Source organism: Coregonus lavaretus, assembly GCF_964263955.1.
Source record: "Coregonus lavaretus genome assembly, contig: HAP1_SCAFFOLD_2687, whole genome shotgun sequence".
In the NCBI taxonomy this organism is placed as follows: domain Eukaryota; kingdom Metazoa; phylum Chordata; class Actinopteri; order Salmoniformes; family Salmonidae; genus Coregonus; species Coregonus lavaretus.
Window position 1 is genome coordinate 1 of NW_028157388.1, and position 72,089 is coordinate 72,089.

The following is a 72,089-nucleotide window of genomic DNA, read 5'->3' on the forward strand; positions in this document are numbered from 1 at the left end:
GAGAGAGAGAGAGCGAGAGAGCGAGAGAGCGAGAGAGCGAGAGAGCGAGAGAGAGAGAGAGAGAGAGAGAGAGAGAGAGAGAGAGAGAGAGAGAGAGAGAGAGAGAGAGAGAAAGAGGGCGGGTTAACAAAGAAATAGAGTCAAATGATTGCATTGTAAGAGATCATGTGAAAAGATTGAATGGAGATCATAACATGATCATAACATGACACAGCATCATCAAGGCAATGCCAGTCAAGCTGTTAGTTGGTATCAAAAAAGCAACAAGACAGACCTGGGTCAAATCTATAATGTATTTGATTTAGCTTGGAGTTTTGGGACTATTCCATTGTGCCTGAAATGCTTAATCAAGCACCACTCAAAGTATTTGACACATGTATTTAACCCAGGTCTGCAACAAGAACAAAAACATTCACACAACCAATCAGGGGACTACAAAAGAGAGAGGGAGTCAGGGTCAGTAACAAAAAGAGAGAGAGAACGGGAGGAAATGAAAGAACAAAAGAGAGAGACAATCCACCAAAACAAAGGTCCCTGTCACGCAATGAAGAAAAGTGTAATTGCAATTTCATTTCCACTCTGAATTGACCCCAACCCTTCCCTGACACAAGGACACATGGATCTGAGCATGCTCTGTCTGCATCACAATGACCTGCTGTTCTCTGGAGAAGCAGCCTGCCTGACGACAACAACAACACAACACAACAACAACACAACAACACAGCACAACACAGCACAACACAACTAACACACTAGCAGCAAAAGGAAACAAAAAGAACAACCAAGCCAAACTATTTAAAAAAGACGGTAAGTAACTAATAGTGGAGGGAGTTAGGTAGGCGGTGTGTTATGGTTAAGATAGAGACGTCTGATTGGTTCGTGGCCCCGTGGTGGATTGGTCAATCACCTGCTGGAGTTGGGCGCGTGTGATGCGTATAACGGAAGGGAACTTGCTGTTGGCGGCGCCCGCCGGGATAGCTGGCAGTTTCCTGCGCCCGGCGGACGATTGGTTACGGGCGGAACCGAGGCCAGGGTGAGGAGGTGGCAGTAGAGAGGTGTGGTAGGAGGAAGAGGAGGTGGGACGGAGGAGGTACTGGTGGTGGTGATCGGCTGAGTAGCTGCGCCTCATCCCAGGGGGTCCCTCTGGTGCAGGGGGTCCGACAGGGTGGTGAGGAGGGTCTGGGTGTGCGGGCTGGGGGAACGCAGGAGCAGGGGACTAGACGTCCTGGCCAACATCTCCTCAGGCAGAGACGGAGGAGAGGTAGGGAGCTAAGAGAGAGGAGGTAGAGGGGGAGGTGGAGGTGAGGGAGAGGGGGAGAGGGAAGGAGGGAGATGGAACAAGGGAGAGGGGGTGGGAGAGAAGAGGGAGAGGGAGAAGTAGTGTGGAGGGAGAGTGGAAAGAGAGGGAAGGTGGTGAAAGAGGGGAGATGATTTGAAAAGATAGAGTAAAGTGGGAAGAGAGAGAGGACGGAGTGGGATGGCGGAGGAATAGAGTGGGGGACAGGGGCGGATAGGAGTGGGGGTGAGAGAGGGGGAGGAGTATAGCATATATTTAGAACTTAAAGGGAGCGGGCGTCGAGGTGGGAGGAATTCTGAGATCTCAAACGTCTCCTTAGAGGAATCACACAGGTGTACTATCTGTTTCCTCAGACAGCACCATTTGAGAAAGGGTCAACCCAGGACAAAAACTCAAGTGTAGATAAATCAACATAGAAAATTAAAGTTATAAATAAAGAGGAAATAATGATATCAAATGCAAATCAAACCGCTCTTTCAAATGCAAATCAAACCGCTTTTTCAAGCAACGGCCTCTCTCAAACAAAACCACTGTCTGAGGAGTATCCTTCCTTTTATCAAGCTCACACAAGCAAACAAACAAGCTCACATGACATAAGAGACCACGATCACATTTTACTTTAAACTACTGCAAGATGCTACTGTTGACCTAGATGAATGAAGTGTCTTATTGTGTATAGTTCTGTGTTAAGGTGTATTACTCTATCTGTGTACATTGCATGATATGTCTTGACCTGCGTGAGTTGTGTTATGGTGAAGTGTGTTACAGTGAGGTACTGTATGTAATAGTGAACTGTTTTATACTGAGGTATGTAATAGTGAAGTGTGTTACAGTGAGGTACTGTATGTAATAGTGAACTGTTTTATACTGAGGTATGTAATAGTGAAGTGTTTTACAGTGAGGTACTGTATGTAATAGTGAAGTGCTTTACAGTGAGGTATGTAATAGTGACGTGTTTTACAGTGAGGTATGTAATAGTGAAGTGTTTTACAGTGAAATATGTAATAGTGAAGTGTTTTACAGTGAGGTATGTAATAATGAAGTGTTTTACAGTGAGGTATGTAATAGTGAAGTGTTTTACAGTGAAGTATGTAATAGTGAAGTGTTTTACAGTGAGGTATGTAATAGTGAAGTGTTTTACAGTGAAATATGTAATAGTGAAGTGTTTTACAGTGAGGTATGTAATAATGAAGTGTTTTACAGTGAGGTATGAAATAGTGAAGTGTTTAACAGTGAAATATGTAATAGTGAAGTGTTTTACAGTGAGGTATGTAATAATGAAGTGTTTTACAGTGAAGTATGTAATAGTGAAGTGTTTTACAGTGAGGTATGTAATAATGAAGTGTTTTACAGTGAGGTATGTAATAGTGAAGTGTTTTACAGTGAAATATGTAATAGTGAAGTGTTTTACAGTGAAGTATGTAATAGTGAAGTGTTTTACAGTGAAGTATGTAATAGTGAAGTGTTTTACAGTGAGGTATGTAATAATGAAGTGTTTTACAGTGAGGTATGTAATAGTGAAGTGTTTTACAGTGAGGTATGTAATAGTTAAATGTTTTACAGTGAAGTATGTAAATCTAGTCCATGAGGTCTGTACCTGTGTGAGTGCTCCCTCAGCCAGGCCCTCAGCAGGGCTAGTGGGGTTGACGGGGGGCAGGCTTCCCAGGGGTCCCACACTCAGCTCCAGCCTGTCCACTCCGGGGGATCCTCCGCTGGCCCCTGGTAGCCCCTGGAGGTCCCCATCCCTGTCCCCATGGACCTGACCAGGACTGGGGTTCCCCGTGGACCCTTCTCCTGCCCCAAGGGGTACCTCCAGCACCTCCAGCTCCTCTTCTTCCTCCTCGGAGGGACTGGTCGTAGCCTTATCCCCCATTCCGGTCCCTGTTCCTGGGGACCCACTGGGCCTCTCCATCATCACCCACTCCCTGGAGTCCACCTCCCCCCGGCCGGAGCTCAGGTTGAGGGCCACGAAGCCTCCGCTGCTGGGGGCCCCCTCACCCTGCTCCAGAGACCCGTGGGAGTGAGGGGAGATGGGTTTGGGTGAGCCGCTGGCGCCCCCACCGGATAGGAACTCCTCATCGTAGTGCCAGACTCGGTCAGTGCCACCACGCCCTGGTCCTGTGGCACCTCCATTGGGTACAGCCAGACCCTGGTCCTGGCCTACCTCAGACCCCTTCTCCTGCTGCTGCCCACAGCCCTCCTGCTGATTCCCTGAGCTGGAGAAACACACCGACTGATTGAACAGGTCAGGCGATGGCAGATTATAACATAGTAGTTACTGTGCTATTGTATGGTTGTTAGCAGCAGGGTTAGCACTAGCAAGGTTGAGGTCAATTCCATTGAAATTCAGTCAGTTTAAAACGAACGTTTCAATTCTTGTATAGGAACTTTTGTTAATCTCGATGAATATCCTGAATTGACTGAGTTGCAGTAGAATCAAGTCCCTGGTTGTTATGTTAGTGTAGTAAGGAAGGTACAGAAGGACAGGGGGTAAGTAGGGGTACTGACCATGCCTCCATGAAGCGTTCATGACTGGGCTTGGCCTCCAGGGTCAGCCTCCTGTCCAGCTCAAAGCTGTGGATGTTACGGAGCTTCCTGAGGAGAGGACCACCACCGTCCTGCCCTGAGGCCCCCACCATCTCAGAGTGTACCCGGACAGGGGAGCCCAGGCTGGGGTTGGCGTACGGGCTCTGGAGACCCCCCTGGTTGTTGCTGTTCTCCTCCTCTGTTGCTGCCTAGGGGGGAGGGAAACAGGGGATAGAGTGGTATATGGTTGAACTCAGTCTTCATGGTGTGTGTGTGTGTGTCCACCACACATGTGACAGAGATGAAAATATCTGTTAGAAATTTAGAAAGATGAGAGATCTAAAGATGCAACAACTAGCATGGGTTGACTACTGGACAATGAAAGAAAGTTGATTTGAAAACCAATAGAACATGAGAGAAATAGGCTACTGGTTTCAATGGCATATGGAAGTCATTATGAAATACTTTTGGCTATGCTACTTTGAAGGAAGGAAAGATATACCTCATAATATGAAGTAAAACATTCAGGTTTCAAACAATTAAGTACATGTTTTCAAAATGCATACTGCCTCCAGCTCATTGCAAACTGGTGTGTGACGCGCTGAATCCTGCCTACCGTTGCCTATGCACTTGAATGGCCAATAGGAAGCGAGCTTCAATTGCCAGTTGAGAAATACAAATATTTGCTATTTTTAATCGTGGCCATCAAAACTGTTTTTAACACGCGATTGCGTTTAGAATGATTGGGCTTATAAAAGCACGTTTCACTCCGGCAGCGACGAACAAGCTGTTTGAGGAAGTATAGCAGCAAATCTTGGGGGGGGGGGGGTTCAAAAGCCTATTACCGGCTAACGGAAACCCTGGTGTGTGTATGCTCCTCTCTACCTTCCAGACTGAGGTCAATATGCGGTTGCGGTTGCGGTCCAGCTCCTCCCAGACGTCAGCTTCCTGGTTGGCCCGGGGCATGCTGGGGGATCCGGGGCGGCGGTCTGGAGGAGGGTTGTTCTCCCCATTGTCACTGAGCTGCTCGTCCTGCAGAACATCGTCTGTGTTCTCCCTCGCCAGGTCCCCAGGGATCAGGGATGCATTGGCCATGCTGAAATTATGGAGGGAATGTTACTCTGATGTCACTAACGGGGGGGACCTACAACGTAATTTCCATACCATTTTTTGTTCCACATACTGTAATTTTTTTGTTTGTTCCATTTGTCACAAGACAAATCAAAAAAGCTAATTAAGTTCTAATCATAGCTCTCATTGGCTGATACAATCATCCAATCGAGAGAGCCAAAAACAAAACCATACAAGTTGACATACAGTTCATCCATTCATCAATTAATTAATTAATTAATGTATTCATCCATCCATCCATCCATCCATCCATCCATCCATCCATCCATCCATCCATCCATCCATTCATTCATTCATTCAACAGGTATATTCATTCATTCATTCATTCAACAGGTAGATTCATTCATTCATTCAACAGGTAGATTCATTCGTTCATTCGGTAAACAAGTTAAAAGTGTGTGATCGTGAAAGAGACAAGAAAACCCTGAACCCTCAGTGGACCTTCAAACAGTTAATCCAAGATTCCCAGTCTCTGTGTGTGTGTGTGTTCCCAGTCTCTTACCCCATGTGTGTGTGTGTGTGTGTGTGTGTGTGTTCCCAGTCTCTTACCTTGTGTGTGTGTGTGTGTGTGTGTGTTCCCAGTCTCTTACCCCATGTGTGTGTGTGTGTGTGTGTTCCCAGTCTCTTACCCCGTGTGTGTGTGTGTGTGTGTGTGTGTGTGTGTGTGTGTGTTCCCAGTCTCTTACCCCATGTGTGTGTGTGTGTGTTCCCAGTCTCTTACCCCGTGTGTGTGTGTGTGTGTTCCCAGTCTCTTACCCCATGTGTGTGTGTGTGTGTGTGTTCCCAGTCTCTTACCCCATGTGTGTGTGTGTGTGTGTTCCCAGTCTCTTACCCCGTGTGTGTGTATGTGTTCCCAGTCTCTTAAACCATGTGTGTGTGTGTGTGTGTGTTCCCAGTCTCTTACCCCATGTGTGTGTGTGTTCCCAGTCTCTTACCCCGTGTGTGTGTGTGTGTGTTCCCAGTCTCTTACCCCGTGTGTGTGTATGTGTTCCCAGTCTCTTAAACCATGTGTGTGTGTGTGTGTGTGTGTGTTCCCAGTCTCTTACCCCATGTGTGTGTGTGTTCCCAGTCTCTTACCCCATGTGTGTGTGTGTGTGTGTTCCCAGTCTCTTACCCCATGTGTGTGTGTGTTCCCAGTCTCTTACCCCGTGTGTGTGTGTGTGTGTTCCCAGTCTCTTACCCCGTGTGTGTGTATGTGTTCCCAGTCTCTTAAACCATGTGTGTGTGTGTGTGTGTGTGTGTGTTCCCAGTCTCTTACCCCATGTGTGTGTGTGTTCCCAGTCTCTTACCCCATGTGTGTGTGTGTGTGTGTTCCCAGTCTCTTACCCTGTGTGTGTGTGTTCCCAGTCTCTTACCCCATGTGTGTGTGTGTTCCCAGTCTCTTACCCCGTGTGTGTGTGTGTGTGTGTTCCCAGTCTCTTACCCCGTGTGTGTGTGTTCCCAGTCTCTTACCCCATGTGTGTGTGTGTGTGTTTCCAGTCTCTTACCCCGTGTGTGTGTGTTCCCAGTCTCTTACCCCGTGTTTGTGTGTGTTCCCAGTCTCTTACCCCATGTGTGTGTGTGTTCCCAATCTCTTACCCCATGTGTGTGTGTTCCCAGTCTCTTACCCCATGTGTGTGTGTTCCCAGTCTCTTACCCCATGTGTGTGTGTGTGTTCCCAGTCTCTTACCCCATGTGTGCAGGGGTGAGGCGTGTGTGGTGCTGTGGTGTGGTGGCTGTAGCGTTGATGGTCAGAGTACCATCAGATCTAGTCCTCTCCCAGTCATACGGGTCATTCTCCACCACGTTGTAGGTCTTCATACTGTTGTCAAACACTGACATCAGCAGCTACAACACAACAGAAAGTCACATGATGTCATATCCTGAGATACCTAACAGCTTGTACAACATCACTGACTGACTGACTGACAGACAGATACTTAGTACTCCAAAAAGAGGGCTCAGACATTCATACACTCATTGCTATGACATTTTGGAGACAATCCAAGATAATGCAGACAATCAGCCATTCTGAAAACATACACTACATACACAAATATTTCCTGGGACTTAATGTATATTGACACAGGGAACTGTAACAAAATGCCTAGTTCGAACCGTTAAAACACATCGATACTGTACACACACAGAGTAGGTAAAGGGAGAGAGATCTGTCATGTTACCTGATAGTCTGGTTTGGTGAAGTAGTCCAGGTTAGAGATGTGATCCAGGAAGACAGTGAACTCAGCAGGTAGGTGTTTCAGCATGAGCCTGTGGTCATAGGTGTCCTTCAGCTTCCCTACATGCTCCTGGGGAGGGTTCACACATGTTGTTATGGAACTATGGCTCAGTTGGTAGAGCATGGCGCCTGCAACGGCAGGATTGTGGGTTTGATTCCCATGGCCACCTTTACATAAAATGTATGCACGGGTGACTGTAAGTCGCTTTGGATAAAAGCGTCTGCTAAAAGGCATATTCACTGAGTGTATAAAACATTATGAAGTTTACTTGCTCTTTTCATGACATAGACTGACCAGGTGAATCCAGGCGAAATTTATGATCCCTTATTGATGTTATTAAATCCACTTCAATCAGTGTAGATGAAGGGGAGGAGACAGGTTAAATAAAAAAAATTATGCCTTACGACGATTGAGATTTAAGTAACAAAATATTTAAATGCCTTTGAACAGGGTATGGTAGTAGGTGCCAGGCGCACCGGCTTGTGTCAAGAACTACAATGCTGCTGGGTTTTTCACGTGTGTATCAAGAATGGTCCAGCACCCAAAGGACATCCAGCCAACTTGACACAACTGTGGAAAGCATTGGAGTCAACATGGGCCAGCATCCCTGTGGAACGCTTTCGACACATTGTAGAGTCCATGCACCGACAAATTGAGGCTATTCTGAGGGCAACTCAATATTAGGAAGGTGTTCCTAATGTTTGGTATACTCAGTGTATATATATATATTTATATATATATATATATATATATATATATATATATATATATATATATATATATATATATATATATATATATATATTTATTTAATTATGTACACAGGTGCATGAGTACATTCATATGCAGCGACGTCAGAGCTGTGACATGTTATTGAGTTAGTCCCTGTCAGCCTCTAGCCAAGTCAAGTTAGCCAAAGCTAACGTTACCATTACGAGTCATGTACGTATGTATCCTGACTATTAGTTAGGCTGAGACTGCTGATTGGTTGGTGTACAGGAAGGAATGTTCAGACTAGATTCTTACTTTGTCTTTGATCTTTCTCCATGGCAACTGTCCAACCATGAACTCCACCAGCATGTAGAAGAGGGACCACAGGTCGTCATGACGACCCATCTCCTTGTTCTTGTGTGCGTTGACGGACGCGTAGCGGACTGTGCCTCTGAACCCTGCTACTGGCCGAGGCTGGGGGAGAGAGAGACTTCACATCAAGCTGCTGTATGACTAACATGGTAGAACCCTGCTACTAACCGAGGCTGGGGGGAGAGAGAGACTTCACATCAAGCTGCTGTATGACTAACATGGTACAACCCTGCTACTAACCGAGGCTGGGGGGAGAGAGAGACTTCACATCAAGCTGCTGTATGACTAACATGGTAGAACCCTGCTACTGGCCGAGGCTGGGGGGAGAGAGACTTCACATCAAGCTGCTGTATGACTAACATGGTAGAACCCTGCTACTAACCGAGGCTGGGGGAGAGAGAGACTTCACATCAAGCTGCTATATGACTAACATGGTAGAACCCTGCTACTAATCGAGGCTGGGGGAGAGAGAGACTTCACATCAAGCTGCTATATGACTAACATGGTAGAACCCTGCTACTAACCGAGGCTGGGGGGAGAGAGAGACTTCACATCAAGCTGCTGTATGACTAACATGGTAGAACCCTGCTACTGGCCGAGGCTGGGGGGAGAGAGAGACTTCACATCAAGCTGCTGTATGACTAACATGGTAGAACCCTGCTACTGGCCGAGGCTGGGGGGAGAGAGAGACTTCACATCAAGCTGCTGTATGACTAACATGGTAGAACCCTGCTACTAACCGAGGCTGGGGAGAGAGAGAGACTTCACATCAAGCTGCTGTATAATAATAATAATAATATAATATGCCATTTAGCAGACGCTTTTATCCAAAGCGACTTACAGTCATGCGTGCATACATTTTTTTGTGTATGGGTGGTCCCGGGGATCGAACCCAGTACCTTGGCGTTACAAGCGCCGTGCTCTACCAGCTGAGCTACAGAGGACCACTGTATGACTAACATGGTAGAACCCTGCTACTAACCGAGGCTGGGGGAGAGAGAGACTTCACATCAAGCTGCTGTATGACTAACATGGTAGAACCCTGCTACTGGCCGAGGCTGGGGGGAGAGAGACTTCACATCAAACTGCTGTATGACTAACATGGTAGAACCCTGCTACTAACCGAGGCTGGGGGAGAGAGAGACTTCACATCAAGCTGCTGTATGACTAACATGGTAGAACCCTGCTACTAACCGAGGCTGGGGGAGAGAGAGACTTCACATCAAGCTGCTGTATGACTAACATGGTAGAACCCTGCTACTGGCTGAGGCTGGGGGAGAGAGAGACTTCACATCAAGCTGCTGTATGACTAACATGGTAGAACCCTGCTACTGGCTGAGGCTGGGGGAGAGAGAGACTTCACATCAAGCTGCTGTATGACTAACATGGTAGAACCCTGCTACTGGCCGAGGCTGGGGGGAGAGAGACTTCACATCAAGCTGCTGTATGACTAACATGGTAGAACCCTGCTACTAACCGAGGCTGGGGGGAGAGAGAGACTTCACATCAAGCTGCTGTATGACTAACATGGTAGAACCCTGCTACTAACCGAGGCTGGGGGGAGAGAGAGACTTCACATCAAGCTGCTGTATGACTAACATGGTAGAACCCTGCTACTGGCCGAGGCTGGGGGGAGAGAGACTTCACATCAAGCTGCTATACGACTAACATGGTAGAACCCTGCTACTAACCGAGGCTGGGGGGAGAGAGACTTCACATCAAGCTGCTGTATGACTAACATGGTACAACCCTGCTACTTGCTGAGGCTGGGGGAGAGAGACTTCACATCAAGCTGCTGTATGACTAACATGGTAGAACCCTGCTACTAACCGAGGCTGGGGGGAGAGAGAGACTTGACATCAAGCTGCTGTATGACTAACATGGTAGAACCCTGCTACTGGCTGAGGCTGGGGGGAGAGAGAGACTTCACATCAAGCTGCTGTATGACTAACATGGTAGAACCCTGCTACTAACCGAGGCTGGGGGGAGAGAGACTTCACATCAAGCTGCTGTATGACTAACATGGTAGAACCCTGCTACTGGCTGAGGCTGGGGGGAGAGAGACTTCACATCAAGCTGCTATATGACTAACATGGTAGAACCCTGCTACTGGCTGAGGCTGGGGGAGAGAGAGACTTTACATCAAGCTGCTGTATGACTAACATGGTAGAACCCTGCTACTGGCCGAGGCTGGGGGGAGAGAGAGACTTCACATCAAGCTGCTGTATGACTAACATGGTAGAACCCTGCTACTGGCTGAGGCTGGGGGGAGAGAGAGACATCACATCAAGCTGCTGTATGACTAACATGGTAGAACCCTGCTACTAACCGAGGCTGGGGGGAGAGAGACTTCACATCAAGCTGCTGTATGACTAACATGGTAGAACCCTGCTACTAACCGAGGCTGGGGGGAGAGAGACTTCACATCAAGCTGCTGTATGACTAACATGGTAGAACCCTGCTACTAACCGAGGCTGGGGGAGAGAGAGCCTTCACATCAAGCTGCTGTATGACTAACATGGTAGAACCCTGCTACTGGCTGAGGCTGGGGGAGAGAGAGACTTCACATCAAGCTGCTGTATGACTAACATGGTAGAACCCTGCTACTGGCTGAGGCTGGGGGGAGAGAGACTTCACATCAAACTGCTGTATGTCTAACATGGTAGAACCCTGCTACTAACCGAGGCTGGGGGGAGAGAGACTTCACATCAAGCTGCTGTATGACTAACATGGTAGAACCCTGCTACTGGCTGAGGCTGGGGGGAGAGAGACTTCACATCAAGCTGCTGTACAGTGAGGGAAAAAAGTATTTGATCCCCTGCTGATTTTGTACGTTTGCCCACTGACAAAGAAATGATCAGTCAATAATTTTAATGGTAGGTTTATTTGAACAGTGAGAGACAGAATAACAACAAAAAAATCCAGAAAAACGCATGTCAAAAATGTTATAAATTGATTTGCATTTTAATGAGGGAAATAAGTATTTGACCCCTCTGCAAAACATGACTTAGTACTTGGTGGCAAAACCCTTGTTGGCAATCACAGAGGTCAGACGTTTCTTGTAGTTGGCCACCAGGTTTGCACACATCTCAGGAGGGATTTTGTCCCACTCCTCTTTGCAGATCTTCTCCAAGTCATTAAGGTTTCAAGGCTGACGTTTGGCAACTCGAACCTTCAGCTCCCTCCACAGATTTCCTATGGGATTAAGGTCTGGAGACTGGCTAGGCCACTCCAGGACCTTCATGTGCTTCTTCTTGAGCCACTCCTTTGTTGCCTTGGCCGTGTGTTTTGGGTCATTGTCATGCTGGAATACCCATCCACGACCCATTTTCAATGCCCTGGCTGAGGGAAGGAGGTTCTCACCCAAGATCTGACGGTACATGGCCCCATCCATCGTCCCTTTGATGCGGTGAAGTTGTCCTGTCCCCTTAGCAGAAAAACACCCCCAAAGCATAATGTTTCCATCTCCATGTTTGACGGTGGGGATGGTGTTCTTGGGGTCATAGGCAGCATTCCTCCTCCTCCAAACACGGCGAGTTGAGTTGATGCCAAAGAGCTCCATTTTGTTCTCATCTGACCACAACACTTTCACCCAGTTCTCCTCTGAATCATTCAGATGTTCATTGGCAAACTTCAGACGAACATGTGCATATGTGCTTTCTTGAGCATGGGGACCTTGCGGCCGCTGCAGGATTTCAGTCCTTCACGGCGTAGTGTGTTACCAATTGTTTTCTTGGTGACTATGATCCCAGCTGCCTTGAGATCATTGACAAGATCCTCCCGTGTAGTTCTGGGCTGATTCCTCACCGTTCTCATGATCATTGCAACTCCACGAGGTGAGATCTTGCATGGAGCCCCAGGCCGAGGGAGATTGACATTTTGTTTGTGTTTCTTCCATTTGCGAATAATCGCAGCAACTGTTGTCACCTTCTCACCAAGCTGCTTGGCGATGGTCTTGTAGCCCATTCCAGCCTTGTGTAGGTCTACAATCTTGTCCCTGACATCCTTGGAGAGCTCTTTGGTCTTGGCCATGGTGGAGAGTTTGAAATCTGATTGATTGATTGCTTCTGTGGACAGGTGTCTTTTATACAGGTAACAAACTGAGATTAGGAGCACTCCCTTTATGAGTGTGCTCTAATCTAAGCTTGTTACCTGTATAAAAGACACCTGGGAGACAGAAATCTTTCTGATTGAGAGGGGGTCAAATACTTATTTTCCTCATTAAAATGCAAATCAATTTATAACATTTTTGACATGCGTTTTTCTGGATGTTTTTGTTGTTATTCTGTCTCTAACTGTTCAAATTAACCTACCATTAAAATTATAGACTGATCATTTCTTTGTCAGTGGGAAAACGTACAAAATCAGCAGGGGATCAAATACTTTTTTCCCTCACTGTATGACTAACATGGTACAACCCTGCTACTAACCGAGGCTGGGGGAGAGAGAGACTTCACATCAAGCTGCTGTATGACTAACATGGTAGAACCCTGCTACTGGCTGAGGCTGGGGGGAGAGAGACTTCACATCAAGCTGCTGTATGACTAACATGGTAGAACCCTGCTACTAACCGAGGCTGGGGGGAGAGAGAGACTTCACATCAAGCTGCTGTATGACTAACATGGTAGAACCCTGCTACTGGCTGAGGCTGGGGGAGAGAGAGACTTCACATCAAGCTGCTGTATGACTAACATGGTACAACCCTGCTACTAACCGAGGCTGGGGGAGAGAGAGACTTCACATCAAGCTGCTGTATGACTAACATGGTAGAACCCTGCTACTAACCGAGGCTGGGGGGAGAGAGAGACTTCACATCAAGCTGCTGTATGACTAACATGGTACAACCCTGCTACTAACCGAGGCTGGGGGAGAGAGAGACTTCACATCAAGCTGCTGTATGACTAACATGGTAGAACCCTGCTACTGGCCGAGGCTGGGGGGAGAGAGAGACTTCACATCAAGCTGCTGTATGACTAACATGGTAGAACCCTGCTACTAACCGAGGCTGGGGGGAGAGAGACTTCACATCAAGCTGCTGTATGACTAACATGGTAGAACCCTGCTACTAACCGAGGCTGGGGGAGAGAGAGCTGCTGTACGACTAACATAGTAGAACCTTACATGACAATAGCACACAATCAACAAACAGACATGGCCAGTTTCCTGGACAGATCGAAGCCTAGTCCCGGACTAAAAAAGCGATTTCAATTTAGATTCACCATTAAGCACGCTTTGTAGTCTAGGACTAAGCTTAATATGTGTCCGGGAAACCGGTCCACAGTGTCTAACCACACATGTGGACAGACACTTACCGGTCGGACCTCTTGGCAGGAGTTAGTGAACTGGCGTGCCAGACCAAAGTCCAGCATGTAGCAGGTCCTACAGGTACTGGGGAACCGGCCCATGGCAAAGTTGGACTAGGGGGGGAGAGAGAGAGAGAGAGAGAGAGAGAGAGAGAGAGAGAGAGAGAGAGAGAGAGAGAGAGAGAGAGAGAGAGAGAGAGAAGAAGAAAAAGAGGAAGGATTTTAATATCAACAATTATAGTCTGATTCTTGTCACTTTCACAGAAAGAAAATGTCAAATTACTGCTGATGATGATGATCTCTTCATTCCAAAAAGCTAGAGTCCCTAAGCATACACACAAACACACTCCACCCTCACACACACACACACACACACACAGTCCCTGCCTGTCTCACCGGTTTGATGTCTCTGTGCAGGAAGCCAACAGAGTGGATGCTCTCTATAGCTTCTAGTATCTGTTGTCCCAGTCTCAGGGTGCTGCTGACTGTAAACGTGCCCCGCGTCATACTGCGCCTCAGGTCTGCCAGGTTACGCCCCTAAAAACACACAACCCATGTAGCCTCCATACTCACTCACAAACACTTAACACTTAGTCACATCAGCTCACTGACATCACTACAGAGAATTAGAGTTGTGTAGACACACAAGGTGACGAGGAGGCTCATCCTTACCTGAAGCTCCATCACCACATAGTTGAAGCGGTCATTACGGCCGCATCCAACAAAGCGACACACGTGGTCTTTACCTGGAAGACACAGTAGAATACGGCATTGTTTATGACATAGTATAATCACATTCCACTGTGCTCCAGTGCCCTCCCCCATCCAGGCCACCCAGCCAAGCTCAGCCTGCCGCTGGTCCTACTGATTTATGGTCTGTGAGTGTGTCCGTGTGTTAGAGTGTGTGTGCTTGTCTCAGGGGACCCTGCTTCACAGCCAGACTCCGGCCAGCAGCCACACCCCAGAGCCCTTCTACACAGCAACACAGACCAGAGCCCTTCTATACACACAGCAGCACAGACCAGAGCCCTTCTATACACACAGCAACACAGACCAGAGCCCTTCTACACACACACAGCAACACAGACCAGAGCCCTTCTATACACACAGCAACACAGACCAGAGCACTTCTACACAAACAGCAGCACAGACCAGAGCCCTTCTACACACACAGCAACACAGACCAGAGCCCTTCTATACACACAGCAGCACAGACCAGAGCCCTTCTATACACACAGCAACACAGACCAGAGCCCTTATACACACACAGCAACACAGACCAGAGCCCTTCTATACACACAGCAACACAGACCAGAGCCCTTCTACACACACACAGCAACACAGACCAGAGCCCTTCTACACAGCAACACAGACCAGAGCCCTTCTACACACACAGCAACACAGACCAGAGCCCTTCTATACACACAGCAACACAGACCAGAGCCCTTCTATACACACAGCAACACAGACCAGAGCCCTTATACACACACAGCAACACAGACCAGAGCCCTTCTATACACACAGCAACACAGACCAGAGCCCTTCTATACACACAGCAACACAGACCAGAGCCCTTCTACACAAACAGCAACACAGACCAGAGCCCTTCTACACAAACAGCAACACAGACCAGAGCCCTTCTATACACACAGCAACACAGACCAGAGCCCTTCTACACACACAGCAACACAGACCAGAGCCCTTCTATACACACAGCAACACAGACCAGAGCCCTTCTACACACACAGCAACACAGACCAGAGCCCTTCTATACACACAGCAACACAGACCAGAGCCCTTCTATACACACAGCAACACAGACCAGAGCCCTTCTATACACACAGCAGCACAGACCAGAGCCCTTCTACACACACAGCAGCACAGACCAGGGAGCTACCCCACTTTACTCTACTCTCCCATACACTCATTCTCTCACTCCATTTTCAACCTCATTTTCACTCTCTCTCCTCCTTTTCCTCCTCCCCTTCCCAGCTTCATCATAATTGACGGCACGCAAATGCTTGAAAAGCGTGAGAGGGGCTAGGCCTACCATACATGTTTTTTTTCACCCCTAAAATAGTCTACAAAGGCTTATTTTAAAGGTATTTTATCTCAATATCAAATCATTTCTGGGTAACAATTAAGTACCTTACTGTGATTGTTTTCAATTAAAATGGTCCAAAAAAAATAATAATAGCTCCTTAGCGAAGACTAATTTATCAAGCAAGAATTTTGCTAGGACTGTTTGGAAGTGGCCTGAGTGGGAAGGGAAAAACTGAACTATCTGTTATTAGCAGAGAGGTTTGGAACTCACCAGGCAGGCCAAAACTCCCTCCCACCATAACAGGCTGAAATTTCCGGCGGTCTTTTCAAACAGCTCTTACACTAAAACAGCATTATCATCATTTTTACAATTTCACAGTATTATTCCAACCTCATAGTGTGGAAATATATATAAAACACAGGAAATCGTGTTTTTGACTGCACTGGGCCTTTAAGCCTTTCAGTCAATGTTTGTTGAAAAAAAGAGGGTAGAGGAGAAATGTTGGGGGATGGGAGGATGGGAAGAGTTTAGCTGGTTTCAAGTTACATCATCCTTCCCTAGAACTACAGTGAGGGAAAAAAGTATTTGATCCCCTGCTGATTTTGTACGTTTGCCCACTGACAAAGACGTGATCAGTCTATAATTTTAATGGTAGGTTTATTTGAACAGTGAGAGACAGAATAACAACAAAAAAATCCTGAAAAACGCATGTCAAAAATTGTATAAATTGGAAGAAACTAGGCTAATGCAAATGAAGGTATTAAATTGTTGCTTACTGAAACTCCCCAAGTCATCCAATCATTGTAATAAATGTGTGTGGTCAACTAGATGATAATTTCTGAACCATTTTGATTGGGACAGCGTCATTGCGCTGCTTTGAGACAAGCGTGGGGACTCAATCAATGTCCGATTTTTGTTTTCACTGAATCTCCGTTTGGATATTGGTTAGGCTACAATCAGGCTGTGGAAATGTTGGCTAAGGTGAGTACTGCTCATGATCATCTTGTCTAGTTGGCTCATTTATTACAACATTTTGCCAGCATGTTGTGTATTTTAACAAGTGGATTATTTAGCTTTTCACTCGCAGTCGCTTAGTAGCCTGGGCCTATTCCCGGACGAAAGCATGTGACTTCACTGACTTTCACTGAATCTCCGTCTGTATAGGCTATTTGATCATTGGTTTCTGGCTGGGCAAATAAGTGGAGCTTGGGAGCTTTTGTGAAAGAGCCCAGTTAGAAAGATATGGCATATAGAAGCAAACCGGATGGGCATCATGAAAATGATCGGAGAGGTTGCGAGTAGAAGAAGTTCAGGAGAAAAAACAAACAAAATATAATTATTGTAAAATTGACTGTGTCCATAAAATGTATATACTAAGTATAAGCTGGAAGTAGAGGTCTAAGCATTGTTGTTCACTAGTTTACTCCAATTAGGGAAGGGGTGGTGGGGTTGGAAAGTAATAAAGGGGATTTTTTTTTTTTATAAGGATATGTATGTGTATGTATGTATGTATGTATGTATGTATGTATGTATGTATGTATGTATGTATGTATGTATGTATGTATGTATGTATGTATGTATGTATGTATGTATGTATGTATGTATGTATGTATGTGTATGTATGTATGTATGTATGTATGTATGTATATATGTGTGTGTGTGTGTGTGTATGTATGTATGTATGTATGTATGTATGTATGTATGTATGTATGTATGTATGTATGTATGTATATATATATATATATATATAAACATGGGGGATTGGAAGTGATGCAGACAATTACATTGATGGAAGTTACAATCTATCTGCAATATTAAAGCTGATCTACCCCCTAAAAATAAACAAAAGCAGAAAAAAAGAAGTGGAGGTGGTATAGCTCATCTATCACTGATCAGAAACATTTAGCATGCAATAATGTAGCCCGAATCAAGTATAGGCCTATTATCCCAACATAGACCCACTCTGCCCTCTATCCCAACATAGACCCACTCTGCCCTCTATCCCAACATAGCCCCGCCCTGCCCTCTATCCCAACATAGCCCCGCTCTGCCCTCTATCCCAACATAGCCCGCCCTGCCCTCTATCCCAACATAGCCCCGCCCTGCCCTCTATCCCAACATAGCCCCGCCCAACACTTCCTTGTTTCCTTTCTCTACATTACCCTTCAGAGTCAGCGTATCCCTTTGCCTTATCGAGTGGCAGACCATGAACCTTTAAGAAAATATACAACAATATAAATTCCATCTCTTGACATTAAATTAGGTTGAATGTATACTTTGAAATGACTACTGGTCAGTTTAGGGCAGGGGGTTGGTTGAGTTTTGGGCAGATGGCTAGTGGTTGAGTTTAGAGTAGGAGGGTTGTGGTTGAGTTTAGGGTAGGAGGGTTGTGGTTGAGTTTAGGGTAGGAGGGTTGTGGTTGAGTTTAGGGTAGGAGGGTTGTGGTTGAGTTTAGGGTAGGAGGGTTGTGGTTGAGTTTAGGGTAGGAGGGTTGTGGTTGAGTTTAGGGTAGGGTAGGAGGGTTGTGGTTGAGTTTAGGGTAGGAGGGTTGTGGTTGAGTTTAGGGTAGGAGGGTTGTGGTTGAGTTTAGGGTAGGAGGGTTGTGGTTGAGTTTAGGGTAGGAGGGTTGTGGTTGAGTTTAGGGTAGGAGGGTTGTGGTTGAGTTTAGGGTAGGGTAGGAGGGTTGTGGTTGAGTTTAGGGCAGGCTTGTGGTTGCGATTAGGGCAGGAAGCTATGGTTGAGTTTAGGGCAGGTGGTTGATGGTTGAGTTTAGGGTAGGGTTGGGTGGGCAGGGGGAAGGTTAAGTACACGTAATTGGGGTTTACCCTGGAGTTTCTTGAGGACGGCCACCTCCATCTTGAGGACCTGTTTGGGCTGCTGTGCTGACTCCACCTTCAGAGCAACACTGACCCTGGTCAGCAGGTCCAACGCCTCGTAGATCTCCCCGAAGCCACCGCCGCCGATCTTCTTTGCCTACACACACATCCCAAGGCAAAACGTCATATCATAATGTGGAAAACATATGTTAATTCTTATATTTTTCAATCTTCCCATCATCCAACCTTCCTCCCCCATTCCTAGACACATTTACATGTTTCTTCCTCCCTAATCAGTATCCACACACAAACACGAAAAACACACACACACAATCTTGTGTGACACAAGCAGCTCAACTCAAAGGGATTAGCAGTGGCAGAGTTACATAACATCAGCACCTCAGTCAGTACTAGGGTTGAATAATTTCTTGGTATCACTTTTCTTCCGGGTAATCCAGTATTTTCCGCCAAAATCGGAAGTGTAATTCAAAAGTATTATAAAGCATATAAAGTTGAAGTCAGAAGTTTACATACACTTAGGTTGGAGTCATTAAAACTCGTTTTTCAACCACTCCACACATTTCTTGTTAACAAACTATAGTTTTGGCAAGTCGGTTAGGACATCTACTTTGTGCATGACACAAGTAATTTTTCCAATAATTGTTTAGAGACAGATTATTTCACTTATAATTCACTGTATCACAATTCCAGTGGGTCAGAAGTTTACATACACTAAGTAGACTGTGCCTTTAAACATCTTGGAAAATTCCAGAACATTATGTCATGGCTTTAGAAGCTTCTGATAGGATAATTGACATAATTGGAGGTGTACCTGTGGATGTATTTCAAGGCCTACCTTCAAACTCAGTGCCTCTTTGCTTGACATCATGGGAAAATCAAAAGAAATCAGCCAAGACCTCAGAAAAAAAACTGTAGACCTCCACAAGTCTGGTTCATCCTTGGGAGCAATTTCCAAACGCCTGAAGATACCACGTTCATCTGTACAAACAATAGTACGCAAGTATAAACACCATGGGACCACGCAGCCGTCATACTGCTCAGGAAGGAGACGCGTTCTGTCTCCTAGAGATGAACGTACCTTGGTGCGAAAAGTGGAAATCAATCCCAGAACAACAGCAAAGGACCTTGTGAAGATGCTGGAGGAAACAGGTACAAAAGTATCTATATCCACAGTAAAACGAGTCCTATATCGACATAACATTTACATCATTTAGCAGATGCTCTTATCCAGAGCGACTTACAAATAGGTGCATTCACCATATAGCCAGTGGGATAACCACTTTACAATATGTTTATTTTTATTATTATTATTATTATTTATTTTTTCTTTGGGGTGGGGTAAGGGGGGGTAGAAGGATTACTTTATCCTATCCCATGTATTCCTTAAAGAGGTGGGGTTTCAAGTGTCTCCGGAAGGTGGTGAGTGACTCCGCTGTCCTGGCGTCGTGAGGGATCTTGTTCCACCATTGGGGTGCCAGAGCAGCGAACAGTTTTGACTGGGCTGAGCGGGAACTGTGCTTCCGCAGAGGTGGGGGGGCCAGCAGGTCAGAGGTGGATGAACGCAATGCCCTTGTTTGGGTGTAGGGACTGATGAGAGCCTGAAGGTACGGAGGTGCCGTTCCCCTCACAGCTCCGTAGGCAAGCACCATGGTTTTGTAGCAGATGCGAGCTTCAACTGGAAGCCAGTGGAGTGTGCGGAGGAGCGGGGTGACGTGAGAGAACTTGGGAAGGTTGAACACCAGACGGGCTGCGGCATTCTGGATGAGTTGTAGGGGTTTAATGGCACAGGCAGGGAGCCCAGCCAACAGCGAGTTGCAGTAATCCAGACAGGAGTGCCTGGATTAGGACCTGTGCCGCTTCCTGTGTAAGGCAGGGTCGTACTCTCCGAATGTTGTAGAGCATGAACCTACAGGATCGGGTCACCGCCTTGATGTTAGCGGAGAATGACAGGGTGTTGTCCAGGGTCAGGCCAAGGCTCTTCGCACTCTGGGAGGAGGACACAACGGAGTTGTCAACCGTGATGGCGAGATCATGGAACGGGCAGTCCTTCCCCGGGAGGAAGAGCAGCTCCGTCTTGCCGAGGTTCAGCTTGAGATGGTGATCCGTCATCCACACTGATATGTCTGCCAGACATGCAGAGATGCGATTCGCCACCTGGTTATCAGAAGGGGGAAAGGAGAAGATTAGTTGTGTGTCATCTGCATAGCAATGATAGGAAAGGCCATGTGAGGATATGACAGAGCCAAGTGACTTGGTGTATAGCGAGAATAGGAGAGGGCCTAGAACTGAGCCCTGGGGGATACCAGTGGTGAGAGCACGTGGTGCGGAGACAGATTCTCGCCACGCCACTTGGTAGGAGCGACCGGTCAGGTAGGACGCAATCCAAGAGTGAGCCGCGCTGGAGATGCCCAACTCGGAGAGGGTGGAGAGGAGGATCTGATGGTTCACAGTATCAAAGGCAGCAGACAGGTCTATAAGGACAAGAGCAGAGGAGAGAGAGTTAGCTTTAGCAGTGCGGAGAGCCTCCATGACACAGAGAAGAGCAGTCTCAGTTGAATGACCAGTCTTGAAACCTGACTGGTTTGGATCAAGAAGGTCATTCTGAGAGAGATAGCAAGAGAGTTGGCTAAAGACGTTACGCTCAAGAGTTTTGGAGAGAAAAGAAAGAAGGGATACTGGTCTGTAGTTGTTGACATCAGAGGGATCGAGTGTTGGTTTTTTGAGAAGGTGTGCAACTCTCGCTCTCTTGAAGACGGAAGGGACATAGCCAGCGGTCAAGGATGAGTTGATGAGCGAGGTGAGGTAAGGGAGAAGGTCACCGGAGATGGTCTGGAGAAGAGAGGATGGGATAGGGTCAAGCGGGCAGGTTGTTGGGAGGCCGGCCGTCACAAATCGCAAGATTTCATCTGGAGAGAGAGGGGAGAAAGAAGTCAAAGCATAGGGTAGGGCAGTGTGAGCAGGACCAGCAGTGTCATTTGACTTAACAAACGAGGATCGGATGTCGTCAACCTTCTTTTCAAAATGGTTGACGAAGTCATCCACAGAGAGGGAGGAGGGGAGGGGAGGGGGAGGAGGATTCAGCAGGGAGGAGAAGGTGGCAAAGAGTTTCCTAGGGTTAGAGGCAGATGCTTGGAATTTAGAGTGGTAGAAAGTGGCTTTAGCAGCAGAAACAGATGAAGAAAATGTAGAGAGGAGGGAGTGAAAAGATGCCAGGTCCGCAGGGAGTCTAGTTTTCCTCCATTTTCGCTCGGCTGCCCGGAGCCCTGTTCTGTGAGCTCGCAATGAGTCGTCAAGCCACGGAGCAGGAGGGGAGGACCGAGCCGGCCGGGAGGAGAGCGGACATAGAGAGTCAAAGGATGCAGAAATGGAGGAGAGGAGGGTTGAGGAGGCAGAATCAGGAGATTGGAGGGAGAAGGATTGAGCAGAGGGAAGAGATGATAGGATGGAAGAGGAGAGAGTAGCGGGAGAGAGAGAGCGAAGGTTGCGACGACGCATTACCATCTGAGTAGGGGCAGAGTGAGTAGTATTGGAGGAGAGCGAGAGATAAAAGGATACAAAGTGGTGGTCGGACACATGGAGGGGAGTTGCAGTGAGATTAGTAGAAGAACAGCATCTAGTAAAGATGAGGTCAAGCGTATTGCCTGCCTTGTGAGTAGGGGGGGACGGAGAGAGGGTGAGGTCAAAAGAGGAGAGGAGTGGAAAGAAGGAGGCAGAGAGAAATTAGTCAAAGGTAGACGTAGGGAGGTTGAAGTCACCCAGAACTGTGAGGGGTGAGCCATCCTCAGGAAAGGAACTTATCAAGGCGTCAAGCTCATTGATGAACACTCCAAGGGAACCTGGAGGGCGATAAATGACAAGGATGTTAAGCTTGAAAGGGCTAGTGACTGTGACAGCATGGAATTCAAATGAGGAGATAGACAGATGGGTTAGGGGAAAAAGAGAGAATGTCCACTTGGGAGAGATGAGGATTCCTGTGCCACCACCCCGCTGACCAGATGCTCTCGGGGTATGCGAGAACACATGGTCAGACGAGGAGAGAGCAGTAGGAGTTGCAGTGTTTTCAGTGGTAATCCATGTTTCCGTCAGCGCCAGGAAGTCGAGGGACTGGAGGGTAGCATAGGCTGAGATGAACTCTGCCTTGTTGGCCGCAGAACGGCAGTTCCAGAGGCTGACGGAGACCTGGAACTCGACGTGGGTTGTGCATGCAGGGACCACCAGGTTAGAGAGGCAGCAGCCACGCGGTGTGAGGCGTTTGTATAGCCTGTGCGGAGAGGAGAGAACAGGGATAGACAGAGGCATAGTTGACAGGCTACAGAAAATGGCTACAATAATGCAAAGGAGATCGGAATGAAATGAACTAAACATCTGGGAAAGCAAGAGAGCGGGGCCTCCCTCACTTACGTTTCACTGAAACACCCAAATATAACTCTCCCAACTTCCACCTCAGAAACTATAATTGTTGTAAACTACAGCGGTTCAATGTTTTCTAGGAATAGACTAACTTAGTTTATTCAGCTAGCTAACTTGGTACAGTATTCTTCTGTGAAAACCGTCCAGGGCACCTAGTCATATGACACCACAGCGAACTAGCATGCCGGACTCCAACAACACGGTTTAGCACCAATACTCGGCCACAACAAACCACCAGTGTGTCAACACGCCAAGCAGATCATTCGTGTCCGTGTCTAAAGTTGTGGGCTAGTCCGGACAGCTTGAGCGTGTCCGTCGTCAACTTATTCAGCCAGTTAGTTAGCTAGAATAGTTAGCATACTAGCTAGCCATTTCTTTCTGCCAACGAAGAAACCCGTCCTCCCACGGCACGAACACACAGAGAGAGCCAAGCTAACGTTAACTAGTCACCCATGTCCCGAATTCCCTTGAACGACTCTGGGTACCAATATGTAAAAACAAAACACAAATGTAGGTTATAACTTACCCCTAGCAGCTACTGTTAGCTAGCCAAGTGCAAAGCTAGCCACTGAATTGACTCAGCCAGTTCGCGTCTGAAAGGCCGCTCAGCAAGGAAGAAGCCACTGCTCCAAAACCGCCATAAAAAAGCCAGACTACAGTTTGCAACTGCACATGGGGACAAAGATCGTACTTTTTTGAGAAATGTCCTCTGGTCTGATGAAACAAAAATAGAACTGTTTGGCCATAATGACCATTGTTATGTTTGGAGGAAAAAGGGGGTGCCGAAGAACACCATCCCAACCGTGAATCACGGGGGTGGCAGCATCATGATGTGGGGGTGCTTTGCTGCATGAGGGACTGGTGCACTTCACAAAATAGATGGCATCATGAGGAAGGAAAATGATGTGGATATATTGAAGAAACATCTCAAGACATCAGTCAGGAAGTTAAAGCTTGGTCGCAAATGGGTCTTCCAAATGGACAATGACCCCAAGCATACTTCCAAAGTTGTGGAAAAATGGCTTAAGGACAACAAAGTCAAGGTATTGGAGTGGCCATCACAAAGCCCTGACCTCAATCCTATAGAAAATGTGTGGGAAGAACTGAAAAAGCGTGTGTGAGCAAGGAGGCCTACAAACCTGACTCAGTTACACTAGCCCTGTCAGGAGGAATGGGCCAAAATTCACCCAACTTATTGTGGGAAGCTTGTGGAAGGCTCCTCGAAACGTTTGACCCAAGTTAAACAATTTAAAGGCAATGCTACCAAATAGTAATTGAGTGTATGTAAACTTCTGAACCACTGGGAATGTGATGAAAGAAATAAAAGCTGAAATAAATAATTCTCTCTACTATTATTCTGACATTTCACATTCTTAAAATAAAGTGGTGATCCTAACTGACCTAAGACAGTGAATTTTTACTAGGATTAAATGTCAGGAATTGTGAAAAACTGAGTTTAAATGTATTTGGCTAAGGTCTATGTAAACTTCCGACTTCAACTGTAAATATGTCTAGATTTGATTGGAGCTTTGATCAGCATGAAAATTCAAACCTGATGCTACCTGAGCCTGATGAGCCATATATTAAATAAATGTTATGAACCCTACATAAACGACATTTAATTAGCCCAAGCCCAAAAAAGCCCAAATGATTGTGCCATTAGCCAATACATACATGATATATAGGCTACTGCACATTACGCACGACAGAAAAACATAAAATCCCATAGATGTAGTTGGCTATATGGTCTCTTGGGTAAATAAATGAGACTAGCTCCAGTAGGCTAATGTTTTTTAGTGTGAACTGTATTACTGTACTGTACGAAGATTGACTGGTTATGGGTCTGAATAATTAACTGCTATAGCCTACCACCATCGCACATTCTCTCTTCTTTCAAACTACCCGTTCTATTGGCTGCTGTATTTAACATCCAGCAAAAAAGAGCTTGCTTCCCTCTTCGAATAGTCTATTGGTATAAGAAATGCTAAAAGAATTATGTCCAGCAAGCTATCTAGTCTAGCTTTTCCTGCATGGGACTCCTAGAGCTAAGGAGCGTTTTTTAAGGAGAGGCCAGTGGAGCACAGTTGCTTGCGTATTGCGCAAGAGACAGAGGCTATACGTTAGAAGCTTATTATGCATAACCCATAATTAATTAGCTAAATATAAGGCTAATACTGCATTAAATGTATTACCTGAAAGAGGTAGGCTAGGACATCTATATATAGGGCTATATATCAATCTAGAACAGGATGATCTATTTTGGATGTAATTTGAATGGAATTGATGGAGAGAGAGAAAGACTGCGAGAGAGTGCTTGCGTGTGCACTGATTTAAATCAATGATATTCGAGTGATAGGCTGTTTTAAAACTCTGCAGCTGCAATTAAAGAAATAATAATCTTCACAATTAAAAATACAAGGTGACCCCCGAAAGCCATTTTGAGATGTGTAAATTAGACACACATTACTCTATTACTCTAGCATAGGCTATGCTGCAGCAAATGTAGGCCTACCTGTCACAAGGAAAAAAGTTACCATGATGAGATGATAGGTCTACATGCATTGTGAACTGCGCTCCATACTGAGATGGACTGTCTGTCCCCACTCTTAGCGTTGATTCATCATGCAGAGGCCGTAAAGAAGCCAGATTTAGACATTGCATATAATTTAACTGTTCCATTTCACTCCATGCTGTTCATATAAATAATTTATTATAATTTACCGGTTTCTCGCTGTTATTTATCCCGGGAAAAGTGAGTGGTTTGGCGGTAAATCCCAGTAAATCTTGGTAACCGGGTTCCTGCCATTCAACCCTACTATACACAGGAAGTGGAGCCATGGTGCTGCCCTACTACTGCCTACTCCTCCCAGTCCCAGTCCCATTCCATGTCCCAGTCCCAGTAGAGGTCCCAGTCCCAGTCCCATTCTATGTCCCAGTCCCAGTAGAGGTCCCAGTCCCAGTCCCAGTAGAGGTCCCAGTCCCAGTAGAGGTCCCAGTCCCAGTCCCAGTAGAGGTCCCAGTCACAGTCCCAGTAGAGGTCCCAGTCACAGTCCCAGTAGAGGTCCCAGTCCCAGTCCCAGTAGAGGTCCCAGTCCCAGTCCCAGTAGAGGCCCCAGTCCCAGTCCCAGTAGAGGTCCCAGTCACAGTCCCAGTAGAGGCCCCAGTCACAGTCCCAGTAGAGGTCCCAGTCACAGTCCCAGTAGAGGTCCCAGTCACAGTCCCAGTAGAGGCCCCAGTCACAGTCCCAGTAGAGGCCCCAGTCACAGTCCCAGTAGAGGTCCCAGTCACAGTCCTAGTAGAGGTCCCAGTGTAAGTCCCAGTCCCAGTAGAGGTCCCAGTCCCAGTCCCAGTAGAGGTCCCAGTCCCAGTAGAGGTCCCAGTCCCAGTCCCAGTCCCAGTAGAGGTCCCAGTCACAGTCCCAGTCCCAGTAGAGGTCCCAGTGTAAGTCCCAGTCCCAGTAGAGGTCCCAGTCCCAGTCCCAGTAGAGGTCCCAGTCCCAGTAGAGGTCCCAGTCCCAGTCCCAGTAGAGGTCCCAGTGTAAGTCCCAGTCCCAGTAGAGGTCCCAGTCCCAGTAGAGGTCCCAGTCCCAGTCCCAGTAGAGGTCCCAGTCCCAGTCCCAGTAGAGGTCCCAGTCCCAGTCCCAGTCCCAGTAGAGGTCCCAGTCCCAGTCCCAGTCCCAGTAGAGGTCCCAGTCCCAGTCCCAGTAGAGGTCCCAGTCACAGTCCCAGCTACACTAACCTCACATGGCACCCTGTCCCTGGTAGCTCTTTGATGGCCGGGGGACACGGGCACACACACCAGTGCAAGCACACACACACACAAGCACACACACGCACCACAGCCTGGTAGAGCGGAGCGGACAGGGGGACAGGGGGATAGGGCTGGGAAAAGAACACTGAGTGGCTACATATAGCTTCTATCACTTTTTAAGTTCCAGTCCACTTTGTGGCAGAGAGCTGCATGTGCACTGCACACATGGAACTGACCCCAAACTGTCCAGGTCAGCAGATGAGATGGATAAGATAAAGACATGAGGGAGAGTGGAGCCAATTAATAGAGAACAAATAAAGCTTTTTTGTGATGAATTGGTGCTTGCTGAGGGGGTAAAAGCATGGCATAACGTAATTGTGACACGCACATACACACACACACACAAACACACAAACACACACACACACACACACACGTAGTAACAAAAAAGTGTTAAACAAATCAAAATATATTTTAGATTTTAGATTCTTCAAAGTAGCCACCCTTTGCCTTCATGACAGCTTTGCACACTCTTGGCATTCTCTCAACCAGCTTCATGAGGAATGCTTTTCCAACAGTCTTGAAGGAGTTCCCACATATGCTGAGCACTTGTTGGTCCAACTCATCCCAAACCATCTCAATTGGGTTGAGTTCGGGTGATTGTGGAGGCCAGGTCATCTGATGCAGCACTCCATCACTCTCCTTCTTGGTCAAATAGCCCTTACACAGCCTGGAGGTGTGTTGGGTCATTGTCCTGTTGAAAAACAAATGATAGTCCCACTAAGCGCAAACCAGATGGGATGGCGTATCACTGCAGAATGCTGTGGTAGCCATGCTGGTTAAGTGTGCCTTGATTTCTAAATAAATCACTGACAGTGTCAACAGCAAAGCACCCCCTCACCATCACACCTCCTCCTCCATGCTTCATGGTGGGAAACACAAATGCGGAGATCATCCGTTCACCTACTCTGCATCTCACAAAGACACGGCAGTTGGAACCAAAAATCTCAAATTTGGACTCGTCAGACCAAAGGACAGATTTCCACCGGTCTAATGTCCATTGCTCGTGTTTCTTGGCCCAAGCAGGTCTCTTCTTCTTATTGGTGTCCTTTAGTAGTGGTTTCTTTGCAGCAATTCGACAATGAAGGCCTGATTCACACAGTCTCCTCTGAACAGTTGATGTTGAGATGTGTCTGTTACTTGAACTCTGTGAATAATTTATTTGGGCTGCAATCTGAGGTGCAGTTAACTCTAATGAACTTATCCTCTGCAGCAGAGGTAACTCTGGGTCTTCCTTTCCTGTGCCGGTCCTCATGAGAGCCAGTTTCATTATAGTGCTTGATGGTTTTTGCGACTGCACTTGAAGAAACTTTTCAAAGTTCTTGACATTTTCTGGATTGACTGACCTTCATGTCTTAAAGTAATGATGGACTGTCATTTCTCTTTGCTTATTTGAGCTGTTCTTGCCATAATATGGACTTGGTCTTTTACCAAATAGGGCTATCTTCTGTATACCACTCCTACCTTGTCACAACACAACTGATTGGCTCAAACACATTAAGAAGTAAAGAAATTCCACAAATTAACTTTTAAGAAGGCACACCTGTTAATTGAAATGCATTCCAGGTGACTACCTCATGAAGCTGGTTGAGAGAATGCGAAGAGTGTGCAAAGCTGTCATTAAGGCAAAGGGTGGCTACTATGAAGAATCTCAAATATAAAATATATTTTGATTTGTTTACCACTTTTTTGGTTACTACATGATTCCATATGTTATTTCATAGTTTTGATGTCTTCGCTATTATTCTACAATGTAGAAAATAGTAAAAATAAAGAAAAACCCTGGAATGAGTAGGTGTGTCCTAGCTTTTGACTGGTACTGTACACACACACACACACACATACACACACACACACGCACACACACGCCAAAACACGGACACTTACCACTTTCCATCGTTCCTTGACCAGGACAAGCACGGTGAGGATGTCAGCTTGCTCCGTTGCTGCAGCACTCATCCCGCCTGTGGTGGACTGCTGCTCTCGGTGGTGCTTCCTCTACTACGACTCCTGCTACCTACCACCAGCCGTATTAGATTGGGCTGGGCATCAGCACCCTGTAGAAACCTAAACACCAGGCCCAGGAGAGAAGCAGAACACACATAAGACCATCTCCACCACAATATACTGTGGTCTGTTTAATATAATAATGAACATAATGAACTCTAATGAATGCAGTAACTGTAAGTATCTCTGGATAAGAGTGTCAGCTAAATGACTAAAATGTTCAATGTAAATGTATACTGTATACTTTAAAAGTACTCGAAATCTCCAAACGTTTAGACATAGCTTTGATCGAGGCTCCCTCAAATCAAATGTATTTGTCACATGGGCTGAATACAACAGGTGTACATCTGTTGTTGATGTAAAGCACTATATGCACAGGGGTTAAAGCAACAAAAAATCCCATGAATGATCTCTGATCGATTGTCTGGGGCCAAGTTAAACTCCCCTTTCATGTCAGAAAGTCATGACCATCATGCTTTTAGGGAAAGAGGATCATTTTGTACATGTATTAAACTGCGAGTTTGACCAATTCCAGTCCCCTTGCTTAGGGGGTACGGTGTCCTCCCCATAATTTTTTTTTTATGTAGAAGGACTGAGATGCTCAGTTTAAAAGGACATTCTACTACAAAATTAATTAAAATACATTTATGCTGACACCATCTAAAAGGCAACATTGCCACCTTAAAGGGCTCTGATGCGCAGCTGCGCCTTGAACAGACCTACAGTGTCATTGCATCAACGCCGCATAATAAATTCTGCATAACTTTTAAATTATGTAATCCAAAATTGTTACTGCATGTGTGAGCAACAAAAGTTCAACATTTACCTTTTGCTACTATTTCTGTCAAGTCTACGCATACAATTTGATATGCACCACACAGAACACAGAACATAGAACACAGAACACAGAACACAGAACACACTGCAACGCAATGCTGCAAGGCAAACACAGCATTCCCTTGGAAATGAATGTACTTCTGGTGTACCAAAACGCAATTACACTGTCGGTCTGATCGAGGCGTAAAACCATGCTTGAAACTCCTGTTGTAAAACTGCATTTGTAAAACGATGCCACACGCAATAGAAGGAGTAGAGAAATAAACATGGTAGCAATGTAAAACTGGGATCCCCCTCTATCTTAACAAAGGCCAAAACTGCTTTCAAAATACATTTGCCAAAACTGCTTTCAAAAGTGTTTTCCCGCGATTGCATTAAGAATTGCTGTGCTTGTCAGAATACATGTTTCCCTCCTATGGTTCTCGCAACTTGCATGCGCCTCGAGAGGAATATTTATCTTGCATAGAACACACAACAGCAAGCCGACTAGGTAAATAGGTCATCTATTCTACTATGGGGGTGTCTGATTTTGTTTTAATAACCACATTACATGGCAAAAACAGTACCACTGGACAGTTCCATCCTGAGTGATAAAGTAGAGGCTTTGAATGACTTTACCAGCAGCTGCAGTAGACACAGCTGTCTGAGTGGAGCGCTGCTGTCGTCAGCATTACAGACTATTTAATTCCCTTCATCTGAACATCGGAGTGTCATCAACAATCATGCATGTTGGTTCAGTGCACATATCGTAACAGAGAAAATATAATATTTGAGAATACATTTATTTGGGAATATATTTCGTAGAACAGACAGGCTTCTGTCTATATTAGCCTATGTCATCTCCAAACCAGGATTGTGTCACGATCGTCGTAAAGGAGAGTAGACCAAGGCGCAGCGTGTGAAACGAACATGACTTTATTATATTAAAGTATCTAAATTACAAACAAAACACGACTCGTGAAGTCCACGGTTACACTGACCGCATAAGGAACAAAAACCCACAAACACAAGGTGAAGACACACAGTTTAAATATGGCTCCCAATCAGAGATAACGAGCCGACAGCTGACACTCGTTACCTCCGATTGGGAGTCACTCAATACAAACATAGACATCGACAACCTAGACACCCAACATAGAACCTGAACACATAGAATGCACACACCCTGGCTCAACATAATGAGTCCCAGAGCCAGGGTGTGACAGTACCCCCCCCTAAAGGCGCGGACTGCGACCGCGCCTCAAAAACCCCAAACAGGGGAGGGCTGGGTGGGCATACCTCCTCGGTGGCGGTTCTGGCTCCGGCCTTGACCACCACCCTACAATACACCCCCCAATGCGCCCCTGGTCCAGTCTGTCGACTCGCACCCCTGGCCTGGTGCGTGGAGGAGGAACGGGCCTTACCAGGCTGACGACGCGCACCCCTGGCCTGGTGCGTGGAGGAGGAATGGGCCTTACCAGGCTGACGACTCGCACCCCTGGCTTGGTGCGTGGAAGAGAGACGGGCCGGACCGGGCTGGCGACGCGCACCGTAGGTTTGGTGCGAGTGGCAGGAACAGGCCGGGTCGGGCTGGCGACGCGCACCGTAGACTTGGTGCGGGTGGCAGGAACAGGCCGGACCGGGCTGGCGACGCGCACCGTAGGTTTGGTGCGAGTGGCAGGAACAGGCCGGGTCGGGCTGGCGACGCGCACCGTAGGCTTGGTGCGGGTGGCAGGAACAGGCCGGACCGGGCTGGCGACGCGCACCGTAGGTTTGGTGCGAGTGGCAGGAACAGGCCGGGTCGGACTGGCGACGCGCACCGTAGACTTGGTGCGGGTGGCAGGAACAGGCCGGACCGGGCTGGCGACGCGCACCGTAGGTTTGGTGCGGGTGGCAGGAACAGGCCGGACCGGGCTGGCGACGCGCACCGTAGGTTTGGTGCGGGTGGCAGGAACAGGCCGGACCGGGCTGGCGACGCGCACCGTAGGTTTGGTGCGAGTGGCAGGAACAGGCCGGGTCGGGCTGGCGACGCGCACCGTAGACTTGGTGCGGGTGGCAGGAACAGGCCGGACCGGGCTGGCGACGCACATCGTAGGCTTGCTGCGTGGAGCAGGGACAGGCCGAACCGGGCTGTGGAGACGGATAGGAGGCCTGGAGTGAAGAGCGGCCACCACCCGTCCTGGCTGAATGCCTGCCCTCACACACTCTGTGTGAGGCATCTGCACAGGACGTACAGGGCGGTGTACCCCTGGCCTGGTGGCCTCCTGGATTCGCCCCATCTTTGCCTCCGTCAGCCCCGTCGTCCATGCCGTGTGCCCCCCCCCTAAAAATTTCTTGGGGTTGCCTCTCGACCCTCCGACGCTGCTCCCACGTCCAGGTTGCCTGTTCCTGGACACGCTGCTTGGTCCTGGTATGGTGGGTTTTTCTGTCACGATCGTCGTAAAGGAGAGTAGACCAAGGCGCAGCGTGTGAAACGAACATGACTTTATTATATTAAAGTATCTAAATTACAAACAAAACACGACTCGTGAAGTCCACGGTTACACTGACCGCATAAGGAACAAAAACCCACAAACACAAGGTGAAGACACACAGTTTAAATATGGCTCCCAATCAGAGATAACGAGCCGACAGCTGACACTCGTTACCTCCGATTGGGAGTCACTCAATACAAACATAGACATCGACAACCTAGACACCCAACATAGAACCTGAACACATAGAATGCACACACCCTGGCTCAACATAATGAGTCCCAGAGCCAGGGTGTGACAGATTGTGAATCTACACTGATCTCAAAAAAGACCTCTCCAGAATCCATAAGACGGAAATCCGTCGCAGTGACTGAGAACTTTAACCCCTGGGTGTGCAGAAGGAATGTCAAGTAACCTGTGGAGATGATAGCTAATAACAGCTGAGGTCTAGGCTTGTGGGCCATATGAATGAAATCTGGCTATTGAAAGTTGACCCCTTTGGTTGAGGAGTAGCCTAGGCCTGAGCTTAGTTTGGGTTGCAGCTGCCACACCTGCTGCTCCCAGTCGTCCCACACAAGCTCTCTCTCATTACACAGCACCACCACAACTCCACACACACCCAGAAGCCCCACACACACATGCTGACAGCAGGGCTACTCAAGGAATAGCCTACATCTAGGTTACATCAGGGTTGGGGTCAATTCCATTTAAATTCCAGTCAATTACGGAAATGCACTGAAATTCCAATTCCAATTCTATTCAATGTTTTTCAATGGGGAAAATGGGGAATTGGAATTTGGTTAACTTTCTGAGTTGACTGGAAATGAAATAGAATTGACCCCACCTCTGGGTTACAGATTTCACTAAATCTAATCAAATGTATGCAAGCTTCACTCTATAACATATCTATAGCCTCTATATACAGTGCCTTCGGAAAGTATTCAGACCCCTTGACTTTTTCCACATTTTGTTACGTTACAGCCTTGTGCTAAAATTGATTAAATATTATTTTTTCCCCAGCAATCTACACACAATACCCCATAATGACAAAGCAAAAACAGGTTTTTAGAAATGTTTGCAAATGTATTAAAAATACAAAACAAAAATACCTTATTTACATAAGTATTCAGACCCTTTGCTATGAGACTCGAAATTGAGGTCAGGTGCATCCTGTTTCCATTGATCATCCTTGAGATGTTTCTACAACTTGATTGGAGTCCACCTGTGGTAATTGATTGGACATGATTTGGAAAGGCACACACTTGTCTACATAAGGTCCCATAGTTGACAGTGCATGTCAGAACAAAAACCAAGCTATGAGGTCGAAGGAATTGTCCGTAGAGCTCTGAGACAGGATTGTGTTGAGGCACAGATCTGGGAAAGGGTACCAAAACATTTCTACAGCATTGAAGGTCCCCAAGAACACGGTGGCCTCCAACATTCTTAAATGGAAGAAGTTTTGAACCACCAAGACTCTTCCTAGAGCTGGCCGCCCGGCCAAACTTAGCAATCAGGGGAGAAGGGCCTCGGTTAGGGAGGTGACCAAGAACCCGATGGTCACTCTGACAGAGCTCTAGAGTTCCTCTGTGGAGATGGGAGAACCTTCCAGAAGGACAACCATCTCTGCAGCACTCCACCAATCAGGCCTTTATGGTAGAGAGTTTCAGACCATGAGAAACAAGATTATCTGGTCTGATGAACCTAAGATTGAACTCTTTGGTCTGAATGCTAAGTGTCACGTCTGGAGGAAACCTGGCACTATCCCCACGGTGAAGCATGGTGGTGGCAGCATCATGCTGTGGGGATGTTTTTCAGTGGCAGGGACTGGGAGACTAGTCAGGATCGAGGCAAAGATTAACGGAGCAAAGTACAGAGAGATCCTTGATGAAAACCTACTCCAGAGCACTCAGGACCTCAGACTGGGGCGAAGGTTCACCTTCCAACAGGACAATGACCTAAGCACACAGCCAAGACAATGCAGGAGTGGCTTCAGGACAAGTCTCTGAATGTCCTTGAGTGGCCTAGCCAGAGCCTGGACTTGAACCCAATCGAACATCTCTGGAGAGACCTGAAAATAGCTGTGCAGCAACGCTCCCCATCCAACCTGACAGAGCTTGAGAGGATCTGCAGAGAAGAATGGGAGAAACTCCCCAAATACAGGTGTGCAAAGCTTGTAGTGTCATACCCAAGAAGACTCAATGCTGTAATCGCTGCACAGGTGCTTCAACTAAATACTGAGTAAAGGGTCTGAATACTTATGTCAATGTCATATTTCCGTTTTTTTTATTTTATATATAAATTAGCAAAAATTTCAAATAAACTGTTTTTGCTTTGTAATTATGTGGTATTGTGTGTAGATTGATGAGGGGGAAAACAATGTAATCCATTTTAGAATAAGGCTGTAACTTAGCTAAATGTGGAAAATGTCAAGGGGTCTGAATACTTTCCGAAGGCCCTGTACATACTTATAACAGAACCAAGAGACGAGCCATTTGTTTAACAACAAACCAAGTCAGGCCTATTTCAGTTTTGACTTGACCAGTCACTGATGTGTAACAACAAACCAAGTCAGGCCTATTTCAGTGTTGACTTGACCAGTCACTGATGTGTAACAACAAACCAAGTCAGGCCTATTTCAGTGTTGACTTGACCAGTCACTGACGTGCAACAACAAACCAAGTCAGGCCTATTTCAGTTTTGACTTGACCAGTCACTGCTGTGTAACAACAAACCAAGTGAGGCCTATTTCAGTGTTGACTTGACCAGTCACTGATGTGTAACAACAAACCAAGTCAGGCCTATTTCAGTGTTGACTTGACCAGTCACTGACGTGCAACAACAAACCAAGTCAGGCCTATTTCAGTGTTGACTTGACCAGTCACTGACGTGTAACAACAAACCAAGTCAGGCCTATTTCAGTGTTGACTTGACCAGTCACTGACGTGCAACAACAAACCAAGTCAGGCCTATTTCAGTGTTGACTTGACCAGTCACTGACGTGTAACAACAAACCAAGTCAGGCCTATTTCAGTGTTGACTTGACCAGTCACTGACGTGCAACAACAAACCAAGTCAGGCCTATTTCAGTGTTGACTTGACCAGTCACTAATGTGTAACAGACGCGCAGTGTTTGATCATTTAAATGCTTCCAAGACTCTGCACTTTCCTGTCGTAAAACACATTTGACTTCAATGATATTCTCACACAAGGGATTTTTACGAGTTATAGCATACTTTATTAGCAAACTCTCAAAAGTGATGAGAAAACTTTTCTTTAGGCTACTCTAGCATTATGCAAAGAGGCCTCAGAGCACTCTTTGCTTACAGGACATGACATCACAATGTAACAGTGTCTCCCCAGCACAGGAGCAATCCCATGATGCAACGGGACAGGGGTGGGACACGTCAATTACAGCACAGAGGCAGACACAGTTAGATCACAGTGAAATCAAGAAGACAGTAACATTTGATACAATGTCGTTGACACGTTGTTGGAGTCCCAAACACACAGGTGCCCTAGAGCTGCATCTCTCTCTCTCTCTTCCCCCAGGAGCTTTTTTAAGAACACGGATGGTTACAGTTCTAGATAAGACTAGCAGAGCAGCATGCATTTAGTGTGTAGTAGTAGTAGTAGTAGTAGTAGTAGTAGTAGTAGTAGTAGTAGTAGTAGTAGTAGTAGTAGTAGTAGAGTGTGAGTGGAAAAAGAGTGTTGTTAAGAGACGGGCTGGATTCCTGTCTGAAGATAGGCCACACAGATGGCTTAAAATGAACTCTGTCTGAAGATCAAAATAAGAAACATCCATCTACCACTAAAACCCTCACGCAGGAAAGTTACATACAGTCAGGGAACACCAACTGTCCTCTCTCTGTGTGAGAACCAATAGTTTCAAGGTCACAGAGGCTCTATTCCAATCTCCTGCCTCCCTGGAGTTAGAGACATTCCTGTTTGAAAAGGAGCACTTTTTTGTACAGTGGAAGTAGTATCCTTTCTTCAATCTCTCCATCTGGGCAATTCATAAAGAATCTCAGAGTAAGAGTGCTGATCCAGAATCAGTTTTGACTTTCAGATCACAATGAATAAGATTACAGTATATGGACAGGGAAGACCTGATCCTAGATCCGCACTCTTACTTTGAGATGATTTATGAATACAGGTACAGAAGGCAGCCTGCTGCCTCAGAGCCAGCCCAGAACCACCCCACTCAGCCAGCAGGTGGCTGGTCCACACTGTTGTAGTTGAGAACCAAATGGCACCCTATTCTCTATGGGCCCTGGTGAAAAGTAGTGCACTATAGCCTCTAGGGTATATGGTGCCGTTTGGGACATATTAGTGTGACTCACTGACCAACACAACACAACACTGCTGTTCTGATGCTTCTCAATGCAAATCATGACTCAGAATAACACGTAGGTTGAACAGATTTGGTATTAGACCAGTCATCATAAATCTATGACACCCATCGTAGTCTTGTGGTGAATCTTGCTCCCTGACTCAGACCCAGGCTGTGTCTATATGGGACTATTTAAATGTGCTGGAAGACTGCATGGCACAGTAACAAAGCAGTCATGATGAGATGACAGATGGATATCTGTTGGATAGGCCTACTTCCATTCCTATTGGTCTGAGCAGTCACACATCCACACACACACAGTCCCCCCCCCCACACACACACACACACAAACATGTGTCAAGTCAACACGGTAAATTGGAGTCATTAAACTAGGGGAAACATCTCCCATGTTTGCTTTAATCTAATTCATTAGTGGGTTCCTGCAGCCTCAGCCTGGCACAATGGACCAGAGACCTCCTCCTCTATGGCTGTATCCCATATGGCGCCCTATTCCATATGAGCCCTGTTCAAAAGTAGTGCACTATGTAGGGAATAGGGTGCAATTTAGGACGCTACCCTCTGGAGATGAAAAGAGTGTCTGATTCCCTAGCTGCTGCTGCCTGGGCCTGGCTGTTCAGTCATCTCTCTGTTTAAAGCCCTGGAGCCTAGCCAGCATGGGGATGGGATGGGGAGGCCCTGCTCAGTCCCTGGCCCCAGCCTGTTCCCTGCTCCATTCCCGGCTCCAGCCTGTTCCCTGCTCCATCCCCTGCCCTGGCCCGTTCCACCTCCTCTCAGAGCATGATGATACAGTCAGGAGAGATTGGGCATGATAGTAGTGAATGATGTTGGGCAGTGGCGGCTCCTGAAAAAATTCTCAGGGGGGGCAATTTTTCTGATGATTTAGGTGACCTACACACATTTTAAAAAAGATATGTCCAGCAACAACATGAAGACAGGGGCAGCATATAAGTCAATACCAGAAGCATTTATTGACTGATCTCAAAAGTGTTGGCTTACCAGGGTTGGTGGAGCCCTCAGTTTCATCTTTGCCTCGCAAAGCTAACTCAAACACTCCGCAAAACTTCACACACTGGATTAGCCGGCTGAGGATGTGGCGGTTCTTGCTAATGTCGTAGTAAATATATTTGTTATAGTGAATATGGAATATGATATGTTGAGTAAAATGTTGTGCTAAGATCTATTTAGGTCAGGAGCTGGTTATAAGTTCTGTTCCTATCCAATAACAATGGACAAAAGGGTCCTATCTTGTCAGCCAAGGACAACACCCACGCCATAGGCCTCTCAGTTCTTCCAACTCACGAGTTCTTGCTCTGAGGACACACACACACACACACACAAACACACACACACACACATCATCACTGTTAAACACACACACACACACACACACACACACACACACACATCATCACTGTTAAACACACACACACACACACACACACAAAAATCCCCTCTCTTAGGCTGAACATTTGAAGACAGAGAACCCGACTCAGAGCCAATGCAACAGTGACAGTAGCCTGGAGGGGACCTCGCCCAACTCATCAGGACCAATCAGAAGATCAGAACTACTAGATTCAACCTACTTCATTTATTGCATAAAATGTCTGCACACAATGTTTCGGGGCTCTCTTCAGATAATAATAATAATAATAATAATAATAATAATATGCCATTTAGCAGACGCTTTTATCCAAAGCGACTTAAAGTCATGCGTGCATACATTTTTGTGTATGGGTGGTCCCGGGGATCGAACCCACTACCTTGGCGTTACAAGCGCCGTGCTCTACCAGCTGAGCTACAGAAAGTGGATACTCATGGATGCGCATCGCAATTGTCAAATGTCAACACAATTGGAGACACCACGTCATTTTTGGAGACATGTTATTGACAGTAAACTATTGTAGATGCGACTGCTAACTAAATAAAACATTTTAGCTGGCTAGCTAATCATCTTAGCTAAATGTGGGGCAAACAATTCAGTTATTTACCGTTAATTTGAGGGATTGGGGTGAAAGAAATCGAGTTACATAGTGATACTTTACGATATACTGTATTGACAATATCGCAATATTTTAGCGCTAGTTGGCTGTACCTGCACCAAAACACCATTATTGTTCCTTCATAGCTTGTTCTCAATCTTTTCACATTGGGAGCCAATTTGTTTTCAGCACTTTTATTTCCATGACTGATCAAAACTCGTTCTCATGGCTTTCTGATCCCTCTGCAACAGACATATGGTGCGCAATAAAATCACAGTATCGAATCGCAATACGTATAGAATCATGAGACTCGCAATGCATATATCTTATCGTGAGGTTCCTGGCAATTCCCAGCCCAAGTTCATTTGCCACAACAAATCTCTTCGTTAGCAAACGCGATGTCTTCTCCAAAACGGCAATGTGTCTCCAGCAATGTTTACTTTTTTGACGTTCTATGGCATCTCCACTTTCCAAGCATATATGACCACATGTAATATTTTGGTAAGTGATGCAAATAGTGAACTATGTAGGGCCAGGATGTAAAATATATGTAGCTGCAGCAATTTCTCTTATCTGATATGGTAAGTAATGGGGCTTAATGTATAGCTCCCTAAGAGTTTGACGAACGGGTCCGTGCACGCGATTCCAGATATCTTTACCTCTGAATAAACTGCCTTTATTATACCATATCCACCCTGTCCAAAGTCTCTACTTGGTCTCAGTTCTCCAGTAAACTTGTGATTATCAACACTAACCTCATCGTTGTGGCGGCGGACAGCTAGCCTGTATCCCTCATCCAGTTGAGTGGCAATGTTCTTTTTTCGTTAGTACCAATTTTTGGAAAATCCTCGGGTGTAGGACTTTCCGCCTTTAGTAGAAACCTGTTGAATTATTAAATTTGGTCTGGGAGGTCCTAATTGTTTCGTTGCCAATTTATCTTGATTTGTTCGCCGACAAAAAGGAACTTCTTTCAAAGACACAATCGAGTTGCACTGAAGGCTAGCCATTTTTACAGTAGTAGTGAATTGATTGAGGCTGCTACCCGGTCTTTTCTTAGTTACGTTCATGGTTACGTTACGTATGACGAAAGCGCGTAAGTGCAAGCCCTCAGACACCCATAGAGATTGTATTGAAAGCTCTGAAATTTGAAAAAAATTGATTTTACATGGGAGTCTATGACAGACTTCTGGGCGATTTTCAACCTGACTGAAATCGCCCAAAAAGGGGGGGTGGCCATTTGAAGCACGACTTTAGCCTGATTGGACATTTAGTGGCAGATCAGACCAGACACGTCTAGATTACAACACTGATAACTACTGTTGCCGTGATATAATTGATTAGAAAAAAAATCCCTTCCTTTTCCCGTTTGGCAGTGCGTCGCCCATATCGCCCTATTGAACACACCGCCCCTGATGTTGGGGTTGTCTCTCAATATCTGAACCTCACTACAGTACTTGTAGCCTACTGTATTGCTCAATTACTGTATAAAGAATGTATTGATTGTGTGTGAGTCTCTGTACTGTAAAATTTGCCTGTTGATAAGGTATTCTTCTCAACTGATAAGTTGTTCTGATCTTGAATCACGTGGCATAAGAATCATGTAATGACTAACATCTTTATATGCCATGTCAAGCAATGAATGAAGTACTGTCTGTACCATAAATCTGATATGAAAAATCTATTTGCATAACATGTAGTGAGTGATAGATTAGAAACAAAGCTATGGAGTTAACGTTACTGTCAAAAAGAATGGCTGTTGACAGATTTGGCTGTCTGTCATACTGGGGCTGATATAACGTTACTGCCAACGAACAAGCGCAAGACAAATATATCCACTAGCACTACCCTGCTGATTTGATTACCTGGATACAAATGTGAACGTCATGACGACAATGCACGATAGAAATTCGCACTAGTAACAGGCAACTGTTACAATGCAATAACTATGTAACTAATTGGTGTGGTTACAACGTGTCACCACCGCGCCTGTGTTGTTGCTATACGAAGCTGCGTAGCTAGCCTAGCGTTGCTACAGCAAATTTACGATTGCGCGTACACGCACATTGATCGCACACACGGGCTATACTAGAGTGCCTCTTTGCATTTAGCTATGGGCTAGCATAAAGATAATCAACCTACTTAGGCTATGGGGAAACATTGCGTTCTAGAATATAATCGTAATGCATCTAGCTATGTAACGACCTTGGTAGCGATGATACATTGCGTCAGTCCTTTTAAAAATGTAGCTAATGTGGCCTACTGCATTCTTGCATGTTGACATCAGCCAATGTTAGCTAGCTAGCTAACTGTCAGTCTCCGTTTGCATAGCAGCGGTGTGCATACCTTGACCACTCCAATCCTTGATCCGAAAGGAGCCGGGTGTGGTTACAAAAAATCCTCTATGTTTGTCATGATGGAATGTTGAGACATTGAGTGGAATTCCATAGCGGGGGCGTTATGCATGCGGCGTTGATTCTGCAGCTGAGGTTCACACGCAGACATGTGAATTTAGCAGTGAGATAATGAGTTTGATCTAATCGTCCCTTTTCTCCTTCTCTCCCTGTCAACTCAGCATCTCTCTCTATCGCTGCAGATCCGTGACGTGACTAACGTTACTCCTTCATGATGATCAGCCAGCCTGACTGCGCGCTCGTTCACGATCCTATCCCCCTCGCAACAGCTCGCTATGTAAACGCGTTCGGGTTTTAAAGCGCTAGTGCACGTGTAATTATGATTAATGAGCGTGGCCGCGCCCAATATTCCATAGGAGGTGCCCGGACTTTAGTTACTGTTACTAGGTCTTGCAAGCCTCATATTACAATTTCACCCCCTCTATTCTATTCTATTCTGGTGTATTTTCATTTAATTATTTTCATCAATGAAGATCCAGATATGGCAGCGTTGTGTGCTTTGATATTGTCTCTACCACATGTTAAGATATTGCATTAATAACCGCTATTTCACTGAGCATTTGCTGACAGCTTAGAAATATATATTTTTGGGGGTAAATACTTCAAAGGAGTTTGACGAGGATGTTCAAAACTGCTCATATAGGGTTAGGGTCAAATTCTTGCCACTTGATTATTGTTGACCTATTACATGTGCCAGGTTTTCTCACCGTGCTTACACCTTCCTATTTGTGCATAGATTTTCATTAAAGGCACAACGCAGGGATTTCTAGGAGTGATCCATAAAGCGATGACGTACTGTCCTTGCAATCCGGGATTTCTTGGGACGTCCATACCACATTGAAGTTTAAATTTAAAATCGTTACGGTAAGAGTAAAGGTTAGGGTTTAGGATAGGGACGTCTCAAGGATCACGGATAGCACTAATCGATTACGTATCCATGCACAAGACAGTACAGTATACAACTCTGTTGCATTTCCTTTTAGCTACCTCAAAACATAATCTGAGAGGAGTTGTTTCGTGTGTAACAGTTACCTCGATCTAGCTGTGATCGCCAATGGAAATCAAACGGTCTGAATGGCCAGCTAGTAGCTAATGTAGCTAGCCTACTGTGTGTTCATGTTGCTCTCTCCAGTCCTGGCAGTATTCTGTCCAGTAGATTCCCACCGCTCTCTCGTCACTACAGGATGCTCAAGCTCTTCGGAGCGCTAGTTCTTGTCCGACTGGCTCTTGCGTGCTTAGCTTCATGGGTGCTGGAGAGCTATGACACCGCTTGGCACCACAAACGTGTTCGGCAGTCTAGCGGCGGGGATGGAGAGGAAGCTAGTAGTAGGACCAGTCTTCCTCTGTATCCCTGCGGCGACTTGGATAACATATTCTGGTTCGTGCAGGTGAGTGGATCCAGCTGCTTACTCAATTTGCTATCTAATTGCTAACTGGCTAGCTAATGGCTGTCACTGCCACTTCACTTGTCACTGTCAATTGTCACTGACTGGCAGAGACAGCTATTAGCGAGTAGCTAAGTAGCCCAAGCAAGCTAATAGATGTGATTGCCTGGTAATAGTGGCTTGCCTTGTAAAAAGCTACACTGAATGCGGTCACAGACAGACCAGTTAGTTGCCTTATTGGGTGCTGTACTGTCATGCATGGACAAAGCAAAGTTTGCACCAGCCAGGCGAGCCAGCCACTGTTATTAACCTCTTAAGGATCGGACCCTGTTTTTCAATTTTCGCCTAAAATGACATACCCAAATCTAACTGCCTGTAGCTCAGGACCTGAAGCAAGGATACTCATATTCTTGATACCATTTGAAAGGAAACACTTTGAAGTTTGTGGAAATGTGAAATTACTGTAGGAGAATATAACACATTAGATCTGGTAAAAGATAATACAAACAAAAAAACATGCGTTTTCTAATTTATTTTTTTGTTCCATCTTTGAAATGCAAGAGAAAGGCCATAATATAATATTGCAGTTTAGGCGCAATTTAGATTTTGGCCACTTGATGGCAAATGTGCCGAATTGGTCAATTGATACATTTTCAAGTACATAACTATAGAGAACATACAAAAATCATATGGTAATACAAAATGTAAGTTTACACACTCCCAGGAATGTCATACATGATGGATTATTAGTTTATACACTAACTTTCACACATCTAGATGGCCGGCGGGGTGGTGTGACGCCAGAGACAGCAGGGGTTCAAACTGTAGAACCCAGTTCCTACATTTGAATATAAACATTGATTTTATCAAACAAAACTATGCTACATTTTATCTCTGAATGAATGAAGTAAGTACATTATTTACCTTCAGAGGTGAATGTATCAAACCAGTTGCCGTGATACGTTTTTTGTTGTTGTGCACTCTCCTCAAACAATAGCATGGTATTTGGTCACTGTAATAGCTACTGTAAATTGGACAGTGCAGTAAGATTAACAATAATTTAAGTTTTCTGCCCATATAAGACATGTCTATGTCCTGGAAAGTTTGCTGTTACTTACAACAGTCATGCTAATCACATTAGCGCACGTTAGCTCAACCGTCCCGTATACGGGACACCGATCCCCTGGAGGTTAGCAGGTTGTAAGACTTTGAACACTGTTTTAACTATACTGAACAAAAATATAAACACAACATGTAAAGTGTTGGTCCCATGTTTCATGAGCTGAAATAAAAGATCCCAGAAATGTTCCAAAGGCAAAAAAACGTATTTCTCAAAAATGTATCAAGAAGCTGCTTAAACAGCATGATCATTACACAGGTGCACCTTGTGCTGGGGACAATAAAAGGCCACTCTAAAATGTACCGTTTTTTCACACAACACAATGAATGCCACAGATGTCTCAAGTTTTGAGGGAGCGTTCAATTGGCATTTTGACTGCAGGAATGTCCACCAGAGCTATTGCCAGATAATTGAATGTTAATTTCTCTACCATAAGCCACCTCCAATGTCATTTTAGGGAATTTGGCAGTACATCCTACTGGCCTCACAACCACAGACCTCGTGTAACCACGCCAGCCCACGACCTCCACATCCGGCTTCTTCACCTGCGGGAACGTCTGAGACCAGCCACCCGGACAGCTGATGAAACTGTGGGTTTGCACAACCGAATAATTTCTGCACAAACTGTCAGAAACGTCTCAGGGAAGCTCATCTGTGTGCTCGTCATCCTCACCAGGGTCTTGACCTGACTGCAGTTCGGCGTCGTAACCGACTTCAGCGGGCAAATGCTCACCATAAATGGCCACTGGCACGCTGTAGAAGTGAAACGGATGAATCCCGGTTTCAACTGTACCGGGCAGATGGCAGACAGCATGTATGGCATGGCGTCGTGTGGGCGAGTGGTTTGCTGATGTAAATGTTGTGAACAGAGCGCGCCATGGTGTCGGTGGGGTTATGGTATGGGCAGGCATAGGCTACGGACAATGAACACAATTGCATTTTATTGATTGCAATTTGAATGCACAGAGATACCATGACGAGATCCTGAGGCCCATTGCCGTGCCATTCATCCGCCGCCATCACCTCATGTTTCAGCATGATAATGCACTGCCCCATGTTGCAAGGATCTGTACACAATTCCTAGAAGCTGAAAATGTCCCACTTCTTCCATGGCCTGCATACTCACTAGACATGTCACCCATTGAGCATGTTTGGGATGCTCTGGATCGACGTGTACGACCATTGAAGAGGAGTGGGACAACATTCCAGAGGCCACAATCAACAGCCTGATCAACTCTATGCGAAGGACATGTCGCGCTGCATGAGGCAAATGGTGGTCACACCAGAAACTGACTGGTTTTCTGATCCACGTCCCTACCTTTAAAAAAAAAAGATCTGTGACCAACAGATGCATATCTGTATTCCCAGTCATGTGAAATCCATAGATTAGGGCCTAATGCATTTATTTCAATTGACTGATTTCCTTATATGAACTGTAACTCAGTAAAATCGTTGAAATTATTGCATGTTGCGTTTATGTTTTTGTTCAGTGTAGGTAATAAGTCTGTTGAATAGAGGGGGTGCACCAAGTGGAATTCTGTCCTGTTACGCACAAAGGTGTCTGACATTCATATCACCTGCTTCCAAGACAAAAAACGCATTCCAGACTTCGAGACGTTCTGTACTGATACCATTGAAGTGATTCAACCTGTTCTTGTCCTCGCAACAGGTAAATCAAGCATTGCTTCTTGTTCATTAATTTTGTTGCAGCCTCCAATATTACAGTTAGCTGAGTTGCTGAAATGTTACAAGAGCAACCATGAACCTGAAGTGAGTTATTATTTCTCAGAAGTCTGTCTGTCCGCCTAACAGGTGACCTGACGGATGCGAAGACGGAGAGCAAGGTGGGCTCCCTGCAGCATGAGGTAGAGTGGCAGGCCTATCACAACATCCTGAAGAGGTGCTGGAACGCAACAAATGGATCCACATCTGCTGAAACCATGGTGACTAATAGAAGCTTCCTCTCATATCCTCTTACACGTATTGATTTCTATAAAGAGGAAATCAAGAAGGTCCTATTAACAGGGTTGAGGGATTGGTATGGAATTGGTCCATAAATGTCTAGATTTGTACATGGCCAATCTGTTGAATAGGGAGTTGATTAGAGTATATTCTAGAATAAAGTAAAGACACCACATACCTACAGATATGTGCATTCTTTGTGCATTTTACCTCAAAGCTGAGCAGTCAGTCACTTCACTGCTTAATGCCCCTCCATTGATATTGAATTACAAACACTATTAGAGTTGAAATAACATATCTCCTACAGCCTAACTGTCCACTTTAACCAATTGTTAGAAGCTGCTTCAAATATAAATTCTCTGGTAGACATTAGTTCAGGGCAGATTAGATTGTAGCAGCATTACATTTGTTAGGCAATGTGAGTTCCTGTGGTTTCTGGTAAGGATATATATTCATCAATAAACTTGAGTTGGGAATTAATATCCAGGTCAGAAACCCTTAAAGGAGGCTTTGCCAGAAGAGAGGTTGTACCATTCATTTAGTTGGAAACCTCTTCTCTGTTTGTTGATCCATGATCATTATGTGAAACTGGTATGTGTTCATAATGTTTTGCAAGGTCTCTCTAACTTACATTCCTGTTTTTATTATGTTTCTGACAGATGCCTTCAATATAATTTCATTGGACAGCATCAACAACTACTACAGGTCAGTATTCACTCTTGCCTGCTATGTCTGGAATGAATGTTGTTTACATGTGTCATAATAATAATTATTATAATAATATATATTTTTTAAACACATAAAAATAACTAAACAACAAAAATATAAAAACAACAACAATATATATATAAAACAAATGAAAATTAAACATATACTCAAAAAAAAAAACACTAAAAATAAAAATAGAAAAAATAAAAATAACAAAAAATAATAAACTAATAAAATTAATATATATATTTTTAAAATAATAAAATACTATTTTAAACAAAAAATAAGACAAATAAAAATAAAATATGAAAACAAAAATTGTAAAGTGGTTGTCCCACTGGCTATCATAAGGTGAATGCACCAATTTGTAAGTCGCTCTGGATAAGAGCGTCTGCTAAATGACGTAAATGTAGATGTAAATGTAATGTGTCAAAGATATAGGCTACAGTAGGCCATATGACGTGTGTCACTTTGATTTATGTTCAGAGACTATACAAACTATTTGTATTTGTATTTATCAGGGATCCCCATTAGTTCCTGACAAGGCAGCAGCTACTCTTCCTGGGGTCCAAACACATTAAGGCACTTACATTACAAATATAACAAAAGATAAAGCAGTACATCATATAACATTATTACACCAATACATATCTACAATACAACATGTATATGTCTAGCTTTCTAGCAACCAGCTCTCTACGGCTGTGTTCACACAGGTAGCACAATTCAGATTTTTTTTCTTCACGAATTGGTCTATTGACCAATCAGATCAGCTCTGAAAAAGATATGATGTGAAAAGATCTAATGTGATTGGTCAAAAGACTAATTCGTGGAAAACAGATCAGAATTGGGCTTCCTGTGTAAACTCAACCATAGCCACCAGTGTAGCTAGTGGGAGTGTGAGTTGCCTCTTTGTGTTCGCTTGTCTGTGTAACATGAGCACAAGAGACTTACAGTATTTATTTATCTGAGCTATCTAAAGAGCTATCTAAAGCCAGAAATAGATGCACACATACAGTTTACAAGCTAGATTCTACAGTAAAAGACAGTTCTCCATCATAAAACAAGGCAGAGGTGTTGAGAGCAGCACACTGTATGCTGTCACCAACTCAGTCACATAATAATGTTGCCTGTTATACCCAGGAAGTACTCAGCCAATCAGAAGGTGGGCTCCTTCCACTATCTCCACAAGACCCCCTTCGGTAACTATTCCTTCATCTGTGCTGATGCTTCCAATACCCCTGGACCCAAGCGGCCGTACAACTTCTTTGGCATTCTCAACCAGGTACACGATGCCCACAACCAGCTCAACACTAGCCTGGTCCCAGATCTGTTTGGCATGACAACAACCATAGAAGTTGGCTGTACAGCACAAACTGATCTGGGACCAGGTTAGCTCAACACAACTGAATACATTTTCTACTCCACTTTACTCTATTCCTACTCCATGTCATTCATTTAAACATAAGACTGAGACATTACAGCCTATCTGCATAATAACTACAGTATGTCTTTATGCAACTCCATACATGACAGACTCAGATGGACCTTTGGCCACTATACCACTTCAAAGGTGTGTGTGTGTGTGTGTGGGTGTGTGTGTGTGTGTGTGTGTGTGTGTGTGTGTGTGTGGTTGTGAGGGGTGCTTAGGTAACAGAATAATGTTTGTGGGTTACGTTTCTATTAAGTAAATCTGGTTCTTCTCCTTGTCACTGTATGTCCTATTGTTTCTCTGTTGATGTGTGATGGCACATCTCTAACATCAACACCCCATATAACACATAATTTCCATTTAATCCCATATGGATATGTTTTGGACAAAGAATAACTTCTAAAAGTTAGAATACCTCATGAAACAAGTTACTATCTGGTAACTATGGAAGTGTTATGGTTGTTATAACAACCATGTCATTTTTGCCTGTGTGCGTGGAGCTCGGCTGTAGCGTACCTGTGTGAACACCTGCACACCCTGTGGGGCCTGACGTCTGTACTGCACAGCCGACAGGTGCCCCCTCTGTGTCCTCCTCAACCCTAAACCCCCTGGCCTGACAGTCCATAAATCCCAAATTAAAACCTAGGCCTCTCTTGAGAGGATTGGATAGGTGTAAGCAATATCTTGCCCTCTGATAGGCCAGGTGTAAAAAATAAAAATAAAAAGTTAACCCAAAATAAGCTAGGACTGTTATTAAAAGGCTTATTGAAACATTCAGTGAAAGTTTTAAGTAAGTTATTCAAAAACCTCGAAATAACCCATAAATTCCATTCTCAAAGTGTTAATAAAACCTCCCAGGAAAACATTCAAGGAACCAAAGTAAAATGTTCTCAGAACCCCCCATGCAACCTAAAAATGAACGTTCCCAGAACAGGCTACATTTTCACTTCCGTTCTCAGAATGTTTCCATTCCCAGAATCAATGGGAAACCAAAAATGTTCGTTCCCACAACATTCCAAGGAACCAAATGTGCTAGCTGGGATATGTTAGGAATTTGTAAGTGCTTAAGATCCAGTTCAATCTCTTTAACTGTTTTCCTGTGTCTCCCAGCGTCTTCAAGTCTGACCTCTTGGGCCTGTCTGTCCCTGCACCTGGTCAGTAAAGCAGACACCTTTTACTACTCTCTGATGCTCTTCAACCTCTGCGCTGCCTTAGGTGAGTCTCCTACTGGGTCCAGAGGACAACCATCCATTAAACTCTACCTGTCTCTCCACCCTGTCAGCCGGTCTCAACTCGCTCCCTACCCCTTGCCCTTTCAATGTTTATAGATCTTGTAAAGTGTAAACCTGTAATCCTGCTACAACTACCTACCCAGCCCGTTTAGATCTCCAAACATCTTAGGGTTAGGGCCAAGGGGAAGCAAGCCAATTGGGACAGACTGTGTGCGTCTGTCCACCACGTGTGTGTATCCATTTAGTCACTCTCTGTAGGCCCCTGGTTCATAGGAGAGTTGATTGATGGCCACAGCGGAGCTTGCTTTGACTTCGGAGTGTTCATCGACGGACACTTCATCGAGGGAAGTCTCACTTATGTCATTGGGGTTGTGCAGGTGAGGAGGCTGGTATTTAATCATGATCGTTAATAAGACATTATAAGGTGGTCATACATGCTTATGGCAAGTCTTTCAGTGCAATATACCTGCATTATAGGGCATTATGCTTGCAGGCTTTTAGTAAAGTTCTACCAGACAGATACAGTGGAAGACTACAAGGCAGTGCTTCTAGTTCAGTTAAAGGGTTACCTGTAGTTCACCAACTCTCTCTCTCTCTCTCTCATATTTCCCAACAGGTGATCTTATTCAACACCTGTGCTAGAGCCTTCACCTGCGTAGTCGTGGCAACTCCTTCCGCTAGCACTTGTTCCGTCCGGGCTGTCGGTGGAAGACTCTGGGGGTGCACACAGCCATGTTGCTGTTGCTGGCCTGGCAGGGATACTCCTGTTACTTCCTGCTGGAGACATACAGACCTCTGGCCTTCTCCCTGTCCCCGGTCCGCACGTGGGCAGTAGGGCTCGCCCTGCTACTGGTCTACTGCCCCTGGATGGGCCCCGCCCCCCATCTCCGTGACGACAGCACGACAACAACAGCCTCTTGACAGTTGCACTTCTGTTCTTGACTTTCTACTACGGACTTCTCTTTGAGCCACATCTTTGTATTTAGTTTACAATAACTATCTATCCATTCTTCTTTTCCACATTCAGACTAAGTCAGACTCTTACGCTTTGTGCACTCTCCTCGCTCTCCCTTCACAGCCACTCCATCACTCTTCTATTTTCCACTTTCCACATTTCTAAATAGTTTAAGAGTAGAGTTGTTTCATATGTATCTTAGTGTATAGCATGTGTAGACCACATCCCTAGACATAGTCACAGCTATGAAGGTCTCCTTGGTACAGTGAAGTCACTAGACCAGTATATATTGTGAAGAACAGAGAAAATATATATTGTGGATAGAATTGCTTGTTCAGCCAACATGACTGCGGTTTCTCAATAGGAGAAGGCTGACTTAGACAGTATGATGAATTGTCTCTCAGCTGTATTGCTGTGGTAAAAATTGTATTATTAGTTGACCACTTGAGACTTGATTTGTAGCAGTTATTGAAAGTGCTGCCTTGGCCAACTGCCACACACATCACCACTGCCAAAGTCCTGCTCTGGCCTCTGGAGTTTTTCTGTGACGAGTAAATGCCTATCAGACCGTGATGACACAGCAAATTGAACTGACACTTGCAACAGTTAACATTTACATAGGTCATTTTGTTTAACCCTTAATAGTATATTAGTAATCGTTGTATATTCTGTAGCTATGGCAAACTACAGAAATATTTGACAAGAAAATTATAATTTTCTTTAAAGTATTATTACATTTGTTTTTTTTATTTTGTTGCTCTTTGAAAATCTTCTGGCTAAAGATATCAGCTGTTTCTCAGGAATGGGAGGACGTGAACAATAGGCTGTGTTTTGGGTCGGGCTATATGACAACACATTTTTAAAATATATATATTCCATAGTAGCTCATAGTGGTGAATCCATCCACTCAAATCCTGTTAAATAATCAATACTTTTTTGTGGTTTTCAAAATTAACGTAAAATGAACGTTAAATAATAGCTAGGGTGAAATCACCTGAGATTTGTATTATTATTATGCTGGTTAGTTATTTATCCTGTTTGTATTGTGTGATTTCCTTGCACTGATTTCCTGCACTGGTGAAGGTTATTCCCTACTGATAAGTAGATTTGGGCAGCTTTGTGTTGTATTTTATCTCTAGAATGCAGATATAATTTCGGGGAGTTTTCAGACCAACACTGGTTGCAAATATAGGGCATTAATCTGGAATCTATCAGGGTTGGGGTCCAATTTACTATTGAATGAAGATTGGAATTTCAGTTTACTTCCTGAGTTGAACGACAAAGAACAAAATAGTGTCTCATTAACTTTACCGATACTCGCTCAGTTCCTCCCACAAGCTATGTGACACGTCATCCACTAGAGGGCAGACTACCAAGGCTTGAAGGGTCTCTTACAATAATCTCCATGCCCTATTTGCCATTCAAGGACATTCAGAGACTTGTCCCGAAGCCACTCCTGCGTTGTCTCGGCTGTGTGCTTAGGGTCGTTGTCCTGTTGGAAGGTGAACCTTCGCCACAGTCTGAGGTCCTGAGTGCTCTGGAGCAGGTTTTCATCAAGGATCTCTCTGTACTTTGCTCTGTTCATCTTTCCCTCGATCCTGACTAGTCTCCCAGTCCCTGCCGCTGAAAAACATCCCCACAGCATAATGCTGCCACCACCATGCTTCACCGTAGGGATGGTGCCAGGTTTCCTCCAGACGTGACGATTGGCATTCAGGCCAAAGAGTTCAATCTTGGTTTCATCAGACCAGAGAATCTTGTTTCTCATGGTCTGAGGGTCCTTTAGGTGCCTTTTGGCAAACTCCAAGCGGGCTGTCATGTACCTTTTACTGAGGAGTGGCTTCCGTCTGGCCACTCTACCATAAAGGACTGATTGGTGGAGTGCTGCAGAGATGGTGGTCCTTCTGGAAGGTTCTACCATCTCCACAGAGGAACTCTAGAGCTCTGTCAGAGTGACCATCGGGTTCTTGGTCACCTCCCTGACCAAGGCCCTTCTCGCCCGGTTGCTCAGTTTGGCCAGGCAGCCAAACAATTCCTTCGACCTCATGGCTTGGTGTTTGCTCTGACATGCACTGTCAACTGTGGGACCTTATATAGACATGTGTGTGCCTTTCCAAATCATGTCCAATCAATTGAATTTACCACAGGTGGACTCCAATCAAGTTGTAGAAACATCTCAAGGATGATCAATGAAAACAGGATGCACCTGAGCTCAATCAATCAATCAAATGTATTTATAAATCCCTTTTTACATCAGCAGATGTCACAAAGTGCTATACAGAAAACCCAGCCTAAAACCCCAAACAGCAAGCAATGCAGATGTAGAAGCACAGTGGCTAGGAAAAACTCCCTAGAAAGGCAGGAACCTAGGAAGAAACCTAGAGAGGAACCAGGCTCCGAGGGGTGGCAAGTCCTCTTCTGGCTGTGCCGGGTGGAGATTATAACAGTACATGGCCATTAAGGCCAGTTTTTCTCCAAGATGTTCAAACGTTCATAGATGACCAGCAGGGTCAAATAATAATCACGGTGGTTTTAGAGGTTGCAACAGGTCAGTACATCAGGAGTAAATCTCAATTGGCTTTTCATAGGTTGAAATAGCAGGTGCGGTAGAAAGAGAGAGTTGAAAACAGCAGGTCTGGGACAAGGTAGCACGTCCGGTGAACAGGTCAGGGTTCCATAGCCGCAGGCAGAAGAGTTGAAACTGAAGCAGCAGCACAACCAGGTGGACTGGGGACAGCAAGGAATCATCAGGCCAGGTAGTCCAGAGGCATGGTCCTAGGGCTCAGGTCCTCCGGGAGGGGAGGGAGGGAGGGAGAGAGAGAGTATTAGAGGGAGCATACTCAATTTCGAGTCTCATAGCAAAGTTTTTTATTTTTTATACATTTGCAAACATTTCTGAAAACCTGTTTTCACTTTGTCATTATGGGGTATTGTGCATAGATTGATGAGGAAACATTTTTATTTAATCAATTTTAGTATAAGGCTGTAACGTAACAAAATGTGGAAAAAGTCAAGGGTCTGAATACTTTCCCGAATGCACTGTAGATGTGGGTAGGAGTAAAAGTCACTAGACAATCAGGATAGATAATAAACAGAGTAGCAGCAGTGTATATGAAGTGTGAAAGCGTGTCTATGTGTGAGTGTTTGTGTGGCGTCAATATGCGTGTGTGTGTGGCAGGTAGCCTAGTGATTAAGAGTGTTGGGCCAGTAACCGAAAGGTCGCTGGTTCAAATTCCAAGCCGACTAGGTGAAAAGTCTGTTGATGTGCCCTTGAGCAAGGCACTTAACCCTAATTGCTCTGGATAAGAGCGTCTGCGTGTGTGTGGGAGTGTCAGTGTAGTATGTGTGGGTAGAGTCTAAGTGAGTGTGCATAGAGTCAGTGCAAAACAATTCAGATAAATAATAAAGGGGGTCAATGTAAATAGTCTGGGTAGCCATTTTATTAACTGTTCAGCAGTCGTATGGCTTGGGGGTAGAAGCTGTTCAGGTGCCTTTTGTTCACAGACTTGGCGCTCCAGTACCACTTGCCGTGCGGTAGCAGAGAGAACAGACTATGACTTGGATGGCTGGAGTCTTTGACAATTTTTTGGGCCTTCCTCTGAGCCGAATATATATTGATAAAATTAAATCAAATCAAATTGTATTTGTCACATGCGCCGAATACAACAGGTGTAGACTTTACAGTGAAATGCTTACTTACAAGCCCCTAACCAACAATGCAGTTTTAAGAAAGAATACAATACAAAAATACAATATAAAATAATACGAAATAAAAGTAACAAATAATTAAAGAGCAGCAGTAAAAATAACAATAGTGAGGCTATATACAGGGGGTCAATGTGCGGGGGCACCGGTTACTCAAGATAATTGAGGTAATATGTACATGTAGGTAGAGTTCTTAAAATGACTATGTCACCTTGTCCAAGAGAGATTTACATGGTTATCAAAACAACACGCCCGGGTAAGCCTACACGAAACACAGCCCTTATTTTAAGTGTTTCTAAAATCCCCTATGTGAGAAATGAATCGGGGAAAAACGATTGGAACCGTTTCCTCCCGAGTGGCGCAGTGGTCTAACGCTGTGCCACTAGAGATCCTGGTTCGAATCCAGGCTCTGTCGTAGCCGGCCGCGACTGGGAGACCCATGGGGCGGCGCGCACAATTGGCCCAGCGTCGTCCAGGGTAGGGGAGGGATTTGGCCGGCAGGGGATGTAGCTCAGTTGGTAGAGTTTGCAACGCCAGGGTTGTGGGTTCGATAAAATAATGTATGCACTAACTGTAAGTCGCTCTGGGTAAGAGCGTCTGCTAAATGACTAAAATGTAAATGTAAGTCGCTCTGGATAAGAGCGTCTGCTAAAATGACTAAAATGCAAAATGTTTCCCTGTTTGACCGCTAGGGCTCTATACAGCTCCTTATGCCGCGTTCACATGGGAACTCTCCGACTTCAGTGCGTCCAAAACAACTGGGAACTTGGAAAAAAAACGAGCTCCGACTGGGAAACATCGTTTTGAACGGTCATCCACCTCGGAATTCCAACTCGGGAACTCGGGCCTCTTTCTACAGCTCTGACTTTCCGACCTAAAGATCCCTGACGTCATGATTTCACCTCGTATTTGTCCGAGTTCCCAGTTGTTTTGAACGTGGCATTAGTGCCAGCATTGTGGTGGTAAATAGACAGCAACGAAAATATAGATGAAAAATATCTTGTTAAATAGTATGGTCTACAGCTCATCATGAGGTATTCTAACTCAGGCAGAACCTCGACACTTCCTTAATAGTAGAGATCGCGCAGCAGCTGTTGTCAATAAAGATACACCACCACCCCTGATCTTACCGGAATCTGCCGTTCTGTCCTGCCGATGCATAGAAAAAAGAGCTCGATTTATATTATCCATGTCCCTGTTCAGCCATGACTCCGATAACCATAGTATCTTAACCTGCTACGTAAGTTCTCCTAACATGCTACGTTAATGATCCTAACCTGCTATGTAAACAAACCAGTCGTGGCGACAAAGAGGGGGCTTGGTTTCCCTGGGCGATTCTTCCCTGGAGTTTTCCTGGACACGGGTCGCAGTCAGACCAAACGTTTTTGCTCATTGTTCTATTTGTGGTCAGACCTTATTGCATTAGCTTGGGAGAAGGCTACACATCCCAGGCCGGAAGTTTAGCACATGCGGAATCTTCTCTCATCAAAATAGCAGAAGTAAACGTTATTTTGATTTAAAAGGGCATAATGTGGTACTTTGTAGCTCAATTGGTAGAGCATGGTGCTTATAACGCCAGGGTAGTGGGTTCGATCCCCGGGACCACCCATACGTAAAAATGTATACACACATGACTGTAAGTTGCTTTGGATAAAAGCGTCTGCTAAATGGCATATTATTATTAAATCTTGTGTTTAAGCCGCGATTGGTGGTGGTGGTTGACCCATTGTTTTCCTCAACTCTTTGCGATTAAGCAATTGCGCCGCCTACAGTAGGGAGTACGCCAGGGTATTTTCGTACGCTAAGTATTAAAAATGGTGTGCGCCCTCACCCAATATGATATCTGTGTACTCTGTATGGTTTCTCATAAATTGTAGACAGCCTTCATTTTTACTCTCTGTCGAGTGTCGCATTACTTCCACAACAATGAATGAAGAGATGTGCCTAGTTGAGTTGCATTGCAACAACTCATAATAAAGCATACGCTATACATTCACAATCATCATGCAATGATTTCAGCCGCAAGAGTAGGAACTAGGAAGTGACGCTCCGAAAAGCAGAAAAAAAAGTTTTCTGTTTCAGAAGAGACTGAGAGAAAATGCCGAGCAGAACATTGTAGACTACCGACTATAGGCTACAAGGTAGGCTAAAGTAGAAGTTGCATTTATTCGTGTGTGTAATAATGTCAAAACTTGTCAATGTTAATGTGACAACTTGTCAATGTGTCTAAACTGCTCTACGGTGAAAGAAAGGTATTAATATAGGATTCAGGATATGGGTCCGATATGCATAATTAATTGTCCCCTCCATGTAGCATATTTCATCGACAATGGCTGCATTTAAAAACACATCTCAATTAATCTCCATGGAAATCCTGCATATTGATCTAGAATTTCTATGCAGTAGGATAGTTTAGACTTGAGACAGAATCGCGTCGTTCAATAGCTCGGATGGCAAGGGTGGAGGCAGTGTTACAATTGCTGCACCATAGCCTATCTCCGGTGCAACCCCCCTGTCCCCTGCAGTGTGGGGTAGAGTTCCACGTCACGATCGAAAGTTACATTGTGTATTCCCGTACAATAGATCAGGAGTCGCGGTTATCAATCGGTATGTATACAATAAGATTATTTGGAATGCAACAGTTGCAGGCCTTCTGCTAAGGCGTCTTCCTGGTCTATTGTAGGCTATCATACATTTTATGATGAAACCAGAAAGTGGAACTATGTCTGTAACATTACACATCTGAGCTGTGTCCTGCACGGGTCCTGCACAGGTCCTGCACAGAAGAGTGAAGTGGAGTTTTTGACTATAGACGGTAGTTTTAGTTTTATTAACCGTTCATTACCAGTTTAATGCCAGTTGCTGTGAAGGACAATTATAACTAAGTCAATTGATGAATATATTGTTTGGATAGGCTAATGGATATGCCCTGTGCCAAGCACTTTCTTTTTAGAAGGTAGATTTTAAATGTCATTTTGGCCTTTCTCCCAATGGAAGACTAAAAGAGTGCATATGATATTGACATCACGTTGATACAAAACGACAGGCCTAATAAAACACTCACACAGGCACACACACAATCTCACAACCCACTCACTCTCACAGAGCTTGGCTGGCATATGCAGTGAATAGCATGTGTGAATGTTTCCAAGCTTTGCAACGTTATTTTAAGGTACAGCAGAGAGAGCAGAGAGTATAATGGGACACAGAGTGGGGCAAGCAGTATCCCCTTTCTGTCAGCAGACTATTTGCTATGCACCTCACTGACTGTACGTTGCTCTGGATAAGGGTGTCTGCTGCTAAATGACCAAAATGTAAATGCAATGTTTGAGACATTGTAATAATTGTGCAATAATATTGTAAAACTGTTGTAATAGTGCCATGAAGAGCAATTCTACTGCGGAACGGTGTAAAGAGAGGTTTATTCTCCCTATCTTAAAGGTCCAATGCAGCCGTTTTTATCTCAATATCAAATCATTTATGGGTAACGATTAAGTACCTTAATGTGATTGTTTTACATTTAAATTGTCAAAAAGAAACAAAAATACTTCTTATCAAAGGGCAATTTCTCAACCAAGAATTTTGCTAGGACTGTCTGGGAGTGGTCTGAGTGGGGAGGGGAAAACTTAAAATGTGCTGTTATTGGCAGAGAAGTTTGGAACCCTCTTTCTTATTGGTCTATTAACTCCATCCCACCAAAACTGCCTGAAATTTCAGGCAGTCTTTTCAAACAGCTCTTACACTAAAGGGCATTATCATAATTTTCACAATTTCACAGCATTATTCCAAACTCATAGTGTGGAAATATATATAAAACACAGGAAAATCAAGTTTTTGACTCCCCTAGACCTTTAAAACTATGCAAGGGCCTCTGGCATTTGTAATATTAAACCTACACCAGCTTCAAACAGCTGAAAATACAATATTTTTGTTTATGGAAAATATATTTCATAGCGGGTCAGATGTTACAAAGATACTCGACACAATGACTGCTTGTTTTGTCACAAACTGAAATTAGTGCTTTTGAGCCGTAAATTACAGCGCCCCTCATGCAAGAGGAAAACCATATATGGTCGTGGAAGTAGGTGTGGCGAGCAGACTGGAGAGGATCACAAGGATGAGCCGAAAGAATGTGTTGTTCGATTGGGAGAGCGTTTACAGCGATAGAAACAAGGCTGCATTGGACAGCGGATGGGTTGTGTACATGTAGGCTATTTGTGCAATAGTAACGCAATAATGTGCAACACTTCTTGTGCGACATTGTCCATATTTTTGCAGATCATTGCTCCATTTTGGACCGGATAGCACGTTTGTTCTAACGACATCGATCTACCTCATTCTTTGACTTGAAAAATAATAGTGAGGTCAGCATAGAATGACTCAACGCTAGAGATGCATGCAGTCAAATCTCCGTTTGATTGCACACTGTGGGGCGCGTGGACCTAGGGACAGTTGCTGCACTGGTGGTCATCGCAGAAACATGACAACACAGTGAGTGATCTGATAGGAACTGGGATTTATATATTTGTGCTTGTTGATCAGTAAATGAGAACTAAGAAGCATGCAAGTGAATGGTTGACATTAGTTGTAAACAAAGTTTACCATTGCATTATATAGGCTGTTATGCATATTAAACCTAATGATCAGCTGTTTAGATATCTCTGTGTGTGTGTGTATTACTTAATATGCAGTGTTTCTTTAGAAAAGGAAGAAGTGACTGTTCATATGACGTAGGTTATTAACCACGTTGACATGTTGAGCAGCCCTAGATCCGCTGCGCGTGGTCTATAGCCTATCTTTCTTTTATCTTGGAGCTCGTGCTTGTGTAGCCTATATAGGGTACATTGTTGCCTCACTTTGTTGCAACGTGCCATGGAATTAGTGACTGGATAATCCGTGTTCTGCAACAAAGGACTGCCTTCTCGTAAATAGCGCTGAGCTGGCTGGCGGTGGGGACGCCGTGCGGAGGTGGGGGGTCCAGCAAGGGTTGTTCCGATATAGAACGCAACATGTTTTTTCTTTTCCTTTTTTTTGCTGTCTGTGGGGAATTCTTCTCACTCCCCCATGTCAAATACAACGACTGTGCGTTCGCTTTCACCGCGGTGCCCCTTGGGTGCACGGTATTCGCTGTTTAAATTAAGAAACGCTCGGGGATTAGGTAATTACGGTTTAGGTACTATATTAACGGCGTTACCTTGGTTAAAAACGACAGGGGGTTGTTACTGTGTCATTATCCCACTAACCTACACTCGATAGCCTATAGAAAGGTTAGGGGGACATCGTGTTACTGCGCACATATTTCATATTGCATAAACAACACTGCAAAACACACTCCATATGATTTCTGCTGTTCAGCAAAATAGGCCAAGGCAATGCGACTTGCACGTTCTTAATATAGGGTGCTCACTCCTCTCTCCAATTCCCTGAAATTGATAAGAGGTATTTCTTCATGAACACGGTGATGCATTCACATTGTTTTTTATAGCCTATATTGGAACAGCATCTACATAATTGTTCCTCATTTGGATTTTAGAAGAACACGCTATAATATAACATGTTATAAATATCCTTGGCCAGTGCAATAGAGTGTCCTGTCCTCACCATGGTGCTGAGTGATTCGTGCTTTTTGAAGTCGTTTCGTTTCCGTTTGAATAATAAAAAAATAATCAAGGTTTTCAATTAAGGTTTGGATCATTTTTGCTGTCTGACAAAATCACAATTTTAGTAGTTCTTCAAAGTAAATAAGGCATACTTTTATGACTGCTGAATAACAGATATCAATCACTTATATCATGTATTTTCACTTAGAGATACATCATGAAGCAACTGCTCTCGATCCCTCATGCATTTTTCTGTCTGTTTTACATTGCAGGTGTAAAAGAAACAGAACCTGGACAAGTAGGCTCGCAATGGATTAGGGTCATTGTAGTTAATTACCACGTTATCTGTGCTAAACTATTTAGAATAATGGCCGTTGGAAACTACAACTCCCTACTACTACAGTTCGGGTTTGATCTGATTTATCTCTAGAGAAAATGGCCAATGTGCGCATTGAACTCACAGAAAAAAAAACCCGAAATAAATTCAAATAATTGAATGAACTGATGTCAGTCAGTTAGTTGTTTAAAAACCAAAAAATAACCAACATTTCGGTTAGTCACTCAGCACTACCTCACTGTGAAGTGTGGTCGGTCAGACAGTCAAGTTACAATGTTGCCCCAGTGCAGGATATGAACTGCTGCAGCTGTCTATTTTAAAGTTGCTACATCCATTTTTGGATTGAGAAATTAATTATATATAGGCCTACCCATTGATTTTTGAAAAATATTACTTATAAATGTCTCATGAGCTTAGTTCACATCATCAGCCCAAAATATTATTAATTTTTTTATGCAATGTTTGTAAACAAAGTAAATGTAAACAGACACTGTATAGCTTCAAAACATGGTTAAAATAATAATTTTGATATCGTGGATGGTCAGTCCTTGCATCCAGAACTCTGTCTATGAATTTGAGAGTGGTGACATTTCTCCAGGCCCATCCTTCAGCATTTACCAAAACAGAGGTGGGGTGACCCTTAGTTATTGTTTGAATGAAGGACTGTAGCTTTAAGGTGTGTGTTTCCTAGATGGTTGCTACCTAGGCCATACAGCTCCTCTGGAGATTGTAGTGCATGCTATCAGTGCATGCTATAAAATATTTCAATTGCAATTAAATTCAATTGCAGAGGGGTCTGTATCTTTGTGTATCCAGATTGCGATTGTCATAACGTGTTGTCATGACAATGGAAGTGATGCCCAGAAAGATTTGGACTACAATACATTTGCCTTTTTTATATGTCAAAGCCGACTGACTAGCTGTGACGGAAAATTAAAATGTCATATTTTGAACTTTAGGCCTTTATTCTAAAGGTCATTGTGAGTCATGGTTATTCTCTCATTATCCCATCTCTTGTTTTCCTATTGAACATGCAGGAACAGGGTCAAGGGGTGACAGGTTCCCCTTTTGAGGATGCAGGAACAGGGTCAAGGGGTGACAGGTTCCCCTTTTGAGGATGCAGGAACAGGGTCAAGGGGTGACAGGTTCCCCTTTTGAGGATGCAGGAACAGGGCCAAGGGGTGACATGTTCCCCTTTGTCCTGAATGACTCAGAGACCAGTGAGTCAGAGCACCAGTGCAAAAAGAGAAAGTAGTATGCATCCCAAATGGCACCACATTCCCTAATTAGTGCACTAATTTAGACCAGGACACATATGAAATAGGGTGCCATTTGGGGCACAACCAAGTAACATTTAGCCTCAGAATCTCTTTTTGGTGCATTAATTCATTCAGAAAGGGAGCAGCTCTCACTGTGCCTACCCAGACAGACAAGTCAACCAATCAATAAAGTTGATTTATAAAGCCCTTGTTACAGCAAGTCAATTAAATTCAAGAGGAAGCTTTAATATGACAGTAGAAATTAGCAAACGGGCCACAACGGTGAATATTGGTAAAATCACACTCATTCTCACGCTGTGTGGTGTGTGTAATAATAATAATAATAATAATAATAATAAATGGTTGCTGATATTTGTCCTGTTTCACACATGTGTGTATTAATACGCATGTGTGAATTGGAAATGTTTGTTTTTGCATATCCCAACTCTCCCTGAGACACCCTCGGAGAGTGGGGTCACAGCTGTGTGTGTCTGTGTGTGTGTGTGATGGCTGTGTGTGTGATGGCTGTGTGTGTGTGTGTGATGGATGTGTGTGTGTGTGTGATGGCTGTGTGTGTGTGTGATGGCTGTGTGTGTGATGGCTGTGTGTGTGTGTGTGTGATGGCTGTGTGTGTGATGGCTGTGTGTGTGTGTGTGTGTGTGATGGCTGTGTGTGTGTGTGTGTGTGATGGCTGTGTGTGTGATGGCTGTGTGTGTGTGATGGCTGTGTGTGTGATGGCTGTGTGTGTGTGTGATGGCTGTGTGTGTGTGTGATGGCTGTGTGTGTGTGTGTGATGGCTGTGTGTGTGATGGCTGTGTGTGTGTGTGTGTGTGTGTGTGTGATGCTGTAGTACATCCTCCTCTATCTACTGCTGTGTCACTCTCAGAACCTCATGTAAATTGATGGTGTCTTGAAGCGGTCATTTGACTCTTGCAACCAGTTAGTTACCATGTGATCAGGAAGTATTTAACCTTTATAACAACATTGCTTCTGCAAGGGAGTCCAGCTTCAGTGTGTGTGTGTGTGTGTGTGTGTGTTACTATGTGTGTTACTATGTGTGACTGTGACTGTGTGTGTGTGACTGTGTGACTGTGTGTGTGTGACTGTGTGTGTGCGTGTGTGTGTGTGACTGTGTGTGACTGTGTGTCTGTAACTGTGTGTGACTGTGTGTGCGCTTGCATGTGTGTGCTAGGCTGTGTCATTACTAGCTTAGCTCACATGACACAGGGGTAAGGACACACTGCATGCAGGGAGCCAGGCAGGCACACTTTCAACACACACACACACTCACACAGTCATCACACACACACACACACACACACACACACACACACAGCCATCACACACACACTCACACACAGCCATCACACACACACACTTTCATTCCCTTCTTTCTATCCCACCCAACCCGTTACCTTTCACTGGTACTCCATTGTGTTGGAAAGGGTTTTTACATGGCTGCAGGCAGCTTTAACAATAGGTCCATTAGGAACCCTGTTGGGACCTCTCTGGACTGCCCTGTAACATGCCTGACCCCTCTGGTCTCTTCACAGGATGTCTCCCATGAATGAACGAGGCTAGTGGACATCCAGACATCTCTATCAGCACCGGCAACCTCTCAATACAGCAGGAAGACGAGTTAAAGGGAAGAAGGAGAAGATTGGGTTTTGTCTACGTCCAGTCCAACTCCCTGGCTGTTGGTTGCATATGTGGTTTGGTGATTTCTGTTGAAATATGCAACTCCCTCTCCTAGGGTGTGTGCTGTGAACATTCTAATCCCTTTGTCTTCAGATAAGGACAGTGGAAGAGAACCACTTTGGGCCATACGTTGATTGGTGGTCTGTGTGGTTGGGGGACTGTTGTATACCTAGTACCCCATACACCCCCCACCTCCACCTAGCCCCGTTATTCATGCTAGACATGAGTTTACCATCCCAGCAGAAACCCAACAGTAAGAGAACAGGCAAGCGCATCTCTTTTTTCAACGACCAAGGAGTGGCGATGAAGGAGACGTCCTCTCAGCAGCATCCAGAAGGTTCTTACTACGGCCTTGGTGCCCCAGCCCCAGATCCTGGTCCTGGCCAGAGTAAGGCTGCAGGCACCGTCACCTCCACAACCTCCAACCCAGAGGCTCCACATACTGGTATGTACCTCAACTCAGTGATCTTCAGTCCAGAGAAAGGAGACCAGAGTCGGGGACATTACCAACAGACTGTACCCATGAAGTGGGCTCACCAGGACCCAGCAGCTCAACCACAGCCTCAACAGAGAACTGGAACTGAGAACTGGACACAGGGTGTAACTATGGCTAACTGGGGGCAGAACTTTGCTCCGTACCTAGGGGGCGTCAACGTCAGTGACTCACGGTCCCAGACCAAGACTGCCTTTGCCAAGCAGCAGATCCGTGAGGGGCCTCCACCCCTGCAGCCCCAGCAGCCCCAGCCCCAGCCCCAGCCCCCTAGTAGGGCTGTGGAGAAGCAACCACCCCAGCAGAAGCAGGTGGTTAACCTTAACCCTCTCCCTGGTGGAGGAGAGGCCTACAGAGACGTTAGGGATGTGGCCAAGCCTCACAGTCTAGAGTGGGAGCAGCAGCATCAGGCTTCCCAACAGCAACAGCAACAGCAGTCCCAGAACCAGGTGTTTCCACAGACCCTTAAGCCTGGGGCTCTAAATGCCCAGCAACACAGCACATCCAACCCTGGGGGCAGCTCCGTGCTTCAGCCCTTCCAGCTAGCCTTCGGCCAGCCCAAGCAACACCTAACGGCTGGCTACTACCAGGTGTTTCAGGGGGGCAACAGGACTTTACCCAATCTGAACTACAACGTCCAACAGCCCAAACCCCAACCACATCCACAGACCCAACCACATCCACAGACCCAACAGCCCAAACCCCAACCACATCCACAGACCCAACAGCATCCACAGACCCAACAGCATCCACAGACCCAACAGCATCCACAGCTCCAGCAGCAGCTGCAACAGACCCAACAGCATCCACAGACCCAACAGCATCCACAGACCCAACAGCATCCACAGACCCAACAGCATACACAGAGCCAACAGCATCCACATCTCCAGCAGCAGCTGCAACAGACCCAACAGCATCCACAGCTCCAGCAGCAGCAAATAAAACAACAACAACAGCAACAGAAACAAATATTACAGGAACAACAACAAATGCAACAACAACATCATCAGATGCAACAGCAGCAAATGCTTCAGCATCAACAGCATTTACAACAACAGCAACAACAACTACACATACAACAAGAGCAAGAGTTACAACAGCAACAACAACAACAGCAACAGCAACAGCAAATACAGCAACAATTACAGCAACAACAACAAATACAACAACAGCAATTGCAGCAACAACAACAACCCCAACATATTCTAGAATACTACCCCAGCAGCCAGAACCCACCTACCCACCCACACCCTCACTCCCAGCCGCCCGTGTTGGTGCACTCCCAAGAGCCCTCTGTTCAGGCATCAACCCCCCCAGACCTCCAGGAGACGTCCTCAGACCCTCTAAACATTCCCCCCCACACAGAATCCCAGCTCCCCCCTACAGAGACCCAGCTCCAGCCTCCCCATCTCCAGCTGCAGCTTCGAAGATCCAGGAGACTCTCCAAGGAAGGTGGACCACCACCAGTTGACAACCCCTTCCTCATCCCATCTGATGGGGCCCAGAATGGGCCCTCTGAGGGGCCAGGTGGAGCCCCCAAGGCGGATGAAGTCCACATTGCCCAGGTGGCCCCTACAGGGGTCATCCAGAGCACACGCAGAAAACGGAGGGTCTCCCAGGAGGTTAACCTGGAGACACTGGCCCAGAAAGCCTCAGAGATGGAGTCCCTACCGCCACACATTGTCAAGGTAACTGTTTCTGCTACCCTGGTGCTTGTTGTAATGCTTTGAGGGGTATAGTATAGTTACATGATAGTTACATTATATAAACGGCATATCCCATCTTCAATTTTAACCGAACTTTCCATGCATACATATGCACTCGCGTACAAATCTATTGAAACACACAGTGGTGTTGGGCTTGAGGAGCTGCAATAACAGTCCTCTTTGATGGATGTTGTTAAAACATCCATTTGGTTGTTGTTTACCTTTGTATAATGGCAGAGGGATTCTGGATCCCTTATCTAGAAGTAGATCAGAAACAAAAAGCTTAATGCGTCTGCCAAGGCCGATCGAGCCTGAAATGATGTTGTTTATGAATGATTAGCACTGAGCAGAATAAGCAATCACCAGCCCAATATTAACACAGCAGATCTGAATGATTTAGCAGTGTCTGTCTTCATGGAAGGGTTTTATTGATAGGTTATGGATGCACAATTACTCATGATATAACGCATGACCTAAAAACGATAAGGAATACTCCTATTTTGTGTGTGCAAAAAACAGCAAGAAATGCAAACCACATGTGGGTATTTTGTCCTCAGTGCAACCTTTGACAGTTTAACCTACTGCTCTAAGTGTCGTTACACCAATTCGGTGCCTTTTGAGAGGTGTAACTTGGTGAAGAAAAAGTTTGATTTCACCTTTTATTTATTTATTTCACCTTTATTTAACCAGGTAAGCCAGTTGAGAACAAGTTCTCATTTACAACTGCGACCTGGCCAAGATAAAGCAAAGCAGTGCGATAAAAACAACAACACAGAGTTACACATGGGATAAAACAAAACGTACAGTCAATAACACAATAGAAAATATATATACAGTGTGTGCAAATGTAGTAAGTTATGGAGGGAAGGCAATAAATATGCCATAGTGCAAAATAATTACAATTAGTATTAACACTGGAATGATAGATGTGCAAGAGATGATGTGCAAATAGAGATACTGGGGTGCAAATGAGCAAAATAAATAACAATATGGGGATGAGGTAGTTGGGTGGGCTAATTTCAGAATGGCTGTGTACAGGTGCAGTGATCGGTAAGGTGCTCTGACAACTGATGCTTAAAGTTAGTGAGGGAGATAAGAGTCTCCAGCTTCAGAGATTTTTGCAGTTCGTTCCAGTCATTGGCAGCAGAAAACTGGAAGGAATGGCGGCCAAAGGAGGTGTTGGCTTTGGGGGTGACCAGTGAGATATACCTGCTGGAGCGCATACCACGGGTGGGTGTTGCTATGGTGACCAATGAGCTAAGATAAGGAGGGGATTTGCCTAGCAGTGATTTATAAATGGCCTGGAGCCAGTGGGTTTGGCGACAAATATGTAGTGAGGACCAGCCAACAAGAGCGTACAGGTCACAGTGGTGGGTAGTATATGGGGCTTTGGTGACAAAACGGATGGCACTGTGATAGACTACATCCAATTTGCTGAGTAGAGTGTTGGAGGCTATTTTGTAAATGACATCGCCGAAGTCAAAGATCGGTAGGATAGTCAGTTTTACGAGGGCATGTTTGGCAGCATGAGTGAAGGAGGCTTTGTTGCGAAATAGGAAGCCGATTCTAGATTTAACTTTGGATTGGAGATGCTTAATATGAGTCTGGAAGGAGAGTTGACAGTCTAACCAGACACCTAGGTATTTGTAGTTGTCCACATACTCTAGGTCAGACCCGTCGAGAGTAGTGATTCTAGTCGGGTGGGCGGGTGCCAGCAGCATTCGATTGAAGAGCATGCATTTAGTTTTACTTGTGTTTAAGAGCAGTTGGAGGCTACGGAAGGAGTGTTGTATGGCACTGAAGCTCGTTTGGAGGTTTGTTAACACAGTGTCCAATGAAGGGCCAGATATATACAAAATGGTGTCGTCTGTGTAGAGGTGGATCTGAGAATCACCGACAGCAAGAGCGACATCATTGATATACACAGAGAAAAGAGTCGGCCCAAGAATTGAACCCTGTGGCACCCCCATAGAGACTGACATAGGTCCAGACAACAGGCCCTCCGATTTGACACATTGAACTCTATCTGAGAAGTAGTTGGTGAACCAGGCGAGGCAGTCATTTGAGAAACCAAGGCTATTTAGTCTGCCAATAAGAATGCGGTGGTTGACAGAGTCGAAAGCCTTGGCCAGGTCGATGAAGACGGCTGCACAGTACTGTCTATTATCGATCGCGGTTATAATATAGTTTAGGACCTTGAGCGTGGCTGAGGTGCACCCATGACCAGCTCGGAAACCGGATTGCATAGCGGAGAAGGTACGGTGTGATTCGAAATGGTCGGTGATCTGTTTGTTAACTTGGCTTTCAAAATTTTTCGAAAGGCAGGGCAGGATGGATATAGGTCTGTAACAGTTTTAACATTGTGTCATAAAGAGCAAATGTTCAACTTAATAAAAAATATGTTTTCTCTTCTCAAGAGGATAATACAAACATTACTATAGTAAGTGCCAAATAAAGTAACAGTGTTCACCGTAACAGGGTTGACGATTTCATCTTAAATCAGTCATAAATCGCCTTGTGATGGGAAATGGAATTGTGTTGTGTGCAACAGGGAGGGGCAATTGAATGCAAGCTTCACAATTTTGTTGTTGTTGTTAAAACATTTCTAGGTTGTCTATCTATGGTTAACAGGGTTGACGTGTTACGCTCGATAAGCTCAGTTTTCCACCACAAAACACCAGAAAAGGCCCAAAAAGAAGCAGCTCGCCTGCTTTTACTCTCTATATGTTTTACAACGTGGGGATGGTAAGGGGTATATGCAGCCTTGGTCTTCCCCTACATTATATCTAGCGTGTAACGGTGCACTCCCTTGTGTCTGCCTCATGCCTCACCATATAGCATATAGAATAGGACTGCTAGTTTAACCTGCTGAATGCTGACTGGACCCGTTTCACTCTGCACTCCTCCATCCTCCCCCATTGATTCCATCAAAGCGGGGGTGTAAGTGTGCGGTGCTCAGCAAAATGTATGCCTCTCTTTCTCCTGTCCTGGTGTTGGGGCTGGAGGCTGGAGTTTTCCACTGGGAATAGACAAGGAATAGGCCTCTAGCATCAGGTCATACTCACTCCTATAGGCATCTGCCACACTCACTCACTCCTATAGGCATCTGCCACACTCACTCACTCCTATAGGCATCTGCCACACTCACTCACTCCTATAGGCATCTGCCACACTCACTCACTCATATAGGCATCTGCCACACTCACTCACTCCTATAGGCATCTGCCACACTCACTCACTCCTATAGGCATCTGCCACACTCACTCACTCCTATAGGCATCTGCCACACTCACTCACTCCTATAGGCATCTGCCATACTCACTCACTCCTATAGGCATCTGCCACTCTCACTCACTCCTATAGGCATCTGCCACACTCACTCACTCCTATAGGCATCTGCCACACTCACTCACTCCTATGGGCTTCAGCTGATGAAATACACTTCATTTTATTATGTTTATTTAGGGAATTGAAAGTCAGTTTACGGCATTATGCTAGTGTTTGCTTCCTGGTAGTATAATTCTATTATAGGTTCACTTCAGTACGACAACACATTAAGTAGTAAGTAGTTTGTTTGCTCATTTGATCTGTAAAGGAAGCTTGTTCAGGTAGCCTCTCCAGTCAGGTATTTGATGATGTGTGTATCTGTCTGTCTCGTCATCAGGCGCAGCACCACAGGCCCTGGAGCCCCCAAAGACCAGCGCCAGGGCGAGGGACCATGGACAGGGATTCAGGGGGCCACAGTGTCAAGCGGCCCCGTGATGAGAGCATGATGCCGCTGGTCATCCCTGTGTCAGTCCCTGTACGGAGGTCAGACCCCCCCTCGTCCTCGTCCTCCCCAGACGGGGAGCAATCTACCCTGGGCGCAGGCTTGCCACAGAGACCCTTCACCCTCCAGGACGTGACCAGCATGGACGGCAAACCCTCCGTCATTGTCACCCGCAGGCGATCGCTCAGGAACTCTCTGTCAGAGAGCTCAGGACAGGTGGGTGCTAGTGTCCTCCCCTCACATACACACCTTACTGACGTCTCCTCTAGTGCCATCAGCAGGGGCTTGGTTCATACCTCTGTTCCCCTATAATCTCTTATAATCCTACATGTCCTGCCACCATGCTCTTGCACTCCCCCTCATCCAGCACCCACCTCTCCCCTGTTTCCCCCAATGTCTCTCTCTGCCCTCATTCCAACCCTGCCCCTCCCCCTCCCTCCCTGCTGCCCCAGATCAGGTCAAGGAGATTAGCAGGGGTTATCCACGCTATAGATGGAGGTATAGCCTACTGCTATACTGTACTGTACAAGAACCAGGGTGGGGGTGTACTGGACATGTTATGTGTGGGGGGATAATGTACAGTATATATGGTGAGGGTGTACTGTGTACTGTATGGGGGATCATGTATATAAGGTGGGAGTGAACTGTAGATAATGTAGAACAGGGGTCTCCAACCTTTTCTAGCATGAGAGCTACTTGAAACATGTCATGCTACTCATTTTTATTCTAGCTTTCAAAAAGGCACATTCTTCTCTTCTCTCCCCTGCAACTCTTCCCCGGGTCCTTAGTGTACAAGAGAAAGTAGTGCACTATGTTTTCTGTCAATATACCTGGTAAAATAATGGTTAATAAACTATTCTAAGGGGGCCCTATAAAATCTGTGATTTTATTTCTCCCAAATTATGTTTTGTCTGTTTTATTTTTCCTGGTTTTAGATTACAATTGTTCATAGAGAAACAACTAAATTTGATGTTCTGAGTCGATGTCAATGCTTAAATCACATCAGAAGACCATTTTTTTTAGGTCTGGAAGAAAACAAACAAATGTGGATTTATTTGTGTATTTCCCCTTTAATGAGGAATGTGAGGTCTAATGTACCAGTCTAGCGATGGTTCTGTATTGCTGCTGGTCATTTCGTGGCAAAGTTAGCAAATAACTAATAATAGATACAAATGATATACTTCCTCATGATATACTTCTGCCAGGTAAGCCTACTTTGCAGTTAACATTTTAATTGAGAAGGTTTTGGGGAAAGTATTTCTGTCAACCCACAAGATGGTTATCACATGGCTACACGCAGTGTTAGACATACGGCCACACCACACAGACAGACAAGGGCAATATTGATGGAAATTAATTGGCAGATATTGTGTTAGGTTTTGCTTTTTAAGCCAATCGTGGCTAACCAGGGGTGGGATAATGCCAATGTTCCATTGGTTACATAATAGCTGGGAGCTTGCAGTGTCTGATACTTGTGAGATTTGTTTATGACATTTTGCGGTGGAACACATCAAAATTGCATGTACTTTGAGAATAGTTTGGCGAGCTACTCATAGGTGGGCTGCGATCGACCTGTTGGAGACCCCTGATGTAGAATGTATCCTCTCTCTAGTGTCTGACCAGATGAACAACTCACTTAGACTGCATGCAGTAAACATTGCTTCATACTAACTGGTGTATAGTAGTGTGGACAGGGTGGACATGGATCAGTGCCTCGTAGTTTGTCATGTATTTGTATGTTTGTACTGATGTTCTACCTCCTTTAGAACGGCGGAACCGAGGGAGGGAACGACAACGACGGCAAAAAGCCCAAACGGCGTCCCCGGCCTGAACCCCTCTTCATCCCGCCTCCCAAGCCTGGCACCTTCATTGCCCCCCCGGTCTACTCCAGCATCACACCCTACCAGAGCCACCTCCGCTCCCCTGTCCGGCTGATAGACAACCCCCTGACCATGCCGCCCTACACCCCCCCGCCCATCCTCAGCCCGGTGAGAGGGGGATCAGGTCTCTACTTCTCTACCTTCCTCTCCTCTGCTGCCTCCAGCCAGGGTCTTCCTCCACCCAGAGTCTGCCTCCAGCCAGGGTCTTCCTCCAACCAGGGTCTGCCTCCACCCATCACGCCCAAATCAGCCACACGCAGCCTGCTGAGATCCAGTGAGTACCACTACCTGGGGCCTACTGGGGTTGTAGTACAAACCTACTCAACCTGTGTGCTTCTGGGGGTTGTAGTCCAAACCTACTCAACCCATGTGCTTCTGGGGCTTGTAGTCTAAACCTACTCAACCTGTGTGCATCTGGGGGTTGTAGTCCAAACTTACTCAACCTGTGTGATTCTGGGCGTTGTTGTCCAAACCTACTCAACCTGTGTCCTACTGGTGTTTAGGATTTAAACAAGCTGTCATCAGAATGAACTGTAGCTGGTATGGCAACTGCTCGGCCGCCGACCGCAAGGCACTACAGAGGGTAGTGCGTACGGCCCATTACATCACTGGGGCCAAGCTTCCTGCCATCCAGGACCTCTATACCAGGCGGTGTCAGAGGAAGGCCCTAAAAATTGTTAAAAACTCCAGCCACCCTAGTCATAGACTGTTCTCTGTGCTACCGCACGGCAAGCGGTACCGGAGCGCCAAGTCTAGGTCCAAAAGGCTTCTTAACAGCTTCTACCCCCAAGCCATAAGACTCCTGAACAGCTAATCATGGCTACCCAGACTATTTGCATTGTCCCCCCACCCCACCCCCTCTTTTACTCTGTTTATTATCTACAGTGAGGGAAAAAAAGTATTTGATCCCCTGCTGATTTTGTACGTTTGCCCACTGACAAAGAAATGATCAGTCTATAATTTTAATGGTAGGTTTATTTGAACAGTGAGAGACAGAATAACAACAAAAAAATCCAGAAAAACGCATGTCAAAAATGTTATAAATTGATTGTCATTTTAATGAGGGAAATAAGTATTTGACCCCTCTGCAAAACATAACTTAGTACTTGGTGGCAAAACCCTTGTTGGCAACCACAGAGGTCAGACGTTTCTTGTAGTTGGCCACCAGGTTTGCACACATCTCAGGAGGGATTTTGTCCCACTCCCTTTGCAGATCTTCTCCAAGTCATTAAGGTTTCGAGGCTGATGTTTGGCAACTCGAACCTTCAGCTCCCTCCACAGATTTTCTATGGGATTAAGGTCTGGAGACTGGCTAGGCTAGGCCACTCCAGGACCTTAATGTGCTTCTTTTGAGCCACTCCTTTGTTGCCTTGGCCGTGTGTTTTGGGTCATTGTCATGCTGGAATACCCACCATCCACGACCCATTTTCAATGCCCTGGCTGAGGGAAGGAGGTTCTCACCCAAGATTTGACAGTACATGGCCCCATCCATCGTCCCTTTGATGCGGTGAAGTTGTCCTGTCCCCTTAGCAGAAACCCCCCCCCCCCCCAAAGCATAATGTTTCCACCTCCATGTTTGACGGTGGGGATGGTGTTCTTGGGGTCATAGGCAGCATTCCTCCTCCTCCAAACACGACGAGTTGAGTTGATGCCAAAGAGCTCCATTTTGGTCTCATCTGACCACAACACTTTCACCCAGTTCTCCTCTGAATCATTCAGATGTTCATTGGCAAACTTCAGACGGGCATGTATATGTGCTTTCTTGAGCAGGGGGACCTTGCGGGCGTTGCAGGATTTCAGTCCTTCACGGCGTAGTGTGTTACCAATTGTTTTCTTGTTGAATATGGTCCCAGCTGCCTTGAGATCATTGACAAGATCCTCCCGTGTAGTTCTGGGCTGATTCCTCACCGTTCTCATGATCATTGCAACTCCACGAGGTGAGATCTTGCATGGATCCCCAGGCCGAGGGAGATTGACAGTTCTTTTGTGTTTCTTCCATTTGCGAATAATCGCACCAACTGTTGTCACCTTCTCACCAAGCTGCTTGGCGATGGTCTTGTAGCCCATTCCAGCCTTGTGTTGGTCTACAATCTTGTCCCTGACATCCTTGGAGAGCTCTTTGGTCTTGGCCATGGTGGAGAGTTTGGAATCTG

At 45.4% G+C, this 72,089-nt stretch overlaps 2 protein-coding genes and 1 pseudogene across 3 annotated transcripts in view; 2 read left to right on the plus strand and 1 right to left on the minus strand.

The window, feature by feature from the left end:
• Window positions 1-606: 606 nt before the first annotated feature.
• LOC311125488 (tau-tubulin kinase 2-like) lies at window positions 607-28,619 on the minus strand (the record flags this gene model as incomplete). Its single annotated transcript, XM_084199535.1, is given in 14 exon segments — window positions 607-679; window positions 908-1,137; window positions 1,140-1,269; window positions 2,895-3,513; window positions 3,806-4,032; window positions 4,709-4,919; window positions 6,624-6,781; window positions 7,117-7,242; window positions 8,200-8,358; window positions 13,569-13,673; window positions 13,956-14,096; window positions 14,232-14,305; window positions 18,429-18,576; window positions 28,548-28,619. Coding segments are annotated over 14 exon segments (2,473 nt in total), but the record flags the coding sequence as incomplete, so codon positions are not given.
• A 13,263-nt stretch (window positions 28,620-41,882) lies between these two features.
• Window positions 41,883-54,561, plus strand: LOC311125489 (transmembrane protein 62-like; annotated as a pseudogene). The gene is made up of 9 exons: window positions 41,883-42,086; window positions 44,761-44,872; window positions 45,016-45,146; window positions 45,825-45,870; window positions 47,017-47,264; window positions 47,787-47,900; window positions 48,164-48,520; window positions 48,796-48,914; window positions 49,154-54,561. The product of its transcript is annotated as a transmembrane protein 62-like (transcript).
• A 716-nt stretch (window positions 54,562-55,277) lies between these two features.
• Window positions 55,278-72,089, plus strand: part of LOC311125490 (uncharacterized protein) — a gene marked incomplete at its 3' end in the record, with an annotated part of 19,620 nt that continues 2,808 nt past the window's right edge. The window contains exons 1-4 of the mRNA XM_084199536.1: window positions 55,278-55,338; window positions 61,947-64,269; window positions 67,952-68,272; window positions 69,823-70,210. Of these exons, the coding sequence (XP_084055662.1) occupies window positions 62,305-64,269; window positions 67,952-68,272; window positions 69,823-70,210 (2,674 nt within the window). The remainder of the gene's footprint in view (window positions 55,339-61,946; window positions 64,270-67,951; window positions 68,273-69,822; window positions 70,211-72,089) is intronic.